The sequence below is a fragment of the Salmo salar genome, chromosome 15 (genome assembly GCF_965601325.2).
Source record: "Salmo salar chromosome 15, fSalSal1, whole genome shotgun sequence".
Classification (NCBI taxonomy): domain Eukaryota; kingdom Metazoa; phylum Chordata; class Actinopteri; order Salmoniformes; family Salmonidae; genus Salmo; species Salmo salar.
In genome coordinates, this window is record NC_138305.1 from 94310571 (window position 1) to 94382659 (window position 72089).

Here is a 72089-nt window from a genome sequence, read left to right on the forward strand (position 1 = left end):
CAGAGTCGATGTATCAATTTGATGAACAACATATCCTCGAACTACTATATCGTTGAATTGAGCACAAACAATTGTTGCCCGAATGTAGCCTACAATTATTTTTCCAAAATTAGCCAGGTAGCAGTTTAGTTCCACGCACCTGTTCTACATCCTCAACCTTGATATCAGCGACGCATCCTTGGAAACTGACAAACATACCTGGCCCCAGCAGCGAATATTTTCGCAGAACTCGCGTAGTGTAGTCTACTGCTGGCAACTTGCTCCTTATTCTTCAACCCTCGTAAACCCAGCTCAGAAGCGCTGCGTCCCGGCAGTTGTGACGCCCCTGGTAGTCTCGTCTCCGACTCAGCCCAGTGGCTCACACAGCAAGCTAAAGGCGCAACAGTCAGTGAAACCAACCATACACTGAGAAATGGCCTGAACTTTTTTTTTTGCTCCTTCTTAACATGTCGATTTCATAAAGAAAAGCCCATCCAGCCTCAAATGACAGCCGGGGATTGGCTCCACCTCCAATCAGATCATGGGACAAGAGTAAAACATTGTAAATCAACCAATGGAAAATAATTGGGCGGGGCTTCCGCGCAAACCCCTTTCAATGGACGCGGTTCATTTAGGTCGCCAAGCGTGCCGGTAGGCAGAGTTCTCAGTCGTTCTTCGGGAACGTTTTGGGACCCGGCACGCAAAGCAGGTAAATCGAGCGCACCCAGTAGGTGAAGTATTGCAACAATATCACTTTCTTCTTGTAGGCTACAGATCCACTCAACTAAACTGCCCTTATACCTGTAACTACACATTCCTCGGTAGATAGTTATGTTACTGGTTTGTAATTGAATGGTAAAGATTAGCAGTAATACATTAAACAGGACAGTGAAATTACAAATGCATTCTCTGAAGGTAATTCCACGTGGACTCATCACGGTTTTAATACTTTAGCGCCAACGGAAAAAGCCTATCTATTTTCTCTATTCATCTATAGAGGGATGTACAGTCACACTCATTGGGTCAATTATTGCGTGACTGTGCCATCTTGTGGTTAAATCATGTAGATCCTGAAAATGTGTATATGCACGAGGCCTATATTGACGAACACTAAGCCTAGTTCTGATCACAGTACGTGAGCGGAGCGTGCCCAATTTCACTGGAGCGCGATTCCCAAAGGCTGGACGCTCTAATAGCGCTCACTTCATGAGCTTAAAGCATGCCTACTTGTTTTTTTATTTCACCTTTATTTAACCAGGTAGACTAATTGAGAACAAGTTCTCATTTACAACTGCGACCTGGCCAAGAAAAAGCAAAGCGACACAAACAACAGAGTTACACATGGAATAAACAAACATACAGTCAATAATATAATAGAAAAATTCTATATACAATGTGTGCAAATGAGGTAGGATAAGGGAGGTAAGGCAATAGGCCATAGTGGCAAAATAATTACAATACAGCAATTAAACACTGGAGTGATAGATGTGGAGAAGATGAATGTGCAAGTAGAGATACTGGGGTGCAAAGGAGCAAAATAAATACAATAACAGTATGGGGACGAGGTAGTTGGATGGGCTATTTACAGATGGGTTATGTACAGATGCAGTGATCTGTGAGCTGTTCTGACAGCTGGTGCTTAAAGTTAGTGAGGGAGATATGAGTCTCCAGCTTCAGTGATTTTTGCAGTTTGTTCCAGTCATTGGTAGCAGAGAACTGGAAGAAAAGGTGTCCAAAGGAGGAATTGGCTTTGGGGGTGACCAGTGAAATATACCTGCTGGAGCGCGTGCTACAGGTGGGTGCTGCTATGGTGACCAGTGAGCTGAGATAAGTCGGAGCTTTACCTTGCAGAGACTTATAAATGACCTGGAGCCAGTGTGTTTAGCGACGAATATGAAGCGAGGGCCAGCCAACGAGAGCATACAGGTCACAGTGGTGGGTAGTATAGGGGGCTTTGGTGACAAAACGGATGGCACTGTGATAGACTACATCCAGTTTGCTGAGTAGAGTGTTGGAGGCTATTTTGTAAATGACATCGTCGAGGATCGGTAGGATCAAATCAAATCAAAGTTTATTTGTCACGTGCGCTGAATACAACAGGTGTAGACCTTATAGTGAAATGCTTACTTACAGGCTCTAACCAATAGTGAAAAAAAGGTATTAGGTGAACAATAGGTAAGTAAAGAAATAAAACAACAGTAAAAAGACAGGCTATATACAGTAGCGAGGCTATAAAAGTAGCGAGGCTACATACAGACAACGGTTAGTCAGGCTGATTGAGGTAGTATGTATATGTAGATATGGTTAAAGTGACTATGCGTATATGATGAACAGAGAGTAGCAGTAGCGTAAAAGAGGGGTTGGCGGGTGGTGGGTGGGACACAATGCAGATAGCCCAGTTAGCCAATGTGCGGGAGTACTGGTTTGTCGGCCCAATTGAGGTAGTATGTACATGAATGTATATTTAAAGTCACTATGCATATATGATAAAGAGAGAGTAGCAGCAGCGTAAAAAAAAGGAGTTGGGGGGCACACAATGCAAATAGTCCGGGTAGCCATTTGATTACCTGTTCAGGAGTCTTATGGCTTGGGGGTAAAAACTGTTGAGAAGCATTTTTGTCCTAGACTTGGCACTCCGGTACTGCTTGCCATGCGGTAGTAGAGAGAACAGTCTATGACTGGGTGGCTGGGGTATTTGACCATTTTTAGGGCCTTCCTCTGACACCGCCTGGTGTAGAGGTCCTGGATGGCAGGCAGCTTAGCCCCAGCGATGTACTGGGCCTTACGCACTTCCCTCTGTAGTGCCTTGCGGTCAGAAGCCGAGCAATTGCCGTACCAGGCAGTGATGCAACCAGTCAGGATGCTCTCGCTGTTGCATGCCAATTTTTTTGAGTTTCCTGAGGGGGAATAGGCTTTGTCGTGCCCTCTTCACGACTGTCTTGGTGTGTTTGGACAATTGTAGTTTGTTGTTGATGTGGACACCAAGTAACTTGAAGCTCTCAACCTGCTCCACTACAGCCCCGTCGATGAGAATGGGGGTGTGCTCGGTCCTCCTTTTCCTGTAGTCCATAATAATCTCCTTAGTCTTGGTTACGTTGAGGGATAGGTTGTTATTCTGGCACCACCCAGCCAGGTCTCTGACTTCCTCCCTATAGGCTGTCTCGTCGTTGTCGGTGATCAGGCCTAGCACTGTTGTGTCGTCTGCAAACCTAAGTATTTCATCCCCTGCTGATTTTGTACATTTGCCCACTGATAAAGAAAGGATCAGTCTATAATTTTAATGGTAGGTTTATTTGAACAGTGAGAGACAGAATAACAACAAAAATATCCAGAAAAACGGTGTCTTTTATACAGGTAACAAACTGAGATTAGGAGCACACTCTTAAAGGGAGTGCTCCTAACCACAGCTTGTTACCTGTAAAAAAAATACACCTGTCCACAGAAGCAATCAATCAATCAGATTCCAAACTCTCCACCATGGCCAAGACCAAAGAGCTCTCCAAGGATGTCAGGGACAAGATTGTAGACCTACACAAGGCTGGAATGGGCTACAAGACCATCGCCAAGCAGCTTGGTGAGAAGGTGACAACAGTTGGTGCGATTATTCGCAAATGGAAGAAACACAAAAGAACTGTCAATCTCCCTCGGCCTGGGGCTCCATGCAAGATCTCACCTCGTGGGGTTGCAATGATCATGAGAACGGTGAGGAATCAGCCCAGAACTACACGGGAGGATCTTGTCAATGATCTCAAGGCAGCTGGGACCGTAGTCACCATGAAAACAATTGGTAACACACTACACCGTGAAGGACTGAAATCCTGCAGCGCCCGCAAGGTCCCCCTGCTCAAGAATACATGTACATGCCCGTCTGAAGTTTGCCAAAGAACATCTGAATGATTCAGAGGACAACTGGGTGAAAGTGTTGTGGTCAGATGAGACCAAAATGGAGCTCTTTGGCATCAATTCAACTCGCCGGGTTTGGAGGAGGAGGAATGCTGCCTATGACCCCAAGAACACAATCTCCACCGTCAAACATGGAGGTGGAAACATTATGCTTTGGGGGTATTTTTCTGTTAAGGGGACAGGACAACTTTACCGCATCAAAGGGACGATGGACGGGGCCATGTACCGTCAAATCTCGGTTGAGAACATCCTTCCCTCAGCCAGGGCATTGAAAATGGGTCGTGGATGGGTATTCCAGCATGACAATGACCCAAAACACACGGCCAAGGCAACAAAGGAGTGGCTCAAGAAGAAGCACATTAAGGTCCTGGAGTGGCCTAGCCAGTCTCCAGACCTTAATCCCATAGAAAATCTGTGGAGGGAGCTGAAGGTTCGAGTTGCCAAACGTCAGCCTCGAAACCTTAATGACTTTGAGAGGATCTGCAAAGAGGAGTGGGACAAAATCCCTCCTGAGATGTGTGCAAACCTGGTGGCCAACTACAAGAAACGTCTGACCTCTGTGATAGCAAACAAGGGTTTTGCCACCAAGTACTAAGTCATGTTTTGCAGAGGGGTCAAATTCTTATTTCCCTCATTAAAATGCAAATCATTTTATAACATTTTTGACATGCGTTTTTCTGGATTTTTTTGTTGTTATTCTGTCTCTCACTGTTCAAATAAACTTACCATTAAAATTATAGACTGATCATTTCTTTGTAAGTGGGCAAACGTACAAAATCAGCAGGGGATCAAATACTTTTTCCCCCCACTGCAGTTAGGGATGGAAATTTCAGGGTTTTTGGTGGTCTTCCTAAGCCAGGATTCAGACATGGCTAGGACATCCGGGTTGGCAGAGTGTGCTAAAGCAATGAAAAAAACAAACTTAGGGAGGAGGCTTCTAATGTTAACATGCATGAAACCAAGGCTTACGGTTAGAGAAGTCAACAAATGAGAGCGCCTGGGGAATGGGAGTGGAGCTAGGCACTGCAGGGCCTGGATTAACCTCTACATCACCAGAGGAACAGAGGAGGAGTAGGATAAGGGTATGGCTAAAGGCTATAAGAACTGGTCGTCTAGTACGTTCGGAACAGAGAGTAAAAGGAGCAGGTTTCTGGGCAAGGTAGAATAGATGCAAGGCATAATGTACAGACAAAGGATGTGGTAGGATGTGAATACAGTGGAGGTAAACCTATGCATTGAGTGACGATGAGAGAGATATCGTCTCTAGAAAGATCATTTAAACCAGGTGAGGTCACCGCATGTGTGGGAGGTGGAACTAAAGGGTTAGCTAAGGCGTATTGAGCAGGGCTAGAGGCTCTACAGTGAAATAAGGCAATCACAAACCAAAACAGCAATGGACAATGCATATTGACATTAGGGAGAGGCATGTGTAGCCGAGTGATCATAGGGGGTCCAGTGAGTAGCTAGGTGGGCTGGAGACATGGCGATTCAGACAGCTAGCGGGCCAGGGCTAGCAAGATAGCAGAATGGCATTAGAGGGACGTTGTGACGGAAGAAGTCTTTTGTAGCCCCCTCGTGCGGTTACGTCGGCAGACCAGTCGTGATGGATCAGCAGGGCTCCGTGTAGTAAAAGGGGTCCAGGCCAATTGGCAAAATAGGTATAGTGGCCCAAGAAATTGGCCGATGGGCCTCTTCAGCTAACAGTCCGATATGCTCTAGACAGCTAGTTGGCCGCAGCTAGCAGGCTAGCAGATGGGCATTCAGAGGACGTCGCAACAGAGGAGCCAGTTGAAAAACCCCCTCGGGCAGATTACGTCGGTAGTCCAGTTGTGATGGCTCGGTGGGGCTCCGTATCGGTGTGCTGCTATCAGGGGCGCTGCTATCAGGGGCGCCACCAGGAATTTTGGGCCCCATGAAAAGATATCACATTGGGCCACAACACCACACCAACCCTGCGCAATTGCTGTAACCACACACCTCCAGAACCCAATCAAAGCTTTAAATAACTCTACCTTTGCAGGCTTGCAACTCTTGTAATATTTACTGACAGTGAGCTGTGAAAATATAACACTGTGCACACATGCATGCAACATTCTGCATACAGTGGAATTCACTATTTGATGCAAGACTGATACCCTCTATAAGAAATGTGCTAAATGCCATCTTTTACAGTATCAAGAATTTTACCATTAAAATTACCTTTAATGGAAAATTCTCTTAACATTAATGAATAACTTAAAGTGTAACTTAAATATAACCTCTCCAATAAAAATAAATTAACATTATCATGTATAGAATGTAATACAAAATTACAATCTATACAAAATAATAAAATCAGCAGCAGATTTTTTAACTAAGTATACATACCATCTTCAAGAGAGCGGGAGTTGCACCCCTTCTCAAAAAACCTACACTCGATCCCTCCGATGTCAACAACTACAGACCAGTATCCCTTCTTTCTTTTCTCTCCAAAACTCTTGAACGTGCCGTCCTTGGCCAGCTCTCCTGCTATCTCTCTCAGAATGACCTTCTTGATCCAAATCAGTCAGGTTTCAAGGCTGGTCATTCAACTGAGACTGCTCTTCTCTGTGTCACGGAGGCTCTCCGCACTGCTAAAGCTAACTCTCTCTCCTCTGCTCTCATCCTTCTAGACCTATCTGCTGCCTTTGATACTGTGAACCATCAGATCCTCCTCTCCACCCTCTCCGAGTTGGGTATCTCCGGCGCGGCTCACTCTTGGATTGCGTCCTACCTGACAGGTCGCTCCTACCAGGTGGCGTGGCGAGAATCCGTCTCCGCACCACGCGCTCTCACCACTGGTGTCCCCCAGGGCTCAGTTCTAGGCCCTCTCCTATTCTCGCTTGGCTCTGTCATATCCTCACATGGTCTCTCCTATCATTGCTACGCAGACGACACACAATTAATCTTCTCCTTTCCCCCTTCTGATAACCAGGTGGCAAATCGCATTTCTGCATGTCTGGCAGACATATCAGTGTGGATGACGGATCACCACCTCAAGCTGAACTTCGGCAAGACGGAGCTGCTCTTCCTCCCGGGAAGGACTTCCCTTTCCATAATTTCGCCATCATGGTGGACAACTCCATTGTGTCCATTGTGTCCTACGACCCTGCCTTACACAGGAAGCGGCGCAGGTCCTAATCCAGGCACTTGTCATCTCACGTCTGGATTACTGCAACTCCCTGTTGGCGGGGCTCCCTGCCTGTGCCATTAAACCCCTACAACTCATCCAGAACGCCGCAGCCCGTCTGGTGTTCAACCTTCCCAAGTTCTCTCACGTCACCCCGCTCCTCCGCACACTCCACTGGCTTCCAGTTGAAGCTCGCATCTGCTACAACACCATGGTGCTTGCCTACGGAGCTGTGAGGGGAACGGCACCTCCGTACCTTCAGGCTCTGATCAGGCCCTACACCCAAACAAGGGCACTGCGTTCATCCACCTCTGGCCTGCTGGCCCCCCTACCTCTGCGGAAGCACAGTTCCCGCTCAGCCCAGTCAAAACTGTTCGCTGCTCTGGCACCCCAATGGTGGAACAAGCTCCCTCACGACGCCAGGACAGCGGAGTCAATCACCACCTTCCGTAGACACCTGAAACCCCACCTCTTTAAGGAATACCTGGGATAGGATATAGTAATCCTTCTACCCCCCCCCCAAAAAAATATATATAGATGTACTATTGTAAAGTGGTTGTTCCACTGGATGTCATAAGGTGAATGCACCAATTTGTAAGTCGCTCTGGATAAGAGCGTCTGCTAAAGGACGTAAATGTAAATGTAAAAATACCAACTAGAAAATAAGCAGCTGTAAAAGTGGAAATGGAAATGAAAAGGCCTGATGGTGGCGCTAGAGGGAAGGTCAGGTGGTCACCAAATCAATAGGTTTCTTCCATTTGGGGTCTTGATTGTGCACAACAAAGTTTATGGCAATCCAGCCATTACTTTGAGATATATCTTGTTCTCAGGTTGTGGGCATCATGTGTGTAGTGATCCAATATCCACAGCCATGCCATGTAACAGTTATTACGGGCCCTTGCTCAGCCTTACTCACCAAGAGCCAAGCCTTCTTGCTAGCAAAGTCCCTGATCAAGTCTTTGAAGTCCAGCTTTCTAGCTAACTGACTGCAAAGCCTGTCCTGGGACATAGTGGACCTCAAATAGTTTATAAGTTTTAGCTTACTGAAAGCTCTCGCCACCAGCAACAGTCACAGGCAATGTGCAAAATATACATAAAGCAATACACACTTGTCCAAAAATGCTTTGCAGCTGCATCTTAGAAGATACCTAATCCTTACTAATCTGCCCAACTTTCAGAACAGCAGAAAACTATTCTACAATTTTTGCAGTGGTGTGGAGGCTCTCTGGATGTTTACTTTTGGCCAAAAACAAGAAAATGTTAGTTGTATTAGTACACAGCCCCTTAGGACGATTCTACCCCCCCCCCCCCCCCCTCGGCTGCTATAGCCCCTTGCTTTAGCTACAGTCATGGATGGAGTTCGCTAAATATTTTCATAAAGAAACTGATAAAACACCCAGATGCAAAATAAAGGTGACTTACAAAGATGAGGACCAAGAGAGGGAGTGCGGTGATGTAGTGTCCACAACTAAAGAATCATTGTGCTATCTGAAAAGACACGTATCCCGGAAGCATGATGTGTACTTACTACGTGCACATGCTAAAAGGAACGAAGTGGGTAGATAAATACTTTGCTACAATAAGACAATTAGTTATAAACTAAAAATCAGATCTCTTAAAACGTTTCCTTCATTTTTGTTCTATTATCTATACAATAGGCCATAATTCATTTTGGCCCAGTGGGCCTGGCATATTCCCACGTTCAAGGATCTTTCCGTTTTGATTGGGTTATTTTGCCTAAAAACATTTAGGCCTTCCTCTAGAAAAATAAAACTGCATCTCTGCCCAGCCTGGCAAGAGTGACTAAAAGAGTGTTTAGCATCCCCAGTGGCTCTGCAAGTGTAGAGAGGATATTCTCTGCTGCTGGCCTGCTCTCCAAGCACCATCCCATGAGCCTGAAGCCACAGACTGCGGCCGCCACTCCCTCAAAAAAAGAAAATAATTTAAAGTAATTTTACTTCAAATTAAATACAAATAAAAAATGGAAGTCAGCCTATATGCGCAGTTTATAGTCTGTAATGATTTAATACAACAAAATGTTGTTTAAATGCTGAATGCTTATGTCCATACCAGCCTATTGTGTCGCACTCGTACATGCTTCACAATGTATTTCTTTGTATAGGTTAAAGCCTTGAAATAATGTAGCCAAAATAATACATTTTTGTTCCTTCTTAGGCTCCCCGTCTGGCTCCTGACCTATTTAGAGGTTTTATATGCTGTTTAATGACATGTAGCCTATTTGAAAATATGATAAATGATGTGTGCTTCTTACATTCACCTTTTCATGTTCATTCAAATACTTTTCATTCAAATCATAAGGTTTGGTTTCAGTAACTCAAAACCAAATGGTAGGTCCAGGATGTCACAAAAACAAATAGATGGATGTTGGTTAAATTGTGATTATAATGGAATGGAGCTGCACTTTTTTTACCCTGTGAGTGCGAGGCAATTTTAGTGGAGTGTTTGGAAAGGACGTGGAGCAGGATCTCCAACTGCTCAACTCCCTTCATGTACTCTGTGATGCATCTGGACAGGGGGACAAATTGGCTATAAGCCATCACACATTAGTATGATTGAAAAGCCCTTTAGTTCCAGATGCATCGCAACCTGTGTGAACTAGTTTACAAATGTGCTTCTCCTCCATGAATTCCCCATTCATGGACTAAAACATGAATGTCTGAATATGAACTGTCTATTTCTTATCTGTGTTCTTGATAGCCTAGGTTGATATGTCATTGGGGCAGTGGAGCCACACATTGAGCCCCACATTTTTGGGCTTGCCTGCTTTGCATGTTATTTTGGCAATAATACATGTCACATATCAGTTTGCAAACAATGTAAAAAATATATATAATTCAGGTAATAAAGCTACATACACAGTCTCTTTTTTTGTTTCTTAAGGCAGCTCCAAAATGTAGGTGTTTCAGCCTAGCTCAGTGCTTTCTGTGGTGGTGGGGCGAGCCAGCAGAAAATAGGAGAATTGCGTCGTGATTGGCTCAGTGTTCACTCATGGGGACAGTACGTCATCGCCAAGTTTAAGTCTTTAGTAAGGGTAGACATCCAACATTTCAGCCCTTTGGGTCCTGCCATAGTGCCCTTCCAAGAAGGCTCAATGTCATTGGCCACAGATAAAATGACATCAAATCACATTATATGTACAGTAGCTTTGATTGGACTGATCATGTCAACATCTTACTTTCAAAGTCTTAGCTAGCAGTCATCATGAATCAAGTCGACAATCTACTGGCAAATCCTTTTTAATCCTTGTCATATGAAGAGAAATAACGAAGAGAAATGATCGATAAAATGTATCGGTGCTCATCGGCCATTGGACATAAAGATTGCACAACAAGTTCGAAATCACCAATTCAACAATGAGTCGTTTGGAAGGAATCAGTGACTAACTGCAAGCATTGCAAAGCAACCACTAACGTTAGCCTGCTATTCAATGGAGTGGCTGTGTGGTTTTTTTAGTGGTGGCGCTTGGCTTGCATGTGCAAATTCAGCGCACACAACATTCTATAATAGAATTGTGTTATTTGTTGTGTCAAATTAAAAGCTTATTTAATGCGTGATAGTGATATATGACGTGTATCTTTTTTGACACGCAAAGACCCAAATGGCGTTCAATGTGCTTCACCCTAATCATTTGGTCTATTTTCACCTCTTAACTACGCCTACTGTTCTAACTTGGTGGTGCACACGAAGCCTATGACCTGTTTTAGAGAAATGTAATCACAGAATATTGTAAGAGCTTTCATTGCCTGTTTATATGCCCCTTTATTTATTCTGACTTGTTGTACAGGGAGTACACTAAGAATGGCCCATGTTCTGAATTCTGTTGCTGTACATTTCAAAAGTGCTGAACAAATAGTTGTCGCTCACTCAATAAATGTCAATCGAAATTACGGATTGCCTCTTGTCCCCTTATGCCAATTTGTACATCTCAATTGTCAGTAGAAAGCACATTCGTTTAAGCAGGTCAGCTATGTTTTTTTGGTTTTTTTAAAGGCAGGAAATGAGGCTGAATGAACTGTTTCGCTGCCAGACAAAGCTCCACTGAAAGCCAGGTGTAGCAGTGGTAAGGTGTTGGGACAGCATTATGTAGGCCCTAACAGTTTGTGGGTACCGTTTGTCACCATTATAGTTCAATTAATGTATTGTTTAGTGTGGTGTAGGGGCTTTGTTGGCATGCATCCCACATTGTTTTTGTTTTCTCCACCAAGATTTACATGTTAAAATCGCCACTGCATTTGGGAAGACCACTTTGCCTAATATTCATGTCTGTGTAGGGTTCCGCTATTTATCAAACTTATTGACAGTGATTGGAGTTACTAGTGATGATTAAAATTACAACATTGATACAGTACATATAGTTAATTTGAGCCTTGGTCTGTGACATGTCTAAATTCAGTTTTGGAGGAAGTGAGGCAGCTCTCTGGACAAGTCCCAAATGGCACCCTATTTCCTATGTAGTGCCATAGGGCTCTTGTCAAAATTAGCGCACTCAATAGGGTGCTGTTTGGAAGACTAGTCTACTCTGGGTCTGGGTTAGTTAGTATGCAATGATACAGGTAGGTGCTGCTCTGGATGATTGGAGTCAGTGGATGGATAACTCAGATGTCTGTCTGTGCCATTTACAGCCCTATGGTTCTCCACAGGTGTGCCCTATTACAAAATACATACACATCTTCACCACAGCCTAGCACCCATGCCACACACATACACGATTATCCTGAAAGGCCTGACATTGCAATTTACTAAAAGGATTAAGGAACCACAGAAATGCTAACTTTAAATCCATTGAGTCATTCTATGTCATTTCAGCGAGCCATGACACCTTCTCAGATTGTTCTGAAATTGTTTAGTTAGAAACAGGTAACATTGGAATTTCAGAATTCCTGGAACACACCAAGAAAGTTGTGAAGCGGGCACGACAAAACCTTTTCCCCCTCAGGAGACTGAAAAGATTTGGCATGGATCCCCAGATCCTCGAAGTTCTACAGCTGCACCATCGAGAGCATCCTGACAGGTTGCATTAGCGCCTGGTATGGCATCTGCTCGGCATCCGACCATAAGGCGCTACAGAGGGTAGTGCGTACAGCCCAGTAGATCACTGGGGCCAAGCTTTCTACCATCCAGGACCTATATACACTAGGCGGTGTCAGAGGAAGGCAACAACAACAAAAAATTGTCAAAGATTCCAGTCACCCAAGCAAGAGGTACAGGAGCACCAAGTCTAGGACCAAAAGGCTCCTTAACAGTTTCTACCCCCAAGCCCTAAGACTGAACAATTAATCAAATGGACACCTATTTGCATTGACCCCCCCCCCCCCCTTTGTTTTTACACTGCTGCTACTTGCTGTTTATTATCCATGCATAGTCACTTTACCCCTACCTACATGTACAAATTACCTCAACTAACCTGTACCCCGCACATTGACTTGGTACCGGTACCCCCTGTATATAGCCTCATTGTTATTTTACAGTGTTACTTTTTAGTTTTAGTAAATATTTTCTTAAAACTGCATTGTAACTGCATTTTTCCATTGACTTATATGAACTGTAACTCAGTAAAATCTTTGAAATATATGTTCAGTGTAGATCACAACATTTATTTTGCAACTTTGGGTAGAACACCAATAGACTTGGCTAATGATGAAAATACATTGTGTTATCATCCTCACAAGTCAAGCAAGGTGTAATGACCCCATTGTCAACGGACTTTTACCTTTTTGAAGTAGTCGACTGGGTGGGACGTTCTGTGGGTTAAGGAATGATCACATAATTCCATCCAGGTCACCAGGAGGGATCAGCCAATTAATCATACTTGTGAGCAAACATTCCATAACTGCAGGTTATCGTCATTGTATACCACAGATCTCTGACTACTTCAAAATAGGGTGGTGAGGAGGAGGGGGAGCTTGGACCCTTCGTGTCCGGAAGAAATTTAGCCATTCATTGTAGTCCTTGGCACTCTGTAGAGTTGCTATTCGAGGTTTCTCATCTCAATTAACAAGTGACATTCCTGGATTACTCATTACATGACTAAAGCTTGATTTAAATCAACAAATACGACAGTTAGTTTAAAAAAAGGTTAAGGGTACAAGACTGTACATATCTGGCTGTGTTGGCAAAATCACTACATATCCCATCGAGCCAAGCAGGGAGAGGTTGCCCGTTAACACAGTTCCAAGACTAGTTAGAAACAGCCAGCTAACCCTACGCCAATGACTCCGGTGGATCTCAAAAATGAACTTGGATCCTTGTTAAGTAGCATTGATATCCTTCATCACCATTGTCTTACGACAGATAGCTCAATCCAGTCATGACAATGGAACAAAACAATGAATCATTTTCAAGTTTCTTTCCAGCAACTTTCTTAGTTACATGATTGTATAACTAGCAAATACGTTTTGTAGATGAGGGTGCAGTATAGCCTGAGCTGATCCCTAAACAATACTGCACTACAAGGTGGAATTGAACATTTTATATGTTGAAGCGGTTTCTTGAGTCAAAGGATGTCATCATCTCTACCCTGGCCATTGTCAATGCACCTGTTGATGCTCTGACCCAAGAGGAATGGGAGGTGGTGGAGGAGGTGTGCAGAGTCCTGGAACCTTTCGATCAGGTCACTGTGGAGAGAGGTACAGTAAGCAGTTATTACTACATCATTATTTAATCCAGTATTATATATGTATATGAGCAGTAGATGAGAATGTAGTATCAGTAGACAAAACATTAACTAATAAGTTACTGTTCATTCTTTTCAGCTATGTGACAGCCTCAAAAATGATACTCCTGTGTAAGGGTCTGCAGCGAATCACAGCCAGCTGCCAGAGAGAAGCAAATGTAACCACAGGACATGTGACAGTTGATGGACACCCTATGTTCATCAATGGACAGAAAGTTCCGCAGAATGGAATATAATAATGTGCTCTCAGAAACCGCTGCACTTGACCCAGGTTTAAGAAGTTAGCCTTCAGTGATGCCCGAGCGATTGATGAGGCTCTTCAAAGAATAACCTCAGCAGCAGGGAGGGACAGCCCCAGCAGTCAGCTGGCTCAGGCACCTGGGCAACAGGAAGAAGAGGGATCAGATGGAGCAGAAGCACCAGCAGTAATGCCACAAACGTCTGCTGTTTGACGAGAGAGCAGCTGGGGATGCAGCACGAAGGAATCCCTCAGCAGATGCCATAATCGAGGTCCGATCCTATTTGGAGGAGCCCCTCCTCCAAAGATCTGCAGAGCCTCTGAGCTGGTGGAAGAACAAGGCCTCTGTCTACCCACGGCTTACTAAAGTCATGACAGGGAGTGGCCACATCCGTTCCCTCAGAGGGTCTTCTTGAAAACAGGACAAATAATTACTGAGATAATAAACCGCATCAGCCCCTCGAAAGTGAGGCAGCTTGCATTTCTGAACGCAAATCTCTCATAAAAGCAAAATATGGTCAGCATTGCTGTGTGCTGCTGGTTATAACATGGCAATAAAGAAGAGAAAAGAGGGACCAATTTAATGTTTTAAGTGGGATGCTGCAGTTTTGCACATTTCTTTTTTTTCCTTTGATATGGTGCAATATTCTATTATGTTGTTCAGATTGTATTCGTTTTGAATTGTTATATTTATATGCACTTTGTTTATATACATTAAAAAGTTATACTTTAAATACACATGTGTAATAGCATCCTTTTTTACATTTATTCCAATTTGTGGGATGCGGCAGTTTTGCAAATCGTTATTTATTTTTCTTCTCGATATGGTGCCATATTCTATTATGCTGTTCAGATTGTATTCATTTTGAATGGTTAGATTTATATGCACTGTTTATATACTGTGGAAGGACCACCAGAGGGCAGGCTGGGCTCACGGATAGTAGCCCAACAAGGCATGTGAGACAAGGTAACCAGAGTCAATTAAGCAAGGCTGACGGTACTAATGAGATATTCTCTTTCCCCTACAAGAGAGAGGATGGAACCAGCAAGAAAGGGGGAAGATGAACTATCTCTGGAGAATGGCTACGGCGAGAGAGGTGCTATCCAAGAAGATCCATTAAGACGGTGACGAATATGTGATTGTTGTTATAGTTTGAAGATAATCGTAATGTGATCCTGTGTCATCTAAAGAAGATGTATGTTGTTCCTTTGGAGATTCTCATTGACTGTGTTGGAGTGTTTGTATTGTCAGAAATCCCTCAATAGAGAACTGTGTTGAATCAAGAAAACCTACTCTGGACTCGTTTATTCCACCTTTCCACTTGAGTGACACCAAATGACTTGGTCCGCTCACAATACATTAAAAAGTTATACTTTAAATGCAAATGTTTAATAGCATTCTTTTTCATAACAAACCAATGCATTTTTAAATACATTGTGGTTAAGGTAAAGTATGATTTTAATTTAATAAGAATTGTTTTAACACCAATCATAGTCAAACTATCGCAAACCGTTTGACTTGAAAAAAAATACAAAACATTTTTTTTAAAAGAGCCGTTTGGGAGCCAAAAGAGCCGTCTCTTTTTGGTGAGCTGAGCCGAACGAGCCGGCTCACTGAAAAGACCCGGAATGCCCATCACTACTTTTTAAGGAGAGCAAATCGATACCCAATTTCCAGAGGCGCTGGAAGATGGCGGCGAGTGTAGACGAGATTTCAGCTTGCTCCGAGTAACCTTAACTTTTATCCCTCTCAAACTTACTTAAATGTAACGGAACTTGGCTTATAGTAAACACAATAGAGAACAACACCTAGTTGACCGATAATTTGATTCATAACTTTGAGAAATGGAAGGGAAAAAATGTGCGAAAGAGCAAAGGGAGGAGAAGGCAGTTGCTAGCTGAGCACTCATACGTTGGAGAAAAACCGCCACCTGACTCATCAGGAGAAGAAATGGAGGATTCTGGACATTCGGTTGATTCTGAAAATGCAGTCAATAGTCCTGCACCCAAAAAGACACAGAAAGAATTGTCTTTGCGCGAATTACAGGTCAACATAATCGATGCTGTCTCTGCAAAGATAAACGAAAGAGCCGACAGTCTGGAGAAAATGATACGCGAAAACACATAAAAAATAGTTGACCTCGAGACCTCTCTGAATCATGCATACAAGAGTATCGAAGAGCTTAAACTTGCAAACACTGCTACGTCTGAGAAATGCATTGCTCAGGAGAAGACCATCGCAGACATGCAAGAGCGCTTATCGGAAGCAGAGCGATACCGGAGAAGGTGGGGGCTACGGCTTTACGGTGTCCCCGAGAACCAGGATGAGAATGTGAAGCGCTTAGTAAGAGACATCTGTAACCGTGTGGCACCGGACTTTCCCGATGGATATATATGGATATGGCTGTGGATGTCGCTCATCGTATTGGGAAGAAACAAGATGCCATCGTCAGCCGATCGATCATCATCCAGTTTGCTTTTCGCACAGCGAGAGATGCAGTTTGGAAGAAAGCAAAGGAAAGCGCCTTTCTGAAAGAAAGAAAACTTAGATTCGGTGAGGACTTGACTGCAGCAGACAAGGCAGCAAAGGCAAAATTGTGGCCTCTCGTACAACAGGCCCGAAATCAAGGAAACGGTGGATACTACAGGGGAATCAGAGCTTTTTTCGCCAACGGTAAAGAAATACGACCGGGGTGATTTGATTTGTCCTGTCCTGTCGGTAGGTTTACAAGGTAGTTCCTTCCCCACTGCAAACTGAACGTTCTACTTTTGAAACATGGTGTTACTATTTTACAAGTTTACAAGTTAAAAATTGTGTTAATACATATATGAAGCAACTTTTTATAGAGAGGGTAAAGTTGAGATTGCATAGGATTTTTCTTTCTATTCTATAGATATGGACTTGAAGTTTATGTCAATCAATGCCAGGGGGATACGTAACATGTTGAAGAGAAAAGCTTTTTTTTTGTTTTGTAAGGACTGCAACGCAGATCTTGTATTCGTTCAAGAAACACATTCATGCAAAGAGGACTATAATTATTGGAAAAATCAGTGGGGCAGTGACATTTTTTGGGCCCACGGGACAAATTATTCAGCTGGGGTTGCAATTTTAGCACACAATTTCAAAGGGAAATTTTTGTTTACTCAAATGGACTCCAATGGACATTGGCTAGTAGCGGTCATCAACCACATGGACAGATTATTTGTGTTGTGTAATGTATATGGATACTGTTCTAGTCCTCCAAATAACTTACTTCTAGAGGAAATTGAAGAAATTCTTAAAAATCTTCTGAGAAAATATCCATCTAGTCAGATAATAGTTGGTGGAGATTTTAATATGGTTTATTCTAATGAGACTGATAGATTGCCTCATAGGCCTAACATTGGTGTGAACAAGTTGGTGAATTTCTGCCAAAGCCTGGACTTAATTGACATATGGAGAGTAAAAAACCCTGGAGAGATGCAATACACATGGAGTAATAGAGATCGTTTCTTACAATCAAGAATTGATTTGTGGGTGATAACCTCTAGTCTTGTGCCCAACACTGTAGAGGTGAAAATACTGCCTGCAGTCCTGACGGATCATAAAGTCATATGGTTGACTGTAAGAATATGCAGTAATGATGGTAAGAAATACTCTGGTGGTTACTGGAAACGAAATAACTCATTGTTATTGCATGATGATTTAAAAAATGTGATTAAGAATCTAATTTCTGTTTACTGGAGTTTAGCTACATCTAATGCAGAATATGGGAAATATTGGGAACTGCTGAAATTTAAAATCCGCTCAGCCTGTATTACTTATGGAAAACGGCTTGCTTTAAGAAGGAGATGTGAGGTAGCTGAACTTTCTAAGACAATTGCCGATATCACAGATATTGAGCATCTTGATCTTAATGAGAAAGCTAAATTGAATGATTTAGAGAATCAACTAGATACATTGTATGAGGAAAAGGCTAGAGGAGCTTTCATAAGATCTAGAAAACAATGGCTTGAAAAAGGAGAAAAGAACAGTAGATACTTTTTTAATTTGGAGAAGAGGAGAGGGGAACTCAACACACTTCGGAAACTTAAAATTAATGGGGTTACCACTGAGGATAGAGAGTTGATATCAGAATTTACCACTAAATTTTATGAGAATCTTTACTCCTTAGATAACAATTTGAGTGACTCTAAGGATCTCCTTGATTCTATAGAGAATGTTAATTCGATTAGTGAAGAACTCAGTCATTCTTGTTGCCAAGATTTATTCATTATGGACATCCAGTACGGGGTTGCTCAGTTAAAAAAGAACAAATCTCAGGTTGTGATGGATTAACCTCTGAATTTTACAAAACCTTCTTTGAAGAAATAGCACCTTTTTTACTTGAAACCTTTAAGGAGGCTATAAAGAAGGGAGAACTACCTGCCTCTCTGAAGCAAGGGGTTATTACTCTTATACCTAAACCACACAAGGATCTCCTAAGTATTGATAATTGGCGTCCAATCACACTCCTAAATAACGACTACAAAATTATAGCCTTAATCTTTGCAAAAAGGTTAAAGTCTTGCTTAAATGATCTGATTGATGAATGTCAATCAGGGTTTATGAAAGGGCGCCATATATCTAATAATCTGAGGCTGATATTAGACTTGGTTGAGTATCGTGATCTATTAGATGACTTCCCTGTTATCCTATTTCTGGATTTTCAGAAAGCATTTGATACAGTAAGTCACAATTTTATCTTTGATTGTCTTAAGCATTTGAAATTTGGTCGTTTCTTTGTTGATGCTATTAGAACTCTGTATAATGGTGGCAATAGCTGTATCAAACTCTGTCATGGAACATCCTCAAGATTTAACATTTACAAAGGAATACGACAAGGTTGTCCAATTTCACCTTTTTTATTTTTGTTAGTTTCTCAAATGTTATGCTCATTAGTTCAGAAAAGTCCATTTGAAGGCATTACATTCCAGTCCAGAGAGATCAAGATATCCCAACTGGCGGATGACACCTCACTTTTTTTGAAAAATGTATCTCAAGCTAGATTAGCATTGGATATCGTGAAGCAGTTCTCCAAAATCTCAGGCTTGACTTTAAATCTTTCCAAATGTGAGTTGTTTGTTGTGAAAGGAGCTGTCAACCCAGCAGATTGTAACATCTCTGAAAAAGATACTGTAACCTACCTCGGTGTAAAGATCACCAAAAATCTTAAGGCTATGAATGATCTTAATTTGAACCCTGTAACTGAATCTGTCAAAAAAAAATTATCCTCATGGTTAGGGAGGGATTTAAGTCTTCAAGGAAGGGTGCTTTTATCCAAAGCTGAGGGGCTATCTCGTGCATCCTATCTTTTTTCATCTATTGACATTCCCAAATCCACTTGCTGTACCTTAGATAGGCTTTTGTACAACTTCATATGGAAAAACAAGCCACATAAGATAAAAAGAGATGTTATCACCAACAGGGTTTGTGATGGCGGTCTAAATGTCTTAGATTTCACTCTCTTCAATCAGATATCAAAGGTCAACTGGATTAAAAGGTACATAAAAAATCCTCATAGCTTCTGGAATATTATACCTCATTTTGTTTTTCAGAAGTTCGGCGGGCTTAATTTTTTACTACAATGTCCATATATTGTGGGTAAAATTCCTGTGAAACTGGCGGTTTTTCACAAGCAGGCTTTAATGTGCTGGGCTTTGTTGTATAAACACAACTTTTCACCTCATAAATGTTTTATTTGGAACAATGGGTCAATATTACATAGAAATAAGATGTTATTTAACCATAAATGGCTCTCGAAAAACATTGTTCTTGTCAGCCAATTGGTTAATAACAGTGGGAATCTATTTACACAGAGAGAATTTATGGAAATATACACCTTTGAGGTTTCAAGCAAGGAATATGACACTGTTATTAAAGCTATACCTAGTGGGATAAAAACTTTACTTCAGAATAATGCATATTTTGGAATATCTCCGATTGTAAGCGATATTCAGGTGAATGGCATTGGTCTACTAGATACGAAATTCAACAATCGTTTAATAAGGGATATTTTCTACAGGAAGTCTATTCCCTCTGCGATATTTTGTTGGGCTTCATCGTTTGATGTAAACTGGCGCCGTGCTTGGCTCACTCCACACAGATTTATGGTGACCAATAAAGTAAAGGAGATCTCCTTTAAGATAATCCATAGATGCTATCCGTGTAATAGCTTGATTTCTAAATATATATTTGACGTTACCAGTGAATGCAGTTTTTGTGAACTAGAAACTGAATCTATTGAACACTTATTCTGTAATTGTTTATATAGTGAAGTGTTTTGGACTGATGTAAAACTATATCTTAGCCGCAAATTGCATACAACCATTGATATTACTAAGTTTGACATATTATTTTACTACACTGATTCCACAATTGAACGTGAGTATGTCATAAATCTCTTTATTTTATTAGGAAAATCTTTTATCCATAAATCAAAATTTATGAAGAAAAAGCCCCTTTTCTTAATTTTTTTATCTGATTTGGAACAGTACGTAGAATCTTTAAAACGTATACAAAACAATATGTCAAAAAAATGTATTCGATATATGTCTGTATTTGATTTGATATAATAGTTTTTTTTATTTTTCTCTAATTTCTTTGGATTCCCTCTGGCTGTTATGTTATGTTTATGTTTTGCATGTTACTGTTATTTACAGCAAGTTAAATAAAGATTTGTGCAAACTTAAAAAAATAAAAAATAAAAATAAAAAGATACCCAATTTCCCTCCCCCCCAAAAAAATCTGCTGTAACTGTCAATAGTAAAACAAAGCTTAAAACGATGTTTGAATGAACCGAGTCCACAAAATGAATGGTGAAGTCGCTTCCGGAAACAGTAGACCACATACGGGAAAAAAAACATATAAAATATATTTTTGGAATGCATTTTAGGATACATGTGAAATATATCCCCTAAAAATATTGTTTGTACGCATTTTGAAATGTATTTAAATGCGTGACATACATTTTTAAATGTACAGTATTTGGAATACATTTGTATGAAAATATATTTGGCAAATATTTTAAATTCACAAGTATTTGAAAATGTTAATTTTTCGGTATGGGACTCCTCACCACCACTATGGAGATGGCCTCAATCGTGCTGTCCATGCTCTCACAAACGACATAACGGAACAGATATAATGATGCGATGTCTATCTAAGTCTATGATGGGGACACCTGTGAATGGAGGACACATACGAAAAGCAGAAAAGGCGTACTAGACAAATATCACATCACGTTTCCCCTCAATATTATCTAAATAGTTAAATAAATAGTTAGTCACAAAATGTCCTCATGTTAATAATTAACAGTTAGTCAACTTACCGCGGTCACCTTCATGCTCATAGCCCGCTCAGCCAGAGCAGAGGGCATTCGACGTTAGAAAAGTGTGTATTTTCTAAAAGCTGTTGTCACGAGAGCTCACTCAAATATTACAGGTAGGCATATGGAGACATATTTTCTTGATATCTTCCTGGTAAGTTGCCAGCGTCCATAACTTCAGTTTAATTTGGTATCTGTGAGGACGCCTGTTCTTACAGCTCTGTCTTGCTTGGAAGGCCTATTGGTAATTGGCATGATGGCCAGGTGTTGACTTTATCCCATCAGCTTGTATCTGCATGTGCTTACGATATTTTATGTGAGTTGAAAATTCAAGTATGTTCTTTTGTTATGTGGTCTATGCCAGTAGTTCCCAACCAGGGGTAGGACACCTACTGTAGGAGTACTTGGCCTATCCACGGGGGTACTTGAGAAGACTCATGAAACCATCGGCCTACTGGTAAAATTAACATGAAGGGGTACTCTGGGCAGAGGAAAATTCCGTTGGTTGTACAGTAACTGAAAAAGGTTGGGAACCACTGGTCTAGGCCATTGCAAAATGACTACAGCAGTACTTCCTGTTGTTGAAACGTTAAAGTCAACAAACCAGAACTGATTTATCATCCTGTATTGATGCGGTGCAATTATTGTATATTACTAGCATTATTATGATCTTTTGCTGGTCAACCATTATAGCTTTTACCTGACTGGCTCTGAATGAATGCTCCCATCATAAAAGTGTTTATAGACCAAAATAATACTATGCTGATTATATTCTTCCATTCATAGGCCTTATGTTGGATTAATCTCTCTTCCTGAAGATGTGAGAAATGGTAAGAACCATCTGTAATCTATGGATGTGCAGGTGTCTCCATGCAACAACACCTCAGACCCTCTGTGCTGTAAGTCTTTTATGTTCCCATGTGTAAACTACAACAGTCTCTCATCAACACCAGCTCAGATCAAATATTAGATGTGCAACAAGAGCCAAGTTTGATGTACCAGTTGTCTGTCTGAGTGCACCAGTTACAGTGATTGTGTTGTGTTCCCCTCATACCATCTGAACTGTGTGTATGTATTCAGATGAGGAAGGATCAGGCACATTAGCTGTGATCATTATCCCCACTCTCCTGGCTCTCAGCACAGTGGTTGTTGTGACCAGCATACTGTGCAGTCTCTTCCATAGAAGAAGAGCAGCACCAGAGAGGACCTCCATCCCTGCCCATTACACCAATCGTGGTAAACTTAAACCTATTGGAAATATCAACCTGTGTTAGATCTGTAATATTGTCTAGTGAATTCACCACAGTGAATAATGACGTTAATGAAATCTGTTCCTGTTCATATCAACACTGTATCAGTATGCACACTCTGAACCATGACTAACATGAGCCCTCTACTGCCAAGGAAGGCACGGGACATTGTAAAAACATTAAAATATCAACCTCAAGAAACAACGTCAAGTTGAAATTCAAATGCATGTCATCACAAATGTTTAGCACAGTACTGCGTTGCATCCAGCAGGTCAGGAGTGTGTGTCCAGTAGCCCAGTGAGTCCATGGGAGATCCCAGGAGAATGTACTCTGGAGGGGCTGGAGTTCTGGCAGACTGGCCACTATGGTCCTATCTGCAGAGGCACAATGAGAAGAAAGGATATAACCAGTGCTGTAGTGGTCAAGACACTCCGAGGTATATGCTTGTACAGTTTTATACAGGCTGTGCGTGGGACATTGTTGCATATTTTTGGAGAGCTTGCCCCAAGCAAGTTTGAGGTATGGGAGAGTTGTGTGTACCTTGCAGGTAAAAACATATAGAATTTTTGAATTTTACTCCTAGAGGATCCCACTGCAATGGATTAGGATTTTTATGATTTTGTTCCTTCTTTAAGAAGTTGAAAACTTTGGTCCAAGTGGTGCAGTGGTTTAAGGCACTGCATCTCAGTGCTAGAGGCATCACTACAGACCCTGGTTCGATTCCAGGCTATATCACAACCGGCTGTGATTGGAAGTCCCATAGGGCGGCGCACAATTGTCCCAGGGTCGTCCGGGTTAGAGTTTGGCCAGGGTAGGCCGTTATTGTAAATAAGAATTTGTTCTTAACTGACTTGCCTAGTTAAATAAATGTAAAACATTTTTTTTGTAAATCTCCTTTCAGGAGGCATAAATCAGCCTGAGGCAAAGCAGTTTATTGACTGGATCCTTTTCCATGGTACCGTGTGTAAACACCAGAACCTGATCCGGATGCTGTACTGTCAGACACAGAGTCTACCCATGTACCTGGCACTGGAGGCCTGTAGTCCTGGCAACCTTCTGCACTACCTCTGGGCCCTGAGAAATGTAAGACAACAATGGGTGGGACTTTAAGTTCAAGTTTATTTGCTGTAACAAATACATTGGAAATCATACTCACCAGAGCCCTCACTAATCAAGCATGTTGAATATGAATAATACTGCATTTCTATTCCCAATATGATGTTAATTCATTATTATTCATTTTTTCAGTTACATTTAATTCAAATTTAAGTCAGTCAATGGTCTACAGAGAAATAATTGACCACTTTAATTTCAGAAATTGAATACTGAGCATCCCCCTGAGTTGACTGAATAATAATTCATTTCCCTGTTCTCCAGAGTGATTCGGAGTCCTTGGATCCACTGCAACACTTTTCAGAGAGATCAGTGTTTTTGGTGGCAAAGCAGGTGGCAGCAGGCCTGGTAAGTGATTTTCTGTAGCATTTGGAGAGATCTAATATCCAATGGAAGGCCAAAATACAGTACCACAACAAGCTCTTTGCAGTGAATAAATACAGTGTAATGTCCTGGGTGCATATAGGATATCAATGTGACTTACAACAGTTTCATCGTCAATAAACGACACCTCATGGAAAACATTGGTACTGCAGTCAGTTGCTAGAATACAATGACTATGAGCATGTAATCCAAGCAATTTAAAGTATCACATCAACTATATCCAGGTGTCTGCATTCAAGCACATCATTATTATTACAATATTTTTTTTCTACAATCTTCTTTCAGGACTATCTGTTGTCAGAGCACAGGCTTGTACATGGTAATGTTGCTGCACAGAACATCCTGATTGGTCCAGGGTTCTCTGTGAGGGTATCTGGATTGGGCCTGGCCTTTGAGATCCGCCAGCACCAAACTGACAAACTGGCCAATCGCAGGTGCCAGAATGACAAACTGGCCAATCGGAGAACAGCTGAGGTCCCTCTCAAATGGCAGGCTCCAGAGAGGATGATGAAGCACCCAACCACAGACAGGAGTGATGTGTGAGTTTTAGGTCATGTAGGCCCCTTTCCCAGACACAGATTAAGCCCATTCCTGGACTAAAGCATTCCCAATGAATAAATCTACATTGAAATAGTTTTTTTGGTCCAGGACTAAACTTAACCTGTGCTTGGGAATCTGGCCCATAGCGTAGAGTGTACATTAACCAAACGTTTGTTTGGTTTTATTAACATTCTGACAAATATTTCTACATGACTTTCAGTTGTTTTTTGTAACATCTCAACACGCTTGATAACTTGTTTTCTCTCCCCTTCAGATGGTCTTTTGGAATCTTTCTGTATGAATTGATCACATTGGGTAACTGTTACTTTGCTGATATCTGATTCAAGTAATTTTGCAAATGTAGGCCTATCTCTATAATAAGACAACAATATTTTCAGTTAGGTTTTTTGTTTGTTTTTGTTTTAGTAGTCTTCAATATTTGATTTATTTTTGATATCGCTCCCTCAGGCTCTCCCCCCTACCCTGATCTGGAGCCGGAGTGTGTGTTCCTCCACCTACAGAAATCATACAGGATGAAGAAGCCAGACAACTGTGGAGGACCCTTGTAAGTCTGTGCCCGTCCCTGGCCAAAAACAGTCTAATGTCTGTGATATTCACATTAAACCATAAGAATATACATGTAATTATGCCATAGCCAATGTAAAGCCCATTATTAGCTGTGTAATGCCTCCATGTTGTAGCTGCCTATTTAATCTAATTAGGCTCTCTCATTGTATTCTATTCACCGGTCTCTCTCTCTCCCCAGGTATGACCTGATGAAGTACTGCTGGATGTGGAGCTTCAAGGACCGGCCTGTGTTCTCCGCCATCATCAAGCTTCTGGGGTCTTACACATACCTTGCTGGCACTACAGATATCTACATCCCAGAGGACATGGACATCATTGACTACATCAAGAGGGCAGGTGTGCTGCCCTAAATATCTAGCCCAAGGCATCACATTCATGAATGAAGAAGCTAGAAGCAAGGGGTGAGTCCATGACAAAGCATGGCTGTAGTTGATTTTAGGTTTATGTGTACTGTACTGTGGTATCAAATGTGTTATAAACTTTCAGAGAGATTATTTTATGATGCTGAAATGAAATGTTGTAAATGGGTTGACATAATGAGGGTGCATGAGGGTGTGGAAGTATTGTATGGAGGATGCAACAAAGCCTTATTGTAAGATTGCATTTTTGGATGTGTCCCTTTTAGCACATAAATGGATGTCAGGAAAAGATCTGCCACTATAATGTCTACTCACATTTTTAGGCCATCACAAGTGAACATATTTTAAGAATTTGTACAAATGTAAGAATAGTGATCTTGATGTCATATTGTCCCCAGTGTCATGAAACCAGGCACGTCATTATATCACTACTTTAATTGTCAAAAAATGTACAGAATTTAAAATAGAGATCTTCATAAGATGTTTTACTAGTTTATAATTGGGTGAGGATCACTCTTGTGGCTTTAACGGTAGTAATGAGACATGTAGTATTGTAGCCATACAGTTAATGCCCACAATGAGACTGTCTTGAAGTCACTGTGATCACAATATGTAAAACTGTACTGCACACACTCAACACTGTTGATTTTCATAACATTGCTTATCATTGACCATGATGCCAACAAACAAGCAGTTTGGATGGTGTGGAGGTGACTTTTATAGTTTTACTGTCCTGTTGCTATTGTCAGTCTCTTAAGCCAATTCAAAACAAACCCATCATCACATTGTCTCCATCACACACTCATATCTAAAATTCTAAAGAGAGGTACAAACCACCATTTTCAGAATAACACACCGAGGCATGCGGAAATGGATCAAGAACAGGAATATTCTGGACAACATTTTGTCCTCATGACTCACGCTTTAAAGTAACTGCAAAACTTTTTCACACTACTGAGCTGAGGTTAGCCGAACCAAGCCAAGATGATCTGTGCAGGCCTGGTTACACATCCACTATAGTTGTTGAAATCGTACTGGAAATGACAGCGGGAAAGGAATACATCTAAGCCAGCACAGAATGGTTCGGGCTGGCACTATAGTGTGAAGGGTACAGGTCATCAACTGAACTAAAAAAAAATGTTTAACTATTCACTGTACCTTAGGTTAATAAAAGCAATGGGATGGTAATGCATTTTTTTATTATGTACTACTGAAAGTGCAAAGCCTCCTAAAACAGAAGCAGAGGTGCGCAAACACCAAATATAAAGCTACGTTCACAGGAGATAAAGTCTGACCACAATGTCATGTGTAAGTCAAATTAAAAAGACTGTCTGAGAGTGGGGAGAGGGAAACTAGCTGTTATTTGCAGAGAGAATTGGAACTCTTTCTTATTGGTCAATTAACTAATTTACTGTCTGGTGATGTCACCAGGCGGGCCAAAACTCCATCCCACCAAAACAGGCTCTTTTCAAACAGCTCTCACACTAAAAGGCAATTATCATTTTCACAATTTCACTGTATCATTACAACCTCGTAGTGTGAACATATATCACACAGAAAAATCATGTTTTTGACTGCACTGGGCCTTTAAAGCAGTGGTTCCCAAACTGTGAGGCTCACCTAAGGGGGGAACGCAGTCCGGCTTTCAACATTCAACTTTCAAGAGTATTAGTAGAATGCACAAGGGGACATTTTTTAATGCATCATCAGTTTTCATGTCAGTCATTGAATACCTTGCTTAGAGAGCTATTTATAACTTGTCAGGAATGTCCAGATCAACTAGCCCATGTCAGCTAATGTTTTTTAACTAGGTTTCTTTGCCCATAGATTTTGGTGTAATGTTTGAATCTTTCAAATATCACATAAATACATAGACATGTCATTCTCTCTACCAACAAGAGGGGTGTGAACAGTTTATGTCATGAATAGTGCTTGTGCCCATAGAAATATACAGGGCGCAGGATGTTCCCCAATGCTGAAAGGGGGGCCTGAGTGAAAATGTTTGGGAACACCTGGTTTAAAGGAGCCCCCCTGAGGAAGTTGCCGACAATATTTCAACGTAATTTCCGATCCTAAAGAGGAAATGCACATTTAGGGTCGACCACCGAAGAATGACGAAGGCTACTTATACATACATATTCACAAATTGAGGGTGGGACTGTCTATGTGGAGTTGAGAAACATCAATGAATAAGGGCACTGACAGCTGTGTCTTTCTAGCCTTATTTAGCTAACGTCATCTGTTTTTTACTACACCGTATTCAAAAGATTAGCCAGCTGGCTCTATAGCTCGTTCTAGAGCTGGATTTGTCATAAGCATTGGTTTAGGGAAAACTTTTCAGATGGCTTGTCTTTGACTTCACCATATGTTATCTCAAGTTTTGGCATCGTCCAAAAATTGCGGCTGCGAATCCGCCATTGACATAGTTCGAATGAATAAGGTGAAGCTCCGTTAAATATGGATAACTATTGAAAGATAGCTGATATGCGTTTGTCTACATTGTAATGGACACGGTGCAAACTTTGTTAGTTAGGCTGCTGGCTGGTTTCAGCTGCGGCACTGCAAAACCAAGTCAGCCCGTGCTCATGGTTCTCACAGGGGAAGTGAAATGACACGCCACACATCACGTGTTACTTTAGATGGTTTAGCTGACGTCACGACGACAATGTGCACGCTTCAATCGGGCAGAAATCCGTGTCGTGATTCTGGATGGGCAGATAGCTAGCAACAATGACAAACTGCCATGTGGGGAGTCGTTAATGGCCCGTTTCAGCTAGTTTTTGTTCTTGATACCGTGCCTTGTTTTGAAGTGTTTCGACTGATTTCATATCATGCTAATTTGGCTAAAATTCGCTAGTTAGCTAACCAACAACGATGTATGAGAGACACGTGCTCATGGTGCAAATGTATTTATGTTTTCAATAAACATTTGAGATGAAATATAGTTTGTTGTCATCAATCTAAGCCAACCCCGTATATTATACCCCATAGTTGCGCATGTGGCGGTTTTGTGGCTAAACAACCAATTCGTCTAGAAGTTCCTTAAATTCTCTTTTGCGGGTCCCTTTTCATTATCTGCATAGACACTTGTGGTTTCTAGCCAACATTACACCAATCAAAGCAGTGGAGCGTGTAGTGAAGCAAAACCGTTCATCTTGGGGCGACAGTGGTAGCCGGTTTGCGAAATGCTAACATATCACGCAATATACCATATATATAAATATATATATATATACACACACACACACAGCGAAAATCGACAAATTATCCAATGGCTTGATAATTTTATGGTAAAATAAAAAGTATTTTAATATGGTCCATGGTTCAGGCAGTCAAGTGGACAGAGGACTGTTTGGCTCAACATGGTCCAAGATGAATAACTTTTGCAGCGGTTTCTAAATAATAAACAATGCCATGCTGGTGGGTGGTAACATTGAAATAAAACCCAGCCCAGAAACAAAACGGAGGCTGAAAATAATTTGTACGTTTTAGGAAAAGACACCGCATTCACACGGATTTGGGAAAAGTGGGCAGATGTCACTTCAAGCCCAAATATACTTGGACTTAAATCATTGTCAAACTTCATGGGTAAACTCTGGCCGTCGTCGTTCAGCTCGAAATTGTTTTTATATGAATGCCCATTATTGTATTCACCATAGCTAGCCTATGATAATTTTAATATACAGTGCCTTCTGTAATTATTGGAACAGTGAAGCATTTTCTTCTATTGACTCTATACTCCAAAAGTTTGGATTTGAAATCAAACAATGACTGTGAGGTTAAAGTGCAGACCCTCAGCTTTAATTTGAGGGTATTTAATCCATAGCAGGTGAACCATTTAGAAATGACAGGTCTTTTTGTACATTGCTCCCCTAAAATGGGAGGGACAAATTCACTTGTATATTAAAGTACTAAAAAGTACTATTTGGTCCCATATTCAAAGCACACCATGACTACGTCAAGCTTGTGACTCTACAACTTTGTTGGATGCATTTGCTCTTTGTTTTAGTTGTGTGTCAGATAATTTTCTGCCCAATAGAAATGAATGGTAAATAATGTATTGTGTAATTTTTTTTGTGACTTTTATTGAAAATAATATGTTTCTAAACACTTCTATATGTATATGTGGATGCTACCACGATTACAGATAATCCGGAATTAATCATGAATAATGAGTGAAAAAGTATCAGACCCCCCCCAAGACATGCTAACCTTTCACCATTACAATAACAGGGACAGTTATCATTTTTATGCACGACTCATCCAGGATTATCTGTGATAGCATTCACAATCTATGCTACAATGCATTCTACCAAGTGCTTAGAAACATTTATATTCACAGTAAAATTGACTCCAATGACACAATACATCATGTATCATTCATTTCTATTGGGCACAAAACCCTATGAAACAACCAAAACAAACAGCAAATGCATCCAACATTTTTTAGAGTCAAAAGCTTGATGTAATCATTGCGTGCTATGAATATGGGACCAAAAATGTAACGTTTTACTACACAAGGGAATTTGTTTTGTTGTTGAAAAAGTGATGTAATTTCTAAACAGTTCACCCAGTATGGATGAAATACCTTCACATGAAAGCTGACAGTGTGCACTTTAACCTCGTAGTCATTGTTTGAGTTCAAATCCAAACTAAGTATAGAGCCAAAAGAAGAAGATATGCTTAATTGTCCCAATAATTACAGAGGGCACTGTATATCTGGTGGGAATGTAAACACTATTACATTAAAGCACGATTACATTTTGCTTGCAATAAAAGCAAACTAATCTTGTCTCAAAATGGCTTGAACATTTTAAAGAAAAAAAATACTATTCCAATTAAAGAATGCAGTTGATGCTCAAAAACAACAAATTTGGTGTTGATGGGAAAATAAAAAAATATATATTTCTCAACAATCCCATATCCACACACAATTCATTATGCACAATCACTTTGATAGTTATTTTAAGTACAGTAAAACATAAGATCGAGATGGTAGTGTCTTCCATAATTAAAAAAACATGATATAATGGACTTCGTTTGTATCTGCAATATAATGAAACATTTTTATTACAAATATCTTACAAATTGAGAGCATGCCATATGTTTGAATCTAGCATGTTCAGTAAAAAAAAAAAAAGGGGCCATGTTTTTTTTTAAACTGCAAAAACTGTTGACATTTTCTTATTCTTTACAGTAAAAACTTTCTCAATGACTTTATTAATGACTGAAAATACTTGTTTGTATTATTGTTGTAGTAATCTCAAGCACAATTTGTGCATAAGGATGATACAGTACACACACTAGACAGTGCAACTCTGCAGTTGTATTGTACAAACATAATAGCTACAGATACCCAAACCCTATCTTATTCAAAAACAAAATGGCTAAGGTACAGTACATTATCCATCAAGTGTTCATGATGAAAAAGGCAGTTCAATCTTACAAAAACATTACAACGTCCTCTTACATCCTGTTTCGATCCGCTGTGGATAGCTAGCAGCAGCAGTCTGGGCGCTTTAGTTAACCCCACTGAACAGCCTGTTGACAAGCCATGTGCGAGTGTGAATTTGTAGCAAGGCCTTTAATGCCTACTACACTTTGCAGCTCCATAGTGTTGTTGGGAACAAAATGTAGGACACAGACCACAACAGGTAGTATACACATGCCGGAGGGAAAGAGGAACAGAACACCATGACAACTCCTGCAAAACAAAACAGAAAAAAATTTGATGAATAGCCTAGCTAAACAAATAACCTACCTTTCTCATTGCTGGATTTTTGTGATCTGAAACATGAATAAACTTCATAAACTTTCAATTGAGATTTAAGTATTAACTCTTATTCTGAAGTGAGGACTCTTTACTGCTCACATGTGTAAAGTACCTGGTATCAACATCCCAATAGATTTTACAGGACCAAACATACATTTGTTTTAACACCTCTAACATCCAATGTACCATTTTAGTTTTCACAGAAAAGTGTTTCCCAGGCTTTATTTGAATGGAGTGGCTGCTTGGCCGAATTCTCCGGACGCATCTTCCTGATAGGTAAACAACCATGCCTTCTCTAGACTACGCAAAAAAGTTTCCGTAGATGCTGCTCCTGCTGCCACTTGCCCCTCTTTCCTGTTCTCACTCACACGATCGGATATCTTGGTCTGGTGTACAAACTTCGCCAAGTTGTTGTAACTATAAACAACAATCAAATTTAGCGCCCCACACACACATTGTAACTTATGTGCGGCAGACTGATCACTTGAATTGACGGGCATGTTGTCATTGTTAAACTCTGGTTGTTCTTGAATTATGGTGGCATTTGCTCCCTTGCCTTTGCAACCATGAAAATCTCTTTAAAAATGACAAAATTGCCACACATCATACATGTTTTTGTTTATATTGAACTTTTTTATCAATGATAAAACATAAAGCGAGCCATTTATACTGCAAAACTTGATGTTTATGCATTGTTTAAAGTACTTAGGGACGGCAAATTGTCCCCAATAGTAACCCGGTAGAGCTGTAGTGACCTGTTTTGGGGATTGAGAGGTTTATCTATTATTTTAAATGCTAGAAAATAAACAAAATTGTAGAGATCAATAAAAACAAATAACTATTTAAATACCTTTTTTTTAAACAAATGTGTCCCTAGGTTTTAGGTCATTGGTGTTGCAGCGTGGGAAAATCACTCATACAAGGACCTTGAGCATTCCCTCCAGTGGCAAACTTATTAGGGAGGGGTCTATATTAAAGAAAATTACTAGCTAATCACACCCTTTTAGTATGTCAGAAATTTGAGGACTCCATTGATCATTTTGGTGGGCCTAAATCCAAAGTGTCACTTGGTATTACTCAATGTAAATGAAGGGAAGTCACATTGTGATTAATTATATCACTTAAGTCAATATTTTTTTAAAGGTTTAATGACCTTAGATTTGACCATCTGTGGCCTCCATTGAAGACAATCCTAATTTACCTAAAATGTATCATTGGTGTTTCTATTCCTACTGGTGTCAATGTTATCAACATTGTCAAAACTATTTAAAGTCATGAAGCTGACATATTAGTTGATTTAAAAAAATGGGAAGATGTTCCCAAATACATTTATTAAAAAAACATGTTGTTTTCTAAATGACATCGCAATTCAAGAACGACCCGCCGTCACGTGTAGAATGTTCAGCTGCCCGAGAGAATAGGCTACTCGAGTGAATTTCAATAAATGGAGAATGGTGCTTGTTTGATAAAGTTAGATCAAAGCTGAAACAATGTCTGCAAGATAACATAATGTTTCATTAGTATTCTACATAACCAAATATAATATGCTAACATTAATGTAAGACAAAAACAGCCAACTAATTTCTTGAGATTTTAGGATGATTGTGTGAATGATTGCATTTCTCTCTCATGCGGCCAAAACTTCACAGCATGCGCCACTAGGTATAACATGTGCTTTGATTGAAACAAAAACACAAGAATACTGCAGTTTAGCACCGTCTGCTTTAAAATTCTCTCACAAAACACTGTACATAATTCAAGAATATCTAAAATGCATATTCCCATGTAACTAATTGAGATCTAATGGTTGGCATGCAGATGCAGCATGGATGTTTCACCGGTAAAACTTGAAGAATTATCATTCACGACTGACAGTGAGTAAAGTGAGAAACGTGAAGGGAGCAGCTATGCAACCCATGATGTGCAGAACGTGATACGGCTGTTTAGCTCAACGGAAGAGGCGTCCAGGGGGGCGGAACTGAGGTGGAACAGGGCAGTTCAAGCCTTGGCCTTTATTTTTCAACAGATAATTAAATTCCTCTCTAATACCTATTGTGATAGAAACATGACATATTTACCTGGTTTATTTGATATTGATGGTTAACAATTGATATTTAACTAATGGTAAGACATTTCTTTCCTGCTAGTGTCTGTTTTCATGGGCTCCACTCTAGTTTCCTGCAGCTAATCTGGGTGTATAGTCACTGGAGATGGCTTGAGCTGACAAATGGGTTAGACTGCATTGCAGAGACAAGAATGTGTTTTACTAGAGATAGTTTAGGAGTAGAACAATCCCTCATTATCTCAAAAGCATCCTTGCATCTGGGAAACTAAGTCAGCGTGGGGTTAAGACAACAACCCAACTGCAGATAACAGGATGAAGCCAGAGTGGCTTATGATACTCCTTGGTCTGCATGAGGGGGGTTGAACCAACCATGACTGAGCGTTGTTAGTGTCAGCTATATATAGTACTCTGCATTTGTGTAAAGGTTTGGTTACTCGGTCCAACACTCAGGGGGGGGGGGGGTGGGGTTTTTGCAATAATTAATCAATATTAAATAAAGATGATTGTTTGAAGAAATGACCAAATCTCTCTCAGTACTGAATTGCCACAACACTATTCTACTGGTTAAGTTTCTTAATGCTGGTCCTGGGGACCTAGCTCTACACTAGCCTGGCACAACCAGCCTGATCTTGTGAGCTTACATAAATTATCCTGTAGCAAATCATTTCAGGCTGGTTGTATGAGGCTAGCACTACACACCTGATTCCACTAATCAACTCATCAAACATTTGATCAGTTGAATAAGATGTGTAGTGCTAGGGCAAAAACTAAACTGTGCACTCCTTTGGGTCCCCTGGACCAGGATTAAGAAACTCTCGAGTATTACCTCCAGCGTAGACCACCTTCTTCCAGGCCTGTGACTCCAGGACCCTGTCGTGAGGGTAGAATCCCTGGTTGACCATGAAGAGGATCATAGCCACAGCAGTGACCCGCAGGATCACCATGTTACCTCCGGTCAGCAGGGAGAGACAGGCCAGGATGGCAGAAGAGTAGATACATGGCAGACCACGGTACATGAAGGGGATGCCTGGAGATGAATAGCCACAGAAAGAGACAGAACCCACATCAGGACTTCTGAATCTGAAATACCCAAAGATTCGTTTTTTTTCTGAATGGCAAATACCCAAAGAGATGTTTTCGTAGACTGTCTGGAAATTAATCATGCTATTATCCTAGCATTTCACAAGAGATACCATGCTTGATGGAGTTCCTTACCGCTGGAGAAGAAGCAGAGTCGGACAATCACAGACAGGACATAGCACATGCACAGGATGTTGTCCATTAAGGCATGTGTCCTCAGGAGCAATGAAGTTGCAATCCCAAAGGTTGTGAAATCTGCAAAATCATCCAGTTTAGCACCTGAACCAGAAAGACAGAAAGTGACTAGTTATACATTTGTCTCATGACTTCGAGTCACACAGATCACATATTAACATGCTACTGCTGTGAGGCTAGTTCACTGCTGCCTTCTTACATAAGGCAAAACAAGTTGATCTAATCTTGTTTATGCCAACGGCCTACTTAACAGTGTGTGTGTGTGAGTATGTGCACGTGCGTGAGTGTGTTTGTCTGTAGTGGACACTTCAGTTGTCAACCTTACAGGCCTGCCACTTTCCTCTGTAAACAACATTCCCAAATGCCACAGTCTATTTGTCCCCCCTGAGCAGGGAGAATGTTTTCACTGAGCGACGAGCATGAGGTGATTCTGACCCCAGCTCCAATGAACGAGATGGAATTCCACAGCACAGGGGTCAACAATTTTAGCAATTTCAGATATGCTGAGAGCCCAAAGCATTGGGATAAAACAGACAATTGGAGCATGATCTCCCCGAATTAGAATGCTTAATCGTAAAGTGATTGTTCAATTGACACAAAAGGGGGGGGAGGGGTACAACAACACCCACCTGCAAAGTCATGCAGAAAAATACTGTCGGGACACAAAGCCAAAGCCCTTGAAATGTCCGGGTGACGACGCATTGTGGTGCACCTGCTGGGAGCTATTTCAGGCAGCAGTGGCGACCACGGTAGTGTAGACGTGACTATCTGCACACAGGAGGTTGTCATGTACAAAGTATGTACTTTTATGTTGTGATCATTTGAGAATGTGCTATGTCGGGAACAATGAGTATGGAAACGTTAGCTATGCCATTTTCTAATAATACACAAGTCTTTTAAATAGCCCTACGGCTGAGGGAATTCAACAACATGAAGCCATTGCAATGCAGAGAAGATCATTTAGTGAACTACATACAAAGACAGAAGCAGATCAGGATAGCAGTGACAGCAAGTACACTTAATGCAATTCAAAGTTGTTTGGTTTGCTGTCACTTAGGTGCCTTTTTGTTTCTCCATGTCATTTAAGAATGTTTTTATGGGTTCTTCAGAAGGAAAACCAGTTCTCTGCTGTCACTTACAGTGCCTTCTGAAAATAATCATACCGCTCAACTTAATGTGTTACAGCATGAATTCAAAATGGATTAAAACAAAAATTCTCACCCATTTACACCCATCACTCCATAATGATAGTGAAAATATGTGTTTCGAAATGTTTGCACATTTATTGAAAATTAAATATATACATCTCATTAACATAAGTATTGCACTGAGTCAATACATGTTAGAACCACCATTTGGCAGCAATTACAGCTGTGACTCTTTCTGGGTAAGTCTAAGAGCTTTGCACACCTGGATTGTACAATATTGTCTTTCCAGCTCCGTCAAGTTTGTTGTTGATCAAAGTATACAGCTATTTTCAAGTCATCCCATAGATTTTGAAGGCCATTCACATTCAGTGTCCTCTTGGTAAGCAACTCCAATGTATATTTGGTCTTGTTTTAGGTTATTGTCCTGCTGAAAGGTGAATTAATCTCCCAGTGTCTGGTGGGAAGCAGACTGAAGCAGGTTTTCCTTTAAGATTTTGCCTGTGCTTAGCTCTATTTCGTAATTCTTTTCTCCTGAAAACTCCCCAGTCCTTAATGATTATAAGTCCATCCATAACATGACGCAGCCACCACTATGCTTGAAAATAAGGAGTGGTACTCAGTAATACGTTATTGGATTTGCCCCAAACATAACACTTTGCATTCAGGACAAAAAGTCCTGCTACATTTTTTGCAGTTTTATTTTAGTGCCTTATTGCAAACAGGATGCATGTTGTAGAAAACTTGTATTCTGTATAGGCTTCCTTTAGGTTTGTATTGTGGAGTAACTACAATGTTGTTGATCCATCCTCAGTTCTCTTATCACAGCCGTTAAACTGTTTTAAAGTCATCATTGGTGAAATCCCTGACCGGTTTCTTTCCTCTCCGTTAACTGAGTTAGGAAGGACGCCTGTATCTTTGTAGTGACTGGGTGTATTGATACACCATCAAAAGTGAAATTAATAACTTCATGCTCAAAGGAATATTCAGCTTTTTTTTCTACCAATAGGTGCCCTTCTTTGCAACGCATTGGAAAACCTCCCTGGTCTTTGTTGTTGAATCTGAAACATGTCTAAAAACATAATCCCACTTTGACATTATGGGGTATTGTGTGTAAACCAGTGATCATTTAATCCATTTAAAACTCAGGCTGTATCACAACAAAATGTGGAAAATGTCAAGAGGTGCAAATACTTTCTGAAGGCACTGTATCTACACTTCCAAAATGGTTCTTCGGCTGTCCCCATAGGAGAACCCTTTTTGGTTCCATGTAGAACTCTGTAGAAAGGGTTCTACCTGGAACCAAAAGGGTTCTCCTATAGAGACAGCCAAATAACCTTTTTAGGTTCTAGATTTTTCTAAGAGTGTATGCTGATCTGCTTCTACCTCTGTAAAATACGTAAATACATCAGTAAATTCACTTCTCTGCATTATACATGCCTCCTTTTTCTGTCTTTTAAGGAGTAACTGTTGCCTTTTAGGCCTTTTGATCCATCAGCTATAATGACCCGTGCCTGTAGTAGAGGGCTGGGCTGTGTGCATCACTAACCTGGTTCCATATATTTGTGTGGTCTTGCCCTCTCATAGTCATTTTCAAACTAACATGTTTCAGGCTAGTGCATCAGCGTGTCTGTGGAAGTTTAACCCTGGTAATGGACATCACTCCACTCACCTAGTGCAGAGCATGCATCCAGTCGCCTGGCAACTGCCCCGTCTGCCAAATCCAGCAGGTAGCCAATCAGGACCAGCCAGCAGGCAGCATGTTGGTGGCTGGAAAATGAGGGTCAAATGTTGGGTAGAATTTTATTTTACAATACAGAAATCACTAGGTACTTACTAAGATATTACATAAAACTGTAATTACACAATCATAACCTACGCATTACTAGTTTGTTACCACTGGACCTACTTAGGATAATGTCACACCACGAGGGATGCAGGTTGGCAGAAGATATACTGTATCTTCTACTTACTTAGCTGCTTACTTAGGGCTTGTCACACCATATACACTCAGTGGCCAGGTCATGAAAATGGTTCGCTCCTAAAGACAGTGAGTCATGTGGCTGGCTACATAAAGTAGGCAGACGTCAAGGCATTCAGTTAATGTTTGATTGAACGTTAGAATGAGCAAAAAAAGTGACCTAAGCGACCTTGAGCATGGTATGATTGTCAGTGCCAGGCGCGCCGGTTCCAGTATCTCAGAAACGGCCGGCATCCTGCGTTTTTCCAAGCACGACTGTGTCTAAGGCAGGGGTCTCCAACAGGTTGATCGCGAGCTACCAGTAGTTCACAGCCTAGCCCACCTTTGAGTAGCTCACCAAACAATTCTGAAAGTACATGCAATTCACGTGTTCTACCACAAACTGTCATAAACAAATATCACAGGTATCAGACACTGCAAGCTCCCAGCTGCTATCTAATCAAACGCAACATTATCGCACCCCTGGTTAGCAACTATTGGCTTAAAAATGCCCAGCAAATTTCCAGCAATATAGCCCAGTCTGTCTGTGTGATGTGCACATTTGTCTATCCCTGTGTGTAGCCAGTTGATGTGATTACCGTCTCGTGGGTTGACAGAAATACTTTCCCCAAAACCTTGTCAATTAAATGTTAACTGCAAAGTAGGCTTACCTGGCAGAAGTATATCATGAGTAAATGTCATTTGTATCCATAATTTTTTTTATATGCAAACTGCCATGAAATGAGCGGCAGCAGTACACAACCATCACTAGCCCGGCACACTAAAAGTGCCCATTCCTCAATCGCTACAGTGCCTTGCAAAAGTATTCATCCCCCTTGGCGTTTTTCCTATTTTGTTGCATCACGCCCTGACCATAGAGAGCCCTTGTTTCTCTATGGTGTAGTAGGTCAGGGTGTGACTGGGGGGTATTCTAGTTTATTATTTCTATGTTGGTGATTTGTATGATTCCCAATTAGAGGCAGCTGGGAGTCGTTGTCTCTAACTGGGGATCATATTTAGGTAGAATTTTTTCCCACCTGTGTTTGTGGGATATTATTTTGTGTTTTGTGCATGTGCACCACTTAGTCACATTTTGTTTGATCATTTATTGTTTTTGTGCAGTTCACTTAAATAAAAGGTGGAACCCAGATCACGCTGCACGTTGGTCCAAGTATGCTTCCAGTTCGTACGCCGAGTGTGACACAACCTGTAATTTAAATGGATTTTTATTTGGATTTCATGTAAATGGACATACACAAAATAGTCGAAATTGGTGAAGTGAAAAATAAATAACTTTAAACCCGGAAAACTGGTGCGTGCATACAGTTGAAGTCGGAATTCTACATACACTTAGTCATTAACTCGTTTTTCAACCACATACTCAAATTTCTTGTTAACAAACTATAGTTTTGGCAAGTCGGTTAGGACATCTACTTTGTGCATGACACAAGTAATTTTTCCAACACTTGTTTACAGACAGATTATTTCACGTATATGTCACTGTATCACAATTCCAGTGGGTCAGAAGTTTACATAGACCAAGTTGACTGTGCCTTTAAACAGCTTGGAAAATTCCAGAAAATTATGTCATAGCTTTAGAAGCTTCTGATAGGCTAATTGACATAATTTGAGTCTATTGGAGGTGTACCTGTGGATGTATTTCAAGGCCTACCTTCAAACTCCTTGCCTCTTTGCTTGACATCATAGGAAAATCGAAAGACCTTAGAAAAAAAATTGGAGACCTGAAAGGCCGCTCGGCAAGGAAGAAGCCACTGCTCCAAAACCTCCATAAAAAAGCCAGACTACAGATTGCAACTGCACATGGGGAGAAAGATCGTACTTTTTGGAGAAATGTCCTCTGGTCTGATGAAACAAAAATAGAACTGTTTGGCCATAATGACCATCGTTATGTTTGGAGGAAAAATGGGGACACTTGCAAGCCGAAGAACACCATCCCAATCGTGAAGCACGGGGGTGGCAGCATTATATTGTGGGGGTGCTTTGCTGCAGGAGGGACTGGTGAGTAATCATGAGGAAGGAAAATTGTGGATATATTGAAGCAACATCTCAAGACACCAGTCAGGAAGTTAAAGCTTGGTCGCAAATGGGTTTTCCAAATGAACAATGAGCCCAAGCATACTTCCAAAGTTGTGGCAAAATGGCTCAAGGACAACAAAGTCAAGGTATTGGAGAGGCCATCACAAAGCCCTGACCTAATTCCCATAGAAAATGTGTGGCAGAACTAGAAAAGCGTGTGCAAGCAAGGAGGCCTACAAACCTGACTCAGTTACACCAGCTCTGTCAGGAGGAATGAGCCAAAATTCACCCAACTTATTGTGGGAAGCTTGTGGAAGGCTACCCGAAACGTTTGCCCAAGTTAAACAATTTAAAGGCAATGCTACCAAGTACTCATTGAGTGTATGTAAACTCCTGACCCACTGGGAATGTGATGAAAGAAATAAAAGCTGAAATAAATCATTCTCTACTATTCTGACATTTCATATTCTTAAAATAAAGTGGTGATCTTAACTGACCTAGACTGGGAATCTTTACTAGGATTAAATGTCAGGAATTATTAAAAACTGAGTTTAAATGTATTTGGCTAAGGTGTATGTAAACTTCCTACTTCAACTGCATGTATGCTTTGCTATGAAGCCCCTAAATAAGATCTGGTGCAACCAATTACCTTCATAAGTCACATAATGAGTTAAAGCCCACCTGTGTACAATCTAAGTGTCACATGATCTCAGTATACACACACACACGCACACACACACCTGTTCTGAAAGGCCCCAGAGTCTGCAACACCACCAAGCAAGCAGCACCATGAAGTTGTGGAGAAGTACAGATCAGTTTTGGGTTATAAAAAAATATCCACAACTTTGAACATCTCACAGAGCACCATTAAATCCATTATATAAAAAATTGAAAGAATATGGCACCACAACAAACTTGCCAAGAGAGGGCTGCCCACAAACTCATGGACCAGACAAGAAGGGCATTAATCAGAGGCAAAAAAAGAGACTAAAGATAACCCTGAAGGATCTGCAAAGCTCCACAGCGGAGATTGGTGTATCTGTCCATAGGACCACTAAGCTATACACTCCACAGTGCTGGGCTTTACAGAAGAGTGTCCAGAAAAGCCATTGCTTAAAGAAAAAAATAAGCAAACACATTTGGTGTTCGCCAACACCTCTCATCACCCCGAGAACACCATCCCCAGTGAAGCATGGTGGTAACAGCATCATGCTGTGGGGATGTTTTTCCCCATCGGCAGGGACTGGGAAACTGGTCAGAATTAAAGGAATGATGGATGGCGCTAAATACAGGGAAATTCTTGAGGGAAACCTGTTTCAGTCTTCCAGAGATTTGAGACTGGGACGGAGGTTCACCTTCCAGCAAAACAATGACCCTAAGCATACTGCTAAAGCAACACTCGAGTGGTTTAAGGGGAAACATTTAAATATCTTGGAATGGCCTAGTCAAAGCCCAGACCTCAATCTAATTGAGAATCTGTGGTATGACTTAAAGATTGCTGTACACCAGCGGAACCCATCCAACTTGAAGGAGCTGGAGCAGTTTTGCCTTGAAGATTGGGCAAAAATCCCAGTGGCTAGATGTGTCAAGCTTATAGAGACATACCCCAAGAGACTTGCAGCTGCAATTGCTGCAAAAGGTGGCTCTACAAAGTGTTGACTTTGGGGGGTGAATAGTTATGCACGATCAAGTTGTTTGTCTTATTTCACATCTTCAAAGTGGTAGGCATGTTGTTTAAGTCAAATGATACAACCCCCCAAAAAAATACATTTTAATTCTAGGTTGTAAGGCAACAAAATAGGAAAAAATACTTTTGCAAGCCAGTGTAGATATGCAATTAAAGAGCGAGATACAATTAAAAAAGGGTTATTACACCAATAAAAAAAAATAAAAAAAATCCACATTTGTTGTGTTCTTCCGGACCTAAAAAAAAATGTATTCTAATGTTATTTAACCATTGACATGAACTCAGAACATCCAATTTCATTATTTTTCTATGAACAATTGTAATTGAGTGAAATTAAAACATAATTTGGGAAATTATAAAACATAATTTGGGAGAGAAAAAAACTTGTCGATTTTATAGTGCCCCCTTAAAGTTGTTTGTTAACCATGTATATCGACAGAAAACAGTGCACTAAGGACTCGGGGAAGAGTTGCAGGGGAGAGAAGAATGTGCCTATTTGAGATTTTTTTTAATGTAGCTCATGACATGTTTTAAAAAATTAAAGTAGCTCTCATGCTAGAAAAGGTTGGAGACCCCTGGTCTAAGGTTTACTGAGAATGGTGCAATAAACAAAAAACACACAGTCAGCGGCAGTCCTGTGGGTGAAAACAGCTCGTTGATGAGAGGTCGAAGGAGAATGGCAAGAATCGTGCAAGCTAACTGGCGGGCCACAAACCGGCAAATAACAGCGCAGTACAAAAGTGGTGTGCAGAACGGCATCTCGGAACGTACAACTCGTTGGTCCTTGTCATGGATGGGCTATTGCATCAGACGACCACACCAGGTTCCACTCCTATCAGCTAAAAACAACAAAGAAGTGGCTCCAGTGGGCAAGCGAACACAAACACTGGACATTTGAGGAGTGGAAAAACATTGCCTGGTCCAACGAATTCCAGTTCCTGTTAAGTTATACTGATGGCAGAGTCAGGATTTGGCATAAGCAGCATGAGTCCATGGCCCCATCCTGCCTGGTGACATCGGTACAGGTTGGTGGCGGTGGTGTGGGGAATTGTTTCCTGGCACATGTTAGGTCCCTTGATAATTGAGCAACATTTGAATGCTACACCTTGTAGAAGCCATGCTCCTGAAGAATTTAGGCTGTTCTGGAGGCAACGGGGGCTCTGACCTGGTACTAGAAGTTTATACCTAATAAGAACTGGCCACGAGTGTATATTTTTTAACTTCAATAACACTTTAAGGGTGGTGTTTGAAGTGTGCTGTATAATGTTTTAGAGCTGAAGGCCAGATGACCTGACCTTGTTAAGCTGCTTGTATTAATCCTGGTCTTCCCTCAACAGCTCAGCTTGTTTGGCAGGACATGTGTGTTTTAACTGTCAATATGACAATCAAATTTGTCTTAGAAAAAAAATATGCCTCACAGATTAACAAAGATGTACGCTATTGTAACATAATACTGCCATCCATTTACTAGTAGAAACATTCAATCCATACTATAGTTTCTTAAAGAAAATCAGATACTGAAATGTGTGTTCACTCACCCGTTCAGGCTGCAGAGAATAGAGGCCATGCCCATAAGCATGTTGGCCATAGACAGAGCATTGGCTGCATTTTTGCGTACAAACTCCTTGAGCTGGACACCAGTGGCCTGCTCGCTCAGAAAGAGCTTATTGGTGTGCTGGAAGAAACCTGAGAACAGTGAGGATAGTGATTGCTATTAGCTATTGGTCTATTTTAGGTTCACTTAGCTGCTCTGAAGAGGATTGTTGCTAAAACACTACAGATATGATAGGACCATATCATATCTGATGGCCATACTTATACTGCTGTACAGTATGCCAAAAGTGCTATCCTGTTTAAATGGATGTCAAACAAACCAAATACGCAAAATAATCATTGCTATAACAATTTTTTGTTGTTGCAAATGATCAGATTTAACTTGTTTGGCTCATATGACTTTCTACTTATGTGGCCCCTCAACACCAGGACAGCAATCAGCAGTTGTACCAAGATATGGAAAAAAGATGAGTAAAATTAAAGGCCCAAGTAAAGCCCCATGCACCCACCCTACAGCATTCAACCTACAGTAGTACTTGTAACCAGCATATTGAGTATATGGTATTACCTAAATACATATACAAGTGGTTTAGATTGTAACAATTATCATTTTTTGAAGCACACAGTATTAAATCATGTATTTCGTTATCAAAGAATGAACATTTGCAAAGAAACGTCATTTTTAATATACAAATTGTACATTATTTACAAACCTATACAAAAGTGATTCATGTAGCTAATAAAAAGTAGTAGCACTTACCAAGCAGTATGTACGTTTATTGGAGACCCACCATTCGATAGACTATTCCACTTTTCAGAATAAAACATTCAAATGAGTGGGCTGGCTCAGTATGTACAGTAAACACCATTTGATAGTGTCAATATTGTCATATTGACTCACGTAATACTTATTTTGCAAATATACACTACCGGTCAAAAGTTTTAGAACACCTACTCATTCAAGGGTTTCTTTATTTTACTATTTTCTACATTGTATAATAGTAGTGAAGACCTCAAAACTATGACATAACACATATGGAATCATGTAGTAACTTTAAAAAAATTGTTAAACAAATCAGACTCTTCAAAGTAGCCACCCTTTGCCTTGATGACAGCTTTTCACTCTTGGCATTCTCTCAACCAGCTTCATGAGGTAGTCACCTGGAATGCATTTCAATTAACAGGTGTGCCTTATTAAAAGTTAATTTGTGGAATTTCTTTCCTTCTTAATGTGTTTGAGCCCATCAGTTGTATTGTGACCAGGTAGGGGGAATACAGAATATAGCCCTATTTGGTAAAAGGCCAAGTCCATATTATGGTAAGAACAGCTCAAATAAGCAAAGAGAAACGACAGTCCATCATTACTTGACGACATGAAAGTCAGTCAATATGGAAAATGTCAAGAACTTTGAAAGTTTCTTCAAGTGCAGTCGCAAAAACCATCAAGCGCTATGATGAAACTGGCCCTCATGAGGACCGCCACAGGAATGGAAGACCCAGAGTTACCTCTGCTGCAGAGGATAAGTTCATTAGAGTTACCAGCTTCATTAATTGCAGCCCAAATAAATGCTTCAGAGTTCAAGTAACAGACACATCAACTGTTCAGAAACTGTGTGAATCAGGCCTTTGTGGTCAAATTACTGCAAAGAAACCGCTACAAAAGGACACGAATAAGAAGAAGAGACTGCTTGGGCCAAGAAACACGAGCAATGGACATTAGACCGGTGGAAATCTGTCCTTTGGACTAGTGTCCAAATTTGAGATTTTTGGTTCCAACCACTGTGTCTTTGTGAGATGCGGTGTGGGTGAACGAATGATCTTCACATGTGCATTTCCCCTTTAAAGCATGGAGGGGGAGGTGTTATGGTGTGCTTTGCTGGTGACACCGTCTGTGATTTATTTAGAATTCAAGGCACACTTAACCAGCATGGCTACCACAGCATTCTGCAGCGATACGCCATCCCATCTGGTTTGCGCTTAGTGGGACTATCATTTGTTTTTCAACAGGACAAAGACCCAAAACACACCTCCAGGCTGTGTAAGGGCTATTTGACCAAGAAGGAGAGTGATGGAGTACTGAATCAGATGACCTGGCCTCCACAATCACCCGACCTCAACCCAATTGAGATGGTTTGGGACGAGTCGGACTGCAGAGGGAAGGAAAAGCAGCCAACAAGTGCTCAGCATATGTGGGAACTCCTTCAAGACTCCTGAAAAAGCATTCCAGGTGAAGCTGGTTGAGAGAATGCCAAGCTGTCATCAAGGCAAAGGGTGGCTATTTGAAGAACTCAAATATATTTAGATTTGTTTAATACTTTTTTGGTTACTACATTATTCCATATGTGTTATTTCATAGTTTTGATGTCTTCACTATTATTCTACAATGTAGAAAATAGTCAAAATAAATAAAATCCTTGAATGAGTAGGTGTTATACAACTTTGACCGGCAGTGTTTAGTACATTTATAGCGGAGACAGACTGGTGGGGAGGGAGTAAGGAACTGTGCATACATATTACTATGATTTAGTAATGAACTATCCTCCACACATAGTACTATAGTACAACCCTGAGATATTGACTCTACCGGGCTATTGATTCATTAAGCTGGTTGACTGGCAAAACTAGTGACCTGGAACAATGACAAACACATGGCAGCAACTTTCACATGGATGGGTAGCTATTAAAAAAAGAATTAATATTTAACAGTTTGTCTGTTGTCTGTCTTTGTCATAGTTTGAAGAAATAGCATAGTAATTACTTGCAAATACAGTTTCCTTATACATTTGTATAAGTGCAAACCAAGTATTGTTATAACAAAGTTCCTATCAGAAATAACTGTATAATACTGAGCAATTCCATCACAGTTATTAAAGTAATCAAAGAAAGAATGTAAGGGCAATTTAATTTGACTCTCATTGAATTAATAATTGACAGAATCTTGAAACATATTGAAAGGCATCATGTATAGGGCATCTTACTTAGCAAGCTGGAAGGTCTAATGATGCAAGCTGCTTCACTATGGCCAGAACTGGTTTTGTTCCTTGCAATGCTGTGAGGGTTTTTAATTAAGGCAAACAAAGGGATCTTTGTTCTTGCGTGTCTGTGGCTCTGCTAGGGAGTTTAGATTTCACACAGAAGTTAATAAACTGAAGTGATAAAAGTAGCAAAGAGGTTGTCTTCGCAGACAAAGACACACATAGCACTAAATAAAATAAACATGAATAAAAAGCTTACCATAGCAACTTAAAAAAAAGAAAAGAAAAGAGTCTAACAAACTAACGTCTGTACGTGAAAAAGGGTTAAAGTCATGTTCCTACTATTCTGTTTTGCACACAGAACTTCGTGTGATTCCAAAGCCAGTCGAGTTCAACAGACTCTTCATCTGAAAGAAAACAGTGTATGAGACAAAGCACAAGCCAACAACAACTTCTAAGAAGAAGTTAGGTTCACTTGACAAGCATGCTTCTCATTTCCGATTTACATTACCTGGCTTTCGACAACCTAACCAGAAAACCCAAAATGGTAAACTATGCTGAATCAATAACCAGATATATTTACAGTATCTTCCACTAAGCTGTGTCTGTTTAGCCTAGAATGTCAAGAAATATTTTAAAATATTGAAATAACCCAGTTAGGACAGAAACACACTTCTTACTCTTCCGGAAAAATAAAAATAGCCATCTTGTGTTTCACAACGAAAGTGGAAAGGATACACCAGGTCTGATCCCTAATCCAGCCAGTCAATACTGTCTCACCACTGATAAATACCATCCAAGTATCAAGCCAGAGCTAGACACATTCACACTTTTAAGTTAGTATTTCTGGGCCCATATTCAGTGTCTCAGAGTAGAAGTGCTGATCTAGGACCAGTTTTGCCTTTTAGATTATAATGAATAAGAAAGGGGGGGGACTTAGAAAAAACTTAGGGGACTTAGAAAGAAAGGTGCAACAGTACGTCAAAAAAATAGAAATAAAGGATATTGCTGTAGCATTAAATTAAAATCTACATAATCACATATTGATGAGTAACAATATGTATTATCCACTGTATCATTTGAAAGTGGACAACCTGCTATAACTCTAATCTAATACAAGTATAAGAGAAAAACGTGATCTCAGATGTGAAAAAAACGACACTCACTTCCATGTTAGCTACAGCACCTAAACACATAATTATTATCATCATCATTATGCCTAGTGGCTCATAGCTGTCCTCAACCCAGCTCTTCACATGCGTGTCAATCTTTGACTTGACCCTTTGGGCTTGACTATTTCCATCTACTGTATCTACCCTCAAATACTGCATACTACAGTACCTTACCACCACACTTATAAAACAGGATACAAGTTTTGCATGATTCTTACCAGGACCTCTAGTGTTGGCACAGATAATCAAAACCTTGTCATGCACGTTTGGCCAGGGGCACCCAAAAACAAGCACTTACCAGAGGATGGAGTCAGCAGAATCATGGTTCTCTCTGTGTCAGTCTGCTCACAGTACAGCAGCTGGAAAAAAGCCAACATTTAGGGACTCTTTCCAAAAAACAGATCAAGCCTAGTTCTGGACTGAAAAACAAACTTAAAAGGAAATAGCATTTTCAGTTAAGTTTAGTTTATTAGGATCCCCATTAGCTGCTGAACATGCAGCAGCTACTCTTCCAGGGGTCCAAAGGAAATGTACAAATACATGACAAAGTACAGAACGGTAAGACAAGAACATCATAAGTTATTACATTTTAAAAAGTTATTGGAAAGACAGACAACAAAAATGCTATTTACACACTATTCATATATACAGTACAGTTCAATTCGATCTTTAGAGATGAGAGGCGCTGTGATAAAAAAAAAGGATCAACAATATATTGTAAATTAAACTTACTTTTTGCCAGAATAAACTGGTGGCTGAGCTTTCCACAATGACTTTATACATAACTGAGCGACGCATTTAGTGTTTTTTTTTGGTTTGGGTATCGTGATGAAATCCATCGTCACGTCTGATGGGGTATGTTCGTCTGTTTGAAGTGTATGCAAACAGATTATACAAGTGGTTAGGCATTGTCACACACGTTTCTTAAAAAGACGAGAAGTAGTCAATTTCTCCTCAACCATTAAACACTATCATGCATGTTGTTGATGTTAGTTATGTGTTAAGGGCAAAGTGTGCTGCTTTGTTTTGAGCCAGCTGCAGCTTTGCTAGGTCTTTCTTTGCTGCACCTGACCATACTACCGAACAGTAGTCAAGATGGGACAAGGTCAGAGCCTGAATAACTAGTACAGTAGATCTGTGTCAAAAACGCAGAACCTCTCCCCATCTTCACAACAACTTTGTCAATATGACTTGACTATGATATCCTCCTAGGAGTTCAGCTTTTTCAACGGTCACACCCTTTATGCACAACTCCAGTTGAGGTTTAGGTCTAAGAATGGTTTGAACCAAATACAATGCTTTTAGATGTATTTAAGACCAGTTTATTGTTAATTACTCATTCTGACACGAACACCTTGCTAAGAGTCTTAGTGAAAACACTGGCTTTAGGTGCTGATGTGTAGAAATTGCAAACATCAACATACAGAATCATTTTTAGCTTGGCTAATAATTTGTGGTACATAATTTGTCAAAATAGAGAAGAGTAACGGACCAAGGCTACTGCCCTGAGAGATACCGCACTGTACATATCTGATGTTAGAGAAGCAGCTTAGCCAATCAGTCATCCGAGTCAATACAGTACAAGGTGAGTGCCCTTCCCTAAATGCATGCTGAAAGTCAGTTTACAATGCTATTTTTCAAAGAACAAGTTTTTGTTAAAAAATGACTCAGTTTACTAAGAGCAGGCAGCAAACTGATTGGGTGGCTGTTAAGGCCAGGAAAGGGTGCTTCACTATTTTTAGGTAGTGTAATTACTTCCTTGCATGCCTGTGGACACAGAAACACTTCTTTAAGCTTTGGTTAAAAACATGGCAAATAAGGGTGGCAATAAAGTCAGCTACCATTCCCAATAGTTTACCATCTAAGTTGTCTATACCTGGTGGCTCATCATTATTGATGCATAAATTGTTTTTCCACCTCCTCCACACGAACTTAACCAAATTCAAAACAGAAATCCTCTTTCATTATTAGATCTTCAATACACAAATATGATGGTTCACTGTTCAATGTTATTAAACTTCTCAATTTGTCCACTTTACCAGTGAAACAGCCATTGAAATGATTGGCTATATCAAAAGGTTTTGTTATAAATGACCCATCAACTTAAAACGACTAGCAAACAGCTCAGACACCTCACAAGACATGCCACCATGAGTTTCTTCACAATCCAAGTCCAGAACAGACTCTGGGAAATGCACAGTATTACATAGAGCAATGACTACATGGAACTCTATTCCACATCAAGTAACTCAAGTAAGCAGTAAAAACTATACCTTATGGAACAACGCGGACAGTGAAGAGACACACACACACACACACACAATATTACAATGTATGGTAATGTACCTGATCCATCCTACTCAGCACCAAGGACTGCTTGCGCCAGGGAGGGCGCGGTTACATCCAGACAATAGAACCTCAAAAGGTGTGAGGGGAAGCCCAACTAGCCACCGCACAAATAAACAAAGAGCGCATGAAGGTCGTTAAAGCGCTTGGCCGTGGCCAAGGAGAGCAACAAGGCCATCTTATAAGACAGAGTCTTAAGAGACACTGTCTCCAGAGGTTCAAAGTGATCGCATGTAATTGCATCCTGAACCAGTGCCAAGGCCCATGATGGGGCAAGTGGCTTGGAGACCGGACGGAGACTCCCTTTGATAAAACGACAAACCAGGGGGTCAGCCCCGATCGTCGTCTCACCTAGTCCTACATGGCAGGCTGAGATCGCCACCAAGTATACCTTAAAGGTGGAAAAGGCCGTGCCCTTGTTGAACCATTCCTGTAGGAAGGAGAGAACGGCAGTAATGGAACAATGAAAGGGGGCCAAGTCGCGTCTCTAACACCATCTCTAATACCCTTTACTTCAGGTCGTAAAGACCTCTTGTAAAAGGGGCTATGGCGTTCTGAATTGTGGCAACCACGTGCTTGGGATCCCTGCGCTGTGGGAGGCACCATAGTTGAGCATATAGGAGAGGTACTGTACAATCTCCACCAGCCATCACTTCCCAGTCCAATGCGGGGCTATCAGGATAGTCCACTCGCTCTCACTCTGTCAAGGGGGGGAATGCACTCTGTCAAGGGGGGGAATGCACTCTGTCAAGGGGGGGAATGCACTCTGTCAAGGGGGGGAATGCACTCTGTCAAGGGGGGGAATGCACTCTGTCAAGGGGGGGAATGCACTCTGTCAAGGGGGAATGCACTCTGTCAAGGGGGAATGCACTCTGTCAAGGGGTGGTGGGGAATAAAATAAACCAGGCCCACTGGCGGGAAGGCATATATAAGCACGTCTGGCCATGTTGGGATCTCGTCGCGAAGAACAAGCTACAGTGCGCATTGTCTTGCGATGCGTACAGATCAACGGCAGCCCTGGTGTAATGCTCCCACACCTCCTCGACAACTTTGGGATGAAGTCACCACTCCACAGTGAATCCGCACCAGAGTTTAGTCTGCCTGACACATGTTTCTCTGAGAGACAGATGTTTACTGCTCCATAGCAAGATCTCTCTCGCCAGAGAGTGAAGTTGACAGGAGCGCATTCCTCTTTGGCGGTTGATATACACTACCGTAGACATATTGTACGACCTGACTAGTCAATTATGGAGGCCATGAGCCCAAGACACATCCAGTATGTAACTGATGTTGCCAGCCAAAACACAGAGGCAGTGGCAAAAATACGTCGCTCTTTCCATGGTGAGGGCTGCTCGACAGGCTACAGAGTCCAGAGACAATCCCAAAGAGACTTTCTGCTACTTACGCCTAGAGCGAGCCAGTACGTTGACACCCTGGCTATATGCGCCGCTGCCTGAACCCGAGTGTCCACGCAGATCAACCAGTCATCGATGTACATCAGGACTCTTAAGCCTCTCTCTCATGTCCATGGGGCAAGGGACAGACCGAATGGTAAGGTGAGATATTCGTAGACTATGCCCTCAAAGGCAAACCTCATATCTCCTGTGTGCAGTCCAATGTGTAAATAAGAATTCTTGAGGTCTACTGTGGTGAACCACTCGTTCAGACGAATCGAATCTAACAGCATGCGATAGCATTCATAATTTATAGACTCAGATGCTTGTTGAGGTGTCATAAATCCAGGATGGGGTGTACCACCTTCCCCCTTTTTTGGGAACTAAGAAATAATGGCTAAAGAAGCCCTGGTGAGCTTCCTCCCTTGGTACCACGCGTACGGCTCCCTTGGCCAACAGAGACTGCATCTCGTCTGAGGACTCGGGCCGCTTCCCCCGTGCAGTGGACTGCACTATTCCCATAAAATGCCGGGGGAACCCCTACAAGTTGTAGTTTGTACCCCTGGTCTACGGTGCATAAGACCCAAGGGGAGACTGCACACGTGCGCCACGGCTCTCTGTCAGGCGCAAGGGAACCCACAAGTCCCCAGGGGGGACGGGGGGGAAGGGGAACCCTGTGGCAGTTAGTCCACTGGGGCGACTCCGCATGTGGGAAACCTGTCCTGTGGAAGGGATGTGGGACCAGCCAGGCCAGACAAAGGTTCTTTGTTTTGCATGGGAATATTCTGAACCATCACCCTTGGCCTATGAGCCTGTATGTAATGGGAACCATTTGAGAACTGAACTTGGGGAACAGGGTTGACCTGCCTCAACTTCTGGGTCTTGAGATCGGGGCTCCTGTGCTACACCTCTGCCGTGTGTAAACGAGCTTGTGACCTGATGCAGGACTCCTAAGAAGACTCTGGTCGTCGAGGTCGGAGGAGCTCTGCCGGCTCCTCGAGCCCCCACACCTTGCGTTAGGTGTGCCGCTTCTTCCATGTCCCCCTAAATGGAGCTGAGTTGGTCTCCGCTGCTCGACATTTGGACCAGCGATGTCAGCCCCATGAGCATTATGAGTCTGACAGCACAGTGGGTCGACGAGGATTTCATACTGAGGAAAGCCATATTGCATGCTCAAGAATGTGCTGGTTCTCATAACGCTGCTGCAATTAACGTGAAATGTGAAATGTTACATACACAGCTGGACAAGATGGAGACGGACACAGTGACAGTGCGCACCGAGGAAGAGAGGCTATGGACAGACAGAGCTGAAACTTCACTGCTTGACATGTATGATGAAATCCTGGTTTGGAATGAAATGACTGAACAACGAAACAGCACAGCAAGTAAGTGAAATAAATAGGTTTTGATTATGTTTTACTGGTAATGCGGACGTACGTAAACACCAACAAAATAACTTTTTGGTCAGTGTGGTGTGTGTGTAACCTTTAACTAGGCAAGTCAGTTAAGAACAAATTCTTATTTACAATGACGCCTACCCCGGACGATGCTGGGCTAATTGTGTGCTGCCCTATGGGACTCCCAATCACAGTCGGATGTGATACAGCCTGGATTCGAACCAGGGACTGTAATGATGCCTCTTGCACTGAGATGCAGTGCCTTAGACCGCTGCGTCCATGTGTGTTAACTATTTAACTGTATTAGAATGTTTATAAGGCTGCACATTTTCTTTGCGGTATCATTTTTTTGGGCCAAGGAAAATGTCAAAAGCCGCACTGAAGTCTAACAAAACAGCCCCCACAATCTTTCTCTCAGCCAATCATCAGTCATTCGTGTAAGTGGTGGCAGGTAGCTTAGTGGTTAGAGCGTTGGACTAGTAACCAAAAGGTTGCAAGATCAAATCCCTGAGCTGACAAGGTAAAAATCTGTTGTTCTGCCCCTGAACAAGGCAGTTAACCCACTGTTCCTAGGCTGTCATTGTAAGTAATAATTTGTTCTTAACTGACTTGCCTAGTTAAATAAAAGGTTAAAAAAAAGAAAAAAAAGTGCTGTGCTTGTTGAATGTCCTATATAGGCATGCTGAAAGTTTGTCAATTTCTTTCCTGTAAAATAGCATTGTATCTGGTCAAACACAATATTTTCCAAAAGTTTACTGAGGGTTAGTAACAGGCTGATTTACTGGTTAAAAAGCCGACCTTTACTATTCTTAGGTAGCGGAATTACTATTGCTTCCCTCCAAGCCTGAGGGCACACACTTTCCAGTAGGCTAAAATTGAAGATATGGCTAATAGGAGTGGTTGAATAAGGCTTCAACCAATGACCCGCAAGAGGGTGTGTCCCATAGTGAGATAACCCAGTCGACTAAAAGAGAACAATTTGCTGCATTTTGATTTGACTTTATTTTCATTTGTATTATCTGTCCTAATGTATAGTCAACTTCATAACATATTACATTACAATGACTGCTATAACAATGGTGCACATAATCGTGGTATATTCAGAGCTCCAGGTTTGAGGTCTGTATTTGTCCATTATGGTAGGCTACAAGACAATTTCGCTACTGGTTCAATCCCCTGCAGTTGATAATTGACTGAGCCATCTAATTATTACCATAGGGACTCTGATCTAGGCATAAATAAACACTGTAGGCCTATGCCTAAAGTAACTCAATCAACCACCAATCTCTAGGATAATTATAAATCAAATGAATCTGTCGGAAACGCAATTGTGTGCTGCCCTATGGGACTTCGGAAACACAGATCACTGCACCTGTGCATAGTCCATCTGTAAATAGCCCATCCAACTACCTCATCCCCATACTGTTATTTATTTTGCTCCTTTGCACCCCAGTATCTCTAATTTCACATTCATCTTCTGCACATCGATCACTCCAGTGTTTAATTGCTATATTGTAATTATTTCACCACTATGGCCTATTTATTGCCTTACCTCCCTTATCCTACCTCATTTGCACACACTGTATATAGACTTTTTCTATTGTATTATTGACTGTATGCTTGTTTATTTCATGTGTAACTCTGTGTTGTTGTCTGTGTCGCACTGCTTTGCTTTATCTTGGCCAGGTCTCAGTTGTAAATGAGAACTTGTTCTCAACTAGCCAATCTGGTTTAATAAAGGTGAAATTAAAAAAATGCAATTCATTCACAAAAAAAAACATTAGGCTCACAATGTACCAAGCCATAGCAGCCTCAGCTATTATAGTCAAAAACGCTCCAAAATAAGACTATCAATTTCATTTTCAAAGGAAAATCTATTTCAAAAGCAATATTTATTGTACATTTTCAAAATATTAACTACTACAAGTTCCTAAACACAATCAAAGTACTAGAATATCTAGTTACAACAGATAACAAGTCGAAAGTGGGCTCGGCAGTAGCCTATAGGTTGATCCGGTGGGTGTGCGCACACTACGCACTTTCTTCAGCACCAGAGCCACGCGCATCTTCATAAATTCCTCACTGGTTTACTCCGTTCAATAGTCTATACAGTGGGTCAAGTTGGGCGCTAAACGCATAATTCTCACTGTAGATAATAGTATTTTTAAATCTTAAATTATTTTCAAAAAACAAAATGGTTGCTGCAATTGTATTTTATACAAAGTGCGTCACACATTGAGAACAAAATCGTCGATCCATAGCCTCTCTAAATAAAATGTACTGTAATGCTCATAAAAATGCCATATGTGAGACAACAATCGGTTTTCTGCACACTATGTAAGCTGATATGCGGTTAGTTTAAACAGTTGTACTTACCTGGAATGACCTAAAGATGCTGCTGAAATAGTTCAAATGATTGACACGTCTTGAATGGAACTAAATAATCGTATTAAATAAATCTCTCTTCTGTAACAGTTACTTCTTCATGTGTACAAAGTGGCTGTTTATCGCATTCCAAAAATGGTTCTCCTGTTAATAGTATCTCACTTTGCGTCTGAGCGCGCCTGCTTTTAAAGCTCCACAGACGAATCCGCTAGAATATTCCACCGGATGTGACGCACAAACGGTCCATTCTTGGTCTGGCCATTGTAATGAATACATTTACGCTACAAGACCAGAAGTATGTGGACACCTGCTCGTCGAACTTCTCGTTCCAAAATCAAGGGCATTAATATGGAGTTGGTTCCCCCTTTGCTGCTATATCAGCCTTGACTCTTCTGGGAAGGCTTTCCACTAGATGTTGGAACATTGCTATGGGCACTTGCTTCCATTCAGACACAAAAGCGTTAGTGAGGTTGAGCACTAATGTTGGGCGATTAGGCCTGGCTTGCAGTCGGCATTCCAATTCATCCCAAAGGTGTTCAATGGAGTTGAGGTCAGGGCTCTGTGCAGACCAGTCAAGATCTTCCACACCGATCTCGACAAACCATTTCTGAATGGCCCTCGCTTTGTGCATGGGGGCATTGTCATGCTGAAACAGGAAAGGGCCTTCCCAAAACTGTTGCCAAAAAGTTGGAAGCACAATTGTTTAGAATGTCATTGTACGCTGTAGCTTTAAGATTTCCCTTCACTGGAACTAAGGGGCCTAGCCTGAACCATGAAAAACAACAGCCCCAGATCATTATTCCTCCTCCACCAAACTTTACAGTTGGCACTGCATTGGGGCAGGTAGTGTTCTCCTGGCATTCTCCAAACCCAGATTAGTCCGTCGGACTGCCAGATAGTGAAGCGTGATTCATCACTCCAGAGAACACGTTTCAACTGCCCCAGAGTCCAATGGCGGCGAGCTTTACACCATTCCAGCCGACGCTTGGTATTGTGCATGGTGATCTTAGGCTTGTGTACAGCTGTTCAGTCATGGAAACCCATTTCTGATTAACAGTTTTTGTGCTGACGTGGCTTCCAGAGGCAGTTTGGAACTCGGTAGTGAGTGTTGCAACCGAGGACAGAATATTTTACGTGCTACACGCTTCAGCACTCAGCGGTCCCATTCTGTGAGCTTGTGTGGCCTACCACTTCGTGGCTGAGTCATTGTTGCTCCTAGAGTTTCCACTTCACAGTTGACTGGGGCAGATCTAGCATGGCAGAAAGTTGACAAAATGACTTGTTGGAAAGGTGGCATCCTATGATGGTGCCACGCACGTTGAATGTCATTGACCTCTTCAGTAACGCCATTCTACTGTCAATGTTTGTCTATGGAGATCGCATGGCGGTATGCTCGATTTCATACACCTGTCAACAATGGGTGTGGCTGAAATAGCCAAATCCACTAATTTGAAGGGGTGTCCACATACTTTTGTATATATAGTGTACATTATGGGAATATAATAATTGTATCCATGTTTTGAGGCTACACTGCATTTGTTTACATTTACAATGTTTACAAATATTGAAGTAAAACAAGCTTATATTTTCCATTCAAGGCAATAGGTAAACCAAAGTCAGACAGTCCAAATTGATTCAATATGAATGTGGTTGTATCCCATGTAGAGATGGAAGGACATACCTTGAATGAAGCGGGTGGCATCTTGGGAGGAACCTATACTCGTCTCTTTCCCCCCAGGGATCCCCTCTAAGACGGGCCTGCCTTTATTTAGCTCCAAGGCCATGTCCTCTGCTGGGGTAAGGTCAGCCTTTGGTGACCCACCACCCGTGCCTTGTCTGTGGGTATTCTTTTTCACTGCTAAAACAGTACAGACAATGTGTGAGCAGGCACCTTCTGGGTACAATATATGCTTGTGCTTTGTTAAATATTAGTCAGGGACCATACCATTCTGCAGAATGTTCTTGTATTTGATTTTGACCTGCTGCCATGTCCGTTTTGGCCCGTTCATGTTTAATCTACACACACATTTAATGGAGTCACACTGCAAAAAATTACTTGGTATTTTTGTCTTGTTTTCAGTAAAAATATCAAAAAATCTATCATAGCTTTATACAGTGTGATGGAGTTACTTTACACAATTTCACTCATATCTGCAGTGCATTTCAATTAAAAATTTAACCGTTTCATAATTACAGTACAACTGCATTTTTGGAGATGTGAATTAAATATTTGAATTGTAATTGTGATGTTTCAGCGGAGCGGTGACTGTGTAATTGTGCACTACTTACGCATTCAGGCGGTCTGCAATACTTTGCCACGCTTTTTCTCTTTGCTTTATCACTGTGGCGGTGTTGCCTTTCTTCTTAATTATATATTTTACCTCCTCCTATGCCTCCATGAGGATTTGTGCTTCCGACGGGGAAAAATACGCGGCTCTAGTTGCCATGGTAAATCAGTTAATCTGTGATCTGTGGCGGGGTCTATTTGAGTGAGCCGTGAGCGCGCACCTATCCAGGATTGGTTTCACCTGGCTTAATGAATCCGTGTCTGCTCATCCTGGCTTGGTCTTTGTGCAACCAATTAAGCCTGGACGCACATGTTTTGGCTTCATTGAGCTCAGCTGAGTCATTTATCCCGGATGTCTTAATTCTACTTTTGTGCAACAGGCCCCTGGTGGGATCTGACAGAACTAAGCTCATGAGGCATTTATAAATTATATTCTTCAAGAATCAATGGGTATATATCATTAATTTCTAAGTCCAGAAATGGATGTAGCAATTGCAGATTTCCCCTTTAAGACGATTAAGTTATTTTCTTCATTTGTCAATGTATATTCCTCTGATATATACTGAAAACAAAGCAAAACGCAACTCTGAATGTTTGAGAGGAACGCTCTACTTAGAAACTCTCACTCTAATGCTCACCAATGCAAAGTGACATGATCACAAAATAATTTATTAGCAGCAAAGTCAATCAATACCCAATGATTTGCCACTCTATTAATCAATAAATCACTCACAGTATTTTAGATGCACAGTTGCAAAGAGAATATCTTGACAAACCACCATCAAATGTATTTTTATTTTGCTTGCTGTTCACTTTTTAATTCAGATTATTAGGATACAGTAGTATGTTTTCTGACTTGGGGCTCAAGTCATTCCTCAAGTTAGTTCACTAACGTTTGCTGAACTTGGAAAGATAAACATGAAATGACCAACATTATGTCTACCAGTACATAGTCCTAACGGTTGTAGGGTATGTGACACTGCCTTCATTCTGTGATTGTTTTAGTACACCACAGGAGAAAACAAACACATTCCACACATGAACTCATTGCATTGACATACTAAATCTGAGATTTCTAAGGAATTCAGTTCCCCATGAGTCTAGCCATCCAAATTTAGACTACATTGTGTAGACGTTGAATTTTTGATAAATGTCTGTGCCTCTCTGTGCATCTGTGATCACTGTCTTTTTTACACACTATGGCTTACTGTAATTGTTGATAACCTGTAGGCTACAATGTAAAGTACATGAAAGGAAACATGATAGTACATATTTGCTAATGTTAACGTGAAGAAATGTACGTTTAGATATCAATTCAACATCAGGGTTGGGGTCAATTCCATTTTAATTCAATCCAATTCAGGAAGTACACTGAAGTTCCAATTCTCTCTAATGTTTTTCAATAAGGAACATTTGGAATAGGAATTGGAATTTGGTTTACTTTCTGAATTGACTGGAATTGAAATTGAATTGACCACAACCCTGTTCCACATAGACTAAAGCATTTTACTTTTACAGGTCAGAAGTAAGGCAGACGAAGGATTGCTTTTCCATGTTATATTCTATAGCAGCCATTAGGAATTACAGCTCCTTCATATATAAAGTAACTCAGACCAAAAGCAAATTTGTCCCATTCGGCGCAGAACTCGGGTTCTTTTTGCTTTCATGTGGATTGGTTCTCTTTGGTTGTCCACTGAGCAGAATGCCTGAGGGCAGGTGAAACAGACTTTGTAGTCCTGACAGCGTCTACCATCTTGCTCTGCATTCACACAGGCAAATCCATGAGTGGCATCATAATTGGAAACACACACAAGCAAATAATTTTGTAGCTATGGGCATTTGTTAACTCCTGCTGTTCTATACGTACAGCTTTGGAAATGTGAATGTAAGCTAATTTAATATGTAAAATGTAGGTTGGAATTGTGAAGGATATTGACCCTATAATATCGTCAATACCTAGTTTGTTATTGTTTATTGTTGTATATCATTGAATGTCAGTGACACATCATAGAAATCACTAAGTCATCTGTGAGCAGGTACAGTATGAATGGCTTACACTTGGAGGACGTCTCCGATCTGTAGAGCGGGGTTGTCAGACATGGTTATGGCTTCGATGGCCACAGGCTGGGAACAGATCTCATTGGGGTATTCCATCTGCAGCTGAAGCATGGTCTCATTCCATTGTCCAAGTCAAACCAACGCGTCCTCCAACGCGTCCTCCAACCTGTCACACAGGCAAGACCAGCTCAGTAAAGATGACACATTGTAGATAGCAACATGTAGTCACCTCAATCAATACATGTTTCGTGTTACGCTTAACTTATGATCTAGTTTGATGTGGTACAAGTGTTCTTATTTATAAACACGGTTCTAAAGTTTAGTTGAATATATAGACATTTTCATAAATGTTGGTAAATTTGCTTTTATTGTTTAAAGAAATGATTAAAGAGATTGCTGTGTATTTTCACTATCTAATCATGGCATGGGGTTGTTTAATGACAGACATGTATTTGTTTAAAGTCTATCACCTGATGGTTTCATTTCAGAGAGACAAATAATCGTGTTTTACTGCAATATGCTATATATCTGCCTCATCTAGTAGTACTGCTGGGTTTTACACAGTCAAATGAAACAAATAACTACATTGTTTATGAAGAACTGTACAAATAATACATTTATGACGTCGTTCAATTAAAAATACAGTAATATGAGATCTGTATGTAAAACATTTACATTTGACATTTTAGTAGATAAGCAGATCCTCTTATCCAGAGGGACTTACAGTACTGTACGTGGATTCATCTTAAGATAGCTTTGTGAAACAACCACATATCACAGTCAAATATACAGGATAGGAACATTCCATTCCAGTTAAACCATGGATATATGGCGTTCGGCAGTTGCATATCACATATCAGCTTCAATAAAGACAACTGCAATTAAAGATGCTTCTCCTGCGTGGACCTCGCAATAAAGTATGTGAGGAGGATTTACCTTGGCAGAAATCAGAGGGACAGGTTAGCGTAATGTGATAGTCCTTGCACTGTCCACTTCTTTCTGTTTAAAGTTGATGCAGACAAACCCAAATGCGTCATCATAGCTGAGCAAAGAACAAAAATAATCACTGTCACTTCAGAGGAAAGTCAAAGTTTGTGTTTTAACTTTTTCTCACTAGGAGCGTGGAAGTACATTTAAAACTCAATATAAAAAACAAAAACTCTGAAATGGCATTAACATTAATGGGCTAGGGTTAGGGTTGAGGCAAGGGTTGGGTTTACCCAGAATGGACATGAAGCTAGGGTTAGGGTTTAACCAGAATGTGGACATGAAGCTAGGATTAGGGTTTAACCAGAATGTGGACATGAAGCTAGGGTTAGGGTTTAACCAGAATGTGGACATGAAGCTAGGGTTAGGGTTTAACCAGAATGTGGACATGAAGCTAGGGTTAGGGTTTAACCAGAATGTGGACATGAAGCCAGGGTTAGGGTTTAACCAGAATGTGGACATCTAGCTAGGGTTAGGGTTTAACCAGAATGTGGACAAGAAGCTAGGATTAGGGTTGAGGCTAGGGTTAGGGTTTAACCAGAATTATTTATTTATTTATTTCACCTTTATTTAACCAGGTAGGCAAGTTGAGAACAAGTTCTCATTTACAATTGCGACCTGGCCAAGATAAAGCAAAGCAGTTCGACAACATACAACAACACAGAGTTACACATGGAGTAAAACAAATATACAGTCAATAATACAGTAGAAAAATAAGTCTATGTACAATGTGAGCAAATGAGGTGAGATAAGGGAGGTAAAGGCAAAAAAAGTCCATGGTGGCAAAGTAAATACAATATAGCAAGTAAAACAATGGAATGGTAGATTTGTAGTAGAAGAAAGTGCAAAGTAGAAATAGAGATAATGGGGTGCAAAGGAGCAAAATAAAATAAATAAATACAGTAGGTGAAGAGGTAGTTGTTTGGGCTAAATTATAGATGGGCTATGTACAGGTGCAGTGATCTGTGAGCTGCTCTGACAGCTGGTGCTTAAAGCTAGTGAGGGAGATAAGTGTTTCCAGTTTCAGAGATTTTTGTAGTTCGTTCCAGTCATTGGCAGCAGAGAACTGGAAAGAGAGACGGCCAAAGGAGGAATTGGCTTTGGGGGTGACCAGAGAGATATACCTGCTGGAGCGCGTGCTACAGGTGGGTGCTGCTATGGTGACCAGTGAGCGGAGATAAGGGGGGACTTTACCTAGCAGGGTCTTGTAGATGACCTGGAGCCAGTGGGTTTGGCGACGATTATGAAGCGAAGGCCAGCCAACGAGAGCGTACAGGTCGCAGTGGTGGGTAGTATATGGGGCTTTGGTGACAAAACGGATGGCACTGTGATAGACTGCATCCAGTTTGCTGAGTAGGGTATTGGAGGCTATTTTGTAAATGACATCGCCAAAGTCGAGGATCGGTAGGATGGTCAGTTTTACGAGGGTATGTTTGGCAGCATGAGTGAAGGATGCTTTGTTGCGAAATAGGAAGCCAATTCTTGATTTAACTTTGGATTGGAGATGTTTGATGTGAGTCTGGAAGGAGAGTTTACAGTCTAACCAGACACCTAGGTATTTGTAGTTGTCCACATATTCTAAGTCAGAACCGTCCAGAGTAGTGATGCAGGACAGGCGGGCAGGTGCAGGCAGCGATCGGTTGAAGAGCATGCATTTAGTTTTACTTGTATTTAGGAGCAGTTGGAGGCCACGGAAGGAGAATTGTATGGCATTGAAGCTCGTCTGGAGGGTTGTTAACACAGTGTCCAAAGAAGGGCCAGAAGTATACAGAATGGTGTCATCTGCGTAGAGGTGGATCAGAGAATCACCAGCAGCAAGAGCGACATCATTGATGTATACAGAGAAAAGAGTTGGCCCAAGAATTGAACCCTGTGGCACCCCCATAGAGACTGCCAGAGGTTCGGACAACAGGCCCTCCGATATGACACACTGAACTCTATCAGAGAAGTAGTTGGTGAACCAGGCGATGCAGTCATTAGAGAAACCAAGGCTATTGAGCCTGCTGATGAGGATGTGGTGATTGACAGAGTCGAAAGCTTTGGCCAGGTCAATGAAAACGGCAATGAAAACGGTTCCTGGTTGTTTCTTATCGATGGCGGTTACGATATCGTTTAGGACCTTGAGCGTGGCTGAGGTGCACCCATGACCAGCTCTGAAACCAGATTGCATAGCGAAGGTGCGGTGGGATTCGAAATGGTCGGTAATCTGTTTTTTGACTTGGCTTTCGAAGACCTTAGAAAGGCAGGGCAGGATGGATATAGGTCTATAGCAATTTGGGTCAAGAGTGTCCCCTCCTTTGAAGAGGGGGATGACAGCAGCTGCTTTCCAATCTATGGGAATCTCAGACGACACGAAAGAGAGGTTGAACAGGCTAGTAATAGGGGATGCAATAATTTCGGCAGATAATTTTAGAAAGAAAGGGTCCAGATTGTCTAGCTCGGCTGATTTGTAGGGGTCCAGATTTTGCAGCTCTTTCAGAACATCAGCTGAATGGATTTGGGAGAAGGAGAAATGGGAAAGGCTTGGGCGAGTAGCTGTGGGGGGTGCAGTGCTGTTGACCGGGGTAGAGGTAGCCAGGTGGAAAGCATGGCCAGCCGTAGAAAAATGCTTATTGAAATTCTCAATTATCGTGGGTTTATCGGTGATGACAGAGTTTCCTATCCTCAGTGCAGTGGGCAGTTGGGAGGAGGTGTTCTTATTCTCCATGGACTTTACAATGTCCCAGAACTTTTTTCAATTTGTGTTGCAGGAAGCAAGTTTCTGCTTGAAAAAGCTAGCCTTAGCTTTTCTAACTGCCTGTGTATATTGGTTTCTAACTTCCCTGAAAAGTTTCATATCACGGGGGCTGTTTGATGCTAATGCAGAACGCCATAGGATGTTTTTGTGTTAGTTAAGGGCAGTCAGGTCTGGGGAGAACCAAGGGCTATATCTGTTCCTGGTTCTAAATTTCTTGAATGGGGCATGCTTATTTAAGATGGTGAGGAAGGCATTTAAAAAAAATAACCAGGCATCCTCTACTGACGGGATGAGAATGTTGACATGAAGCTAGGGTTAGGGTTGAGCCAGAATGTGGACATGAAGCTAGGGTTAGGGTTTAACCAGAATGTGGACAAGAAGCTAGGATTAGGGTTGAGGCTAGGGTTAGGGTTTAACCAGAATGTGGACATGAAGCTAGGGTTAGGGTTGAGCCAGAATGTGGACATGAAGCTAGGGTTAGGGTTTAACCAGAATGTGGACATGAAGCTAGGGTTAGGGTTTAACCAGAATGTGGACATGAAGCTAGGGTTAGGGTTTACCAGAATGTGAACATGAAGCTAGTGTTAGGGTTTAACCAGAATGTGGACATGAAGCTAGGGTTAGGGTTTAACCAGAATGTGGACATGAAGCTAGGTTTAGGGTTTAACCAGAATGTGGACATGAAGCTAGGGTTAGGGTTTACCAGAATGTGAACATGAAGCTAGTGTTAGGGTTTAACCAGAATGTGGACATGAAGCTAGGGTTAGGGTTTAACCAGAATGTGGACATGAAGCTAGGGTTAGGGTTTAACCAGAATGTGGACATGAAGCTAGGATTAGGTTTTAACCAGAATGTGAACATGAAGCTAGGGTTAGGGTTTAACCAGAATGTGGACATGAAGCTAGGGTTAGGGTTTAACCAGAATGTGGACATGAAGCTAGGGTTAGGGTTTAACCAGAATGTGAACATGAAGCTAGGGTTAGGGTTTAACCAGAATGTGGACATGAAGCTAGGGTTAGGGTTTAACCAGAAGTGGACATGAAGCTAGGGTTAGGGTTTAACCAGGATGTGGACATGAAACTAGGGTTAGGGTTTAACCAGGATGTGGACATGAAACTAGGGTTAGGGTTGAGGTTAGAGGAGCTGCTCACGAGAGGAAGGCGTCTCCAGTGTGCTGAGCAGATATCCCATAGTTGGTCTGGGCCTCGACGCTGATGGGGCTTCTACACACTTGACCAGGAAACATCTGCAGCAGCTGGGGTATCGACTCCAGGTCACCCTCATCTGATGGGTTATCACTGCTAAGCCACCGTGTCCCACACCCCTAAAAGACTAGAACATTAAACCTATAATAAAACATGACATTTAAAAAGGGATTCTACCATCAACAAAGGCTCTAGAACACAAACAACATGAGAGCAGCCTTGTGTTTTCAAAACAATGAAAACCCTGAAATGTGAACTAGTGCTTGAGCTACAGATTCACAGTAATTCCTTATAATGATTAAAGCTAAAATATAGTTTGTTTGTTTGTCTCCAAGCTTTGGCATTGCCATGTACCATGGACATGTGGGAGAATGAGTATGTTTGCATCTCAAAAATAGTTTGGAGACAAACACATTTTGGTTATCGAGGACACTCCTTGGGGTTAGTTTCTATTATCTGACAACTAATATAGGATACCCACCTTGACAAAACTCTGCAGGGCATGTGAACCGGACTCTGTAGTTCTAACAGCTTCCACTTCCCTGGTCCGCATTTACACAAGCAAACCCGTAGGTGGCATCATAAAACAACCATCAATTGTTGTCAAAGCCTCAAACTGCATTTGCACTTTACATCAATGAATGCCATCCCAGAGATTGCAGTTCTTGTCCAGAGTAAAGTAAGAAGATACAGAAGAGAAAAAAATAGAAAGTAATGATAGAAAGTAGAGAAAGAAGAGGAGTAATCATGGTGAGGAGCATGCTCAGGACCTCGTAGTCTCTGTTCCCTGGGGGTCGTCATGGTCGAACCAGTGGGTCCTGCGCTCTATCCAAACCAACCAACCACATCAATAACAGTCAGTCAACCTGGCTGTCAGCGTACAGCATCTGGACTCAATGTCTGGCTCAACATGTCATATTCCATGAAATATAAAAAGTAAATTCCCTTATTACATTATTTATTCTACTATATACAGTATTATATAAAGTATTGTATAGCAATAGTATGCTATCAATATGTTTAGTTTAATAACCAACGTAATAAGATAATCCATCACCATCTATGGTACAGCTATGGAACACTCAGGTCTCAGCATTGATGCCTACCTTAACAGAATGTTCCTGAGCAGGTCCACATGACTTTGTAATCATCACACTGTCTCTCTCCGCTGCTGCTCTGAGTTCAGGCAAACAAGGCACTCTGATTTACTGTACCTGCAAAGGAAACCCTGGGAATATCAGAAGTGAGTGACATCCAAGGTTGGGATCAATTCCATTTCAATTCAGTTAATTCAGGAAATAAACCGAAATTCCAATTCTTAATGAGGAAAATGTCTTTAAACCTCCTGAATTAAGTGTCTGAATTGAAATGGAATTGACCCCAACCTACACTCTTAGAAAAAAGGGTTCCAAAAGGGTTTTTTGGCTGTCCCCATAGGACAACTCTTTTAGGTTCTAGGTAGCACCTTTTTTTCTATGAGTGTAGGATGTCCGAGGTCACTTTACCACCATTGAACCAAGCAGTCCTGCAGGCTGAGAGGACCAGGACAAAGAGACAGCTGAGCTGAGATACTGGAGAAACTCTTAAAGACCCAATATGCCGTTGAAACAATAACAAAGTAGGTGACCCGCCTTTGTTTTGGTAAAAAGCTGAAGGATGGGCCTGGAGAAATATAACCACTCTCAAATTAATAGACAGAGCTATGGACGCAAGGACTGACCATCCATGATATCAAAATGATAGTTTTACCCATGTTTTGAGGCTATACAGTGGTTGTTTCCATTTGCTTTGTTTAAAAACATTGGAGTAAAACCAGCTTATATTTTGGGTTCTGATGTGGTACAATAGTTGAACTTAGCTCATGAGGCATTCATAAGTTATATTCTTCGAGAATCAATGGGTACATATCATTAAGTCCAAAAATGAACGGAGCAACTGCAGGTTGCCCCTTTAAAGAGGCGATCATACATTATTTTCTGAACATTGTACAGTCATTTGTATTAACATAAATACTGTGACGCTCGTCGATAGGAGAAGACCAAGGTGCAGCGTGGTAAGTGCTCATGATTACATTTTATTTATACTCAGAACACTAAACAAAATAACAAACAAAGGAAACTGAACGTCACATTCTGCAGGCTTTACCTTAACTGTACAAAAACAAGATCCTGGAAAAATGTTCAATGGAAAGCTATGGGTCCTATGCAATTCCAGCTCACAGATTGCAATTCCTATGCCTTCCACTAGATGTCAACAGTCTTCGTTCAAGGTTTCAGGCTTGTTTCTTCCCAAACGAGGAAGAATTTTGAGTTTTGGTACAGGGAGTCGGAGTTGGAAATCAGTCTGTGCGCTCGCGCGACAAAGAGGACACGCATTTGCTCATTTTACTTTTCTATTGAACATACTTCTTTCCGTATGAAATTTTATAGTTTAATTACATTTTAGGGTACCTAAGGATTAAATAAAAATGTAGTTTGACTTGTTTTAACAAAGTTTAGCAGTAGCTTTTTGGATTACTTTCTCTGCATGTTGAAGAAGTGGATTACTGAAATCGATGGCGCCAACTAAACAGACTTTTGGGATATAAAGAAGGATTTTATCTAACAAACCGACCATGCATATTGTTGCTGGGACGCTTGGGATTGCAAATCAGAGTACGATTTTCAAAAAGTAAGTGAATATTTAAGCGCTATTTGTGATTTTACGAAGCCTGTTCTGGTTGAAAAATATTTTGATGTGGGGTGCCGTCCTCAAATAATTGCATGGCATGCTTTCGCTGTAAAGCCTATTGCAAATCAGAAAATGCAGTTAGATTAACAAAAATGTAAGCTTTTAACCGATATAAGACACTTGTATGTACCTAGATGTTTAATACCCACAATTTTTATGATTATTTATTTGGATTGCACACCCTCCAATTTCATTGGAAGTTGTCGACAGGTGTCCTGCTGACCGGACGCCTAGCCATATGAATGTATTCTTGTTGGACTTGGTGTGAAGATTTACAATGTCATAAAATACTAGATGCAAAAGATATGCTGTTACCGATAAATTTCCTTTCAGTCTTATGACTCAACATTAGTGAAAGACACAGAAGATCAATACCAGTGACTCTGTAGTATACCTAAATACAATTTAACATTTTGGGATTTTATACTTGAATGTGAATATTTAGGAAAAGAAAGAGAAAAAGAACAAGCAATGTTCCAGGTGTATTGACGTTATGCGTAAACAATATTTGACCTTTGATCTTCATTTGAACCTTGATCCCTAGTCAACCACACTGAATAGAAATGTCCAACGGCATAATCCTTTTTACATAAACACAGTCATTGTGACATGAACCATGAACGTGAACTCTCACCACAACCAAAGTATCACATTCACTTTTGACCCTAGGGTTAGAAATCTCCCTACATAATGGGACAAGGTTACTCGTCCTCACACTTGAATGTGGCATTGATTTGTAACTTCTGTTATGACGTGGCCCTTTCTGGGTGTAGATCATGGCTTCCCCCTCTCTCTCACTCTCTCTCCTAAACCCAGGTTTTATTGTCTCAGGTCGTAAAATCCTGGCAGAGACTCTCTCCCCCTGGTCACGCAGAGAGAGCACAGAAAGAGAACAAGGGATTTCACTTGGTCAAACTCTTAAATCCCCAAAATGGGAGAATGAAACAATATGTATACTTTTGAGAGTGTGGGAATGGTCCGTGGACACTTAAGGGACAGTTATGTTGAGTGTGTAACGGTATCTCCCACATAACGGTATCTCTTAAAGTGTATTTCCCAGCTATTAGGTTTACATCTAAATATTGTGAAACGTATGTGATTAAACATGAAACTATTTGTGAAAAGATGTAATGTGATGTTAACCTTCTAAATGGGAGTATGGGTTTTTCATATCAAGATGAACTAGTCAGTGGCCACACCCCCGTGAGCCCAGACAGCACATTAGGCATCATGGACCACCCTTTTCTATTGTTACAGATAAAACCCACTCCTGGTGAAGAATAGTTAAGACTAAGCAAACCCCAGCGTGAGCTGAGGTTGCAAATGGTTGAATTTCTGAGACCAAAACATACCGGATACATACAGAATAAGAGCAAATCTTAGATATGAATTACTAGTCTGCAGCTAGAAATTACGTAAACCGAGGAGGAGAATACAGACAACCGCCAAAACATCTAATCTATGAGAACATTTCTGAATGGTACTCTGATGTATCCATTCTAAGCACAAAATACTTTGATCAGAGAGACTGAAGAATTCTCCAGCAGATGGACCGGATTCCAACAGAGAAGACAACAATGACATACGGGCGTAAATATATACTTGCAATTATTCTCGAATGAGCGGCCGTTCATGTGCGAAGGATTAGCATTTCAATGTATATAATTATAGACTGTGTGTAATGCATCCATTTGTCTTTCCTTCTCTTTCTCAGTCCCACCCCTTCCCTTTGTCCACCAAACAGTCGTATCGGCTTACCCCACTAGGGACTCTTTCCTATCATTGTTAGTAACCAATATCTACTCTTTGTTTATGTATTTCAGTGATTATTTAGTTAGTTAGTAAATAAATAATTGAGCCAATTGGTGTATGGATGATTCATAGTAGAGGCTGGGTTCGTGCAGATAACCAACAATTTACGACGTTAAGATGAGACTGAGGAAGGTAATAATAATAATTAATTAATAGAAGACTAATTGATCAGATATTAAAATATCTGAAGAGTTATATTCGGAAAATTATAACTTTGTAATCTGAACATTTTCCGTGGTCCCCCGACTTCATAGTTAATTAAATTTACATGATTAGTTTAATCACTTAATAATAATTACAGATAATTGATTTGAGAAAATAACAGTTTTCACATTTTATGATAGTAAAGACACCACACTTAATTTCAGCGCAGCTTTCCACGCTTCTTGAGAACAGCCTAAGGTGCATTTAATCTTGTTATGTAACCATCCATTGCCAAGTGATTGTCTCTGGAAGTACACTACATCACCAAAAGTATGTGGACACCTGCTCGTCGAAGATCTCATTCCAAGATCATGGGCATTAATATGGAGTTTATCCCCCCTTTGCTTCTATAACAGCCTTCACTTTTCTGGGAAGGCTTTCCACTAGATGGTGGAACATTGCTGCAGGGACTTGCTTCCATTCAGCTACAAGAACATTAGTGAGGTCGGGCACTGATGATGGTCGATTAGGCATGGCTCGCAGTCGGGATTCCAATTCATCCCAAAGGGGTTGAGGTCAGGGCTCTGTGCAGGCCAGTCAAGTTCTTCCACACCAATCTCGACAAACCATTTCTATATGGACCTCGCTTTGTGCACGGGGGCATTGTCATGTTGAAACAGGAAAGTGACATTCACCAAACTGTTGCCACAAAGTTGGAAGCACAGAATAATCTACAATGTCATTGTATACTGTAGCATTAAGATTTCTCTTCACTGGAACTAAGGGGCTTGAACCATGAAATACAGTCCCAGATCTTTATTCCTCCTCTACCAAACCTTACAGTTGGCTCTATGCATTGGGGCAGATAGCGTTCTCCTGGCATCCGCCAAACCCAGATTCGTCCGTCAGACTGCCAGATGGGGAAGCGTGATTCATCACTCTAGAGAACGTGTTTCCACTGCTCCAGAGTCCGATGGCAGCGAGCTTTACACCACTCCAGCTGATGCTTGGCATTGCGCATGGCGGTCTTAGGCTTGTGTGTGGATGCTTGGCCATGGAAACCCATTTCATGAGGCTCCCGACAAACAGTTCTTGTACTGATGTTGCTTCCAGAGGCAGTTTGGAACTCGGTAGTGACGTGTTGCAACCGAGGACAGATTTACGCGCTTCAGCACTTGGCAATCCCGTTCTGTGAGCTTGTGTGGCCTAACACTTCACAGCTGTGCCGCTGTTGTTCCTAGACATTTTCACAATAACAGCACTTCAAGTTTACCGGGGAAGCTCTAGAAGGGCAGAAATTTGATGAACTGACTTGTTGGAAAGGTGGCATCTTATGATGGTGCCACGTTGAAAGTCACTGAGCTCTTCAATAAGATCGTTCTTCTGCCAATGTTTGTCTATGGAGATCACATGGCTGTGCGCTCGATTTTATACACCTGTCAGCAACTGGTGTGGCTGAAAAAGCCGAATCCACTCATTTGAAGGGGTGTCCACATACCTTTGTACATATAGTGTATGTGTCACGCCCTGACCTTAGAAAGCCTTGTTTATTCTCTATTTTGTTAGGTCAGGGTGTGACTTGGGTGGGCATATCTAGGTTTCTATTTCTTTGCCTGCCTAGTATGGTTCCCAATCAGAGGCAGCTGCTTCTCATTGTCTCTGATTGGGGATCATACTTAGGCAGCCCTTTTTCCCACCTGTGATTGTGGGATCTTATCTTTGTGTAGTTGTCTCGTGCAGTCCCAGCAGCGAATGTGAATTCAACAATGACTAGTTTGACTTGTTGTAACTGCAAGAATGTGTCTTCTGTCGTCTCTTTTGACGTTTGGCCAATGTGCATACAGTGGTATGTCTCCAATATTACATGGCCAGTAATCAATAACAACTTAACTTTTCTTTGTGTTCATGGGACCTATTTGTTGGGATGCTTCTTCCACGGTTGCAATGTAATGTGTATGTAATGCTGGTAGAACAGAGCAGTAAAAATGAAATATAAAAGCATTTTTAAATACAGCCACGGTTACTTACTATATAAACATTTGCCATGCCTCATCTAATCTGATAATCATAATTTACAGTAATAAGAGATCTCTATGGTCCTGAGGCTATCCATATCAGAAACCTGATTTGGGTCTAACTTCCATTGGGAACATTGAACCTTGACTTTGTCAATAGGCCTGGTAATAGAGAATCACACTGTCTCGGGTCCTGGGTAAAGAGCTGGCCCACTAAAGATGATGAGAGAACATAATGATGATTAAGGGTAACAATTGTATCATTCAATCTTATCAATCGTATCATCGTATCAATCGTTATTTACTGCTGCTCTTTAATCATTTGTTATTCTTATCTCATACTTTTTTAAAGGTATTTTCTCAAAACTGCATTGTTGGTTAAGGGCTTGTAAGTAAGCATTTCACTGTAAGGTCTACACCTGTGACAAATAACATTTGATTTGATTTGAATATCCTGGGACTGGAGTGTGCAATATCTGGAAGTCAATTAGTAGATAAAGGAGGAATATATTGACAACTGTCAATAGAACGTTAAAAAAATTATACAAGAAAATAATAATAGAACTGGGTAAAAATAATATGATGGGAAAAGAACACGACTCACAAGATTCTAAATAGCACATGAATGTTGTTTTAATGAAGAAACACTGAGGGAGGAGAAGAGTCCTTCCTTCCAACTCTGGAAATGGTTCAGTCAGGAACAAGAGCAGTATCATCCAATGGACAATAACATTATGTGTAGTACACTTCCACTCACTAGAAATTTGTGACAGTATTTTTCAATATGTCTTTAATCCAAAAAAATGAAACAGAGACAATATTAAAAATGTCAAAAAAGGTGAAATAATATCTTCATCAATGATGAGTGCCCATATCTACTTTATACATACTCAGTACATCAACCATACCCAATTCTATCTTATGATTTAAGACCACACAAATAGGGCATTCAATGTATTAATGATTTGTGATGGTATGATGTTTTTCTCATCTGTGTTTATGCAGTGTTTACTCTTGTCAATTACACAATAAACGCATTGTAACCTTGGTAACTCTACTCAATGTGACATACAGAGCCTAAAATCCTCCATTTTATCATTTCAAACCAGAGCCATGCTGTATGTATAGATCTATACATACACATAGATCTATTTGGGTCTGGCACAAAGCAGCTGACAAGCCCTTCTCAGGCTGATGTTACTGTCAGTTACCACAGTTGTTCCACAGACACTCCACTGAGACTGTATATGTCATGGTGGGAACTCCAGTTGGGGAAGACACTTAGAAGAACGGTATTAAAAATCCAACATGAAGGAAACAGGGTTGTGAGGAGGGAATACACAATAACGCAAGAAAAAAAATGATGGCAAGCTTTTCTGATTGCTCTACAACAGCAGAATCAAGCCT

At 41.0% G+C, this 72089-nt stretch overlaps 4 protein-coding genes and 2 long non-coding RNA genes across 30 annotated transcripts in view; 1 reads left to right on the forward strand and 5 right to left on the reverse strand.

Annotated features, from left to right (window-relative positions):
* The window catches only part of LOC106572548 (membrane-associated guanylate kinase, WW and PDZ domain-containing protein 3), a 314345-nt gene extending 313896 nt beyond the window's left edge, over positions 1-449 (reverse strand). For both annotated transcript variants that reach the window (XM_014146803.3, XM_014146804.3), the window contains exon 1: positions 1-449. This exon is cut by the window's left edge and continues 817 nt beyond it. The gene's annotated coding sequence lies outside the window, so the exon portion shown is untranslated.
* Positions 450-21296: 20847 nt separating this feature from the next.
* On the forward strand, positions 21297-28484 carry si:ch73-206d17.1 (tyrosine-protein kinase STYK1). Of its 2 annotated transcripts, none has more exons than XM_014146806.3 (10): positions 21297-21424; positions 22095-22207; positions 22389-22544; positions 22827-22994; positions 23460-23641; positions 23936-24019; positions 24341-24594; positions 24870-24910; positions 25064-25160; positions 25362-28484. In XM_014146806.3, exons 2-10 carry the CDS (start codon positions 22159-22161, stop codon positions 25531-25533), a joined length of 1203 nt encoding a protein of 400 aa, XP_014002281.1. In that variant the 5' UTR covers positions 21297-21424; positions 22095-22158; the 3' UTR covers positions 25534-28484. The 2 variants fall into 2 exon arrangements, with proteins under 2 accessions (XP_014002281.1, XP_014002282.1); XM_014146807.3 differs by having other exon boundaries at positions 22830-22994.
* Positions 28485-29636: 1152 nt separating this feature from the next.
* Positions 29637-54946, reverse strand: tmem269 (transmembrane protein 269). 8 transcript variants are annotated; one of them, XM_045695214.2, is made up of 10 exons: positions 47918-48056; positions 47484-47544; positions 46017-46420; positions 43799-43848; positions 43023-43170; positions 37473-37570; positions 35285-35419; positions 34596-34739; positions 34207-34407; positions 29637-31246 (listed from the first exon to the last, which is right to left on the reverse strand). In XM_045695214.2, the coding sequence occupies exons 5-10, from the start codon at positions 43070-43072 to the stop codon at positions 31137-31139; spliced, it is 738 nt and encodes a 245-aa protein (XP_045551170.1). In that variant the 5' UTR covers positions 43073-43170; positions 43799-43848; positions 46017-46420; positions 47484-47544; positions 47918-48056; the 3' UTR covers positions 29637-31136. The 8 variants fall into 8 exon arrangements, with proteins under 8 accessions (XP_045551170.1, XP_014002257.1, XP_082817591.1 ...); XM_014146782.3 differs by lacking the exons at positions 43799-43848; positions 46017-46420 and adding an exon at positions 54699-54946 and having other exon boundaries at positions 47918-48050; XM_082961465.1 differs by lacking the exon at positions 47918-48056 and adding an exon at positions 54699-54937 and having other exon boundaries at positions 43799-46420.
* A 1442-nt stretch (positions 54947-56388) lies between these two features.
* Positions 56389-57378, reverse strand: LOC145860847 (uncharacterized). Its single transcript, XR_014380567.1, has 3 exons — positions 56997-57378; positions 56653-56723; positions 56389-56565 (listed from the first exon to the last, which is right to left on the reverse strand). It is a non-coding gene; the product is annotated as an uncharacterized LOC145860847 (long non-coding RNA).
* A 257-nt stretch (positions 57379-57635) lies between these two features.
* Positions 57636-59214, reverse strand: LOC123727144 (uncharacterized). Its single transcript, XR_006759088.2, has 2 exons — positions 59051-59214; positions 57636-58753 (listed from the first exon to the last, which is right to left on the reverse strand). It is a non-coding gene; the product is annotated as an uncharacterized LOC123727144 (long non-coding RNA).
* A 12076-nt stretch (positions 59215-71290) lies between these two features.
* The window catches only part of hspg2 (heparan sulfate proteoglycan 2), a 198342-nt gene continuing 197543 nt past the window's right edge, over positions 71291-72089 (reverse strand). For all 16 annotated transcript variants that reach the window (XM_045696264.2, XM_045696273.2, XM_045696263.2 and 13 more), the window contains one exon: positions 71291-72089. This exon is cut by the window's right edge and continues 2329 nt beyond it. The gene's annotated coding sequence lies outside the window, so the exon portion shown is untranslated.

Excerpts from the sequence above, each read along its gene's own strand:
- si:ch73-206d17.1 (XM_014146806.3), top strand. The coding sequence starts at position 22,159 with ATGGATGTGCAGGTGTCTCCATGCAACAACACCTCAGACCCTCTGTGC. Across the intron at positions 22,208-22,388 it reads CACCTCAGACCCTCTGTGCT|ATGAGGAAGGATCAGGCACA; the intron begins GTAAGTCTTTTA and ends GTATGTATTCAG. Across the intron at positions 22,545-22,826 it reads TGCCCATTACACCAATCGTG|CAGGTCAGGAGTGTGTGTCC; the intron begins GTAAACTTAAAC and ends CGTTGCATCCAG.
- tmem269 (XM_014146782.3), bottom strand. The coding sequence starts at position 47,983 with ATGCGTCGCTCAGTTATGTATAAAGTCATTGTGGAAAGCTCAGCCACC. Across the intron at positions 37,571-43,022 it reads ATTCTCTGCAGCCTGAACGG|CCACCAACATGCTGCCTGCT; the intron begins GTGAGTGAACAC and ends CTCATTTTCCAG. Across the intron at positions 34,740-35,284 it reads TTTTCTGCATGACTTTGCAG|GTGCTAAACTGGATGATTTT; the intron begins GTGGGTGTTGTT and ends TTTCTGGTTCAG.